This window comes from Humulus lupulus, chromosome 2 (genome assembly GCF_963169125.1).
Source record: "Humulus lupulus chromosome 2, drHumLupu1.1, whole genome shotgun sequence".
NCBI classification, from domain to species: Eukaryota; Viridiplantae; Streptophyta; class Magnoliopsida; order Rosales; family Cannabaceae; genus Humulus; species Humulus lupulus.
Genome location: NC_084794.1, coordinates 251,196,404 through 251,268,492, shown reverse-complemented (window position 1 = coordinate 251,268,492; position 72,089 = coordinate 251,196,404). Strand labels below are relative to the sequence as shown.

The window sequence follows — 72,089 nt, the reverse complement described above, 5'->3', positions numbered from 1 at the left end:
TCTTCCATGGTACTAAGAATGTAAAATCTCGTCATGTGATTTGATCTCATCCAATCAACATATTTTTCATGTTCCTCTTATCTTGCATCCCATGATGGTACAAGAGGATGTCGTTTTTCATTATAGATATGTTTAAGTTTCTTAGCCAGAAAAACAAACAAAGTTGAATTTTTCCATCCTCCTTCATCTTCTTCAGTTAGTTTCACTTTACTTATATGATCATCAATCATTTGATGTATCACCAGGCACATAATAGGAAAATAATTAGGTGGCAATATTTTATGATTGAAAATAAATAAAATATAATAATATTATTATTTGAAAAAATATCAATTATTCGGAAAGTAAATATGATGCATGAATGCAACAATTAAAAAACATAAATAAACATTTACTATTCCATGATAAAACTACCCAACAAATAAAGTGTCGCCTTAGGGTCGGTCAAGTTAAATTCTGTAGCGACTCTGAATTTTACTTAGCTAGATAGTAGTAGTAATAGTAATAGCTGTAGTATTTTAGTTTTCGTGGTTATTGGTGCAAGCCAGGATTTATTTGGAAACTCATAGAAATAGTTATGGATTTTATAAGTTTAACCTATAGTTTAGAAATATTAATTATAACATAAGGTTTGATTAATATAACTGGTCCTAGAAATATTATTTATTATAACCTAAGGTTTAGATAGAATTAATAAGAACGTGACACTTGTCACAAGCATGTTTATTTAAGGATTTAAGGATTTTAGATGAATAAATTAATAATGGATGAATCTAGAAGCTCTAGAACCTTCCAGCAGCTGTTAGGATCATGTTTTACCCAGTCAAAGTTGTTTTTAACAAACTTCAAATATGTTGAAAGTGTGCAAAAACGTGTTTAAAATATCAGAGTATGCTGATATATCACAGCTATAGGGGCTGATATGTCGCCTACAAGAGATACAGAAAACACGTCGACTTCGTACGAATGAAACTACGAAGGCTTAGGCCATAGGCATAGGCAATATATCGCCTAGGGTAAGGTGATATATCGGCCCTTGGGTCAGTTTTTGAAACTTTGTGGAATTCGAGCTAGAAACATCCCTCAACCACTTGGACTTGCTCTTGAACATTTTTGACCAAGCTCTGGGCATTTGTTGAAATGAAAATTCAAATCTTTTCAATTTATTCATTCATTTTAAAAGGGGTTAGTTTCACTCCTTGAACTCTATAAATAGGACCTAGTACTCAGCCATTTCATTCATCATTCAAGCATTCTTGAGAGCCTCCAAGCTGCTAAGATTACTCTAGAGAGAAAACACTTGGGTTTTGGGTTAAAAGCGTTTCCAATCTAAGTTTTCCTAAACACCTGGGAAGTAAGATAGAGTGATTTTTCAGTATCTAGGTGAAGATCGGAGTTCTAGATCATTCAAGGTATTCTTATCCTCAGATTTAGTCCATCATAGTTCTTTTATTTTCTTTCAAATCCTAGCTTGATTTTATGACTTCTTGGTTAGGTGTCTAAATTCCTTGAAACTTAAGGTTCTTCAGTAAGTTTCTATCTTGATGGTTTCGATCTCCTTTTCATCTCCATTTCTTTAGAAACTCATGGTTCTTATTGTTGATTTTAGGAGTTTTCCAATCCCGTTCTTGTTTTTGATATCCCAGTTTTTGGTAAGGAAAATATGTTAGATATATGTGTTATGATATGTTTATGTGATATGATATGTTATGTTTATATGTTATATGTATGAATATGTTTTGTAGTCACTTGGGGCTTATAGTTGCTTAGATAGCAAACCCCAAGATTTTTATCATTATCGTGGTTTAGAGTTATGATTTACCCTACCTCGATTAGTAGACAGAGGACCTAGATGGGTTATCATATACTATTTCGTGATCTAACCTACCTCGATTAGTAGACTGAGGAGCTAGTTGGTTTTATCACGTACCACAGTAATGAGTTAATGGCCATTAATATTGTAGTCCTATATGATATACGTTTTTACATTATATGTTTTATGATATATTCTTATGATGTATGACATATGTTTTTAGTAGATTTTTCTTGCTGGGCATTAGGCTCATTCCTTTTATTTTAGATGGTGCAGGAAAATAAACTTGGAAGGCAAGATGGATTCGTGGCAGCTTGGCATGTGTATTGGGGATGGATTGATTGAATGGACTGCTGGAAGATTGAGGATGACGTTGTTTCAAGTCTTTTAAATTTATGTTCTTATGTATTTTCGCACTTAGTTTTTAAACAATTAATTAAGTTTTTGTTTATGTTTTTATGTATTAAATAATGGGATCCCATACCATATTTTGTATTCCGCACCGTATTTTGGATTTTTAATAAAGTTCTATTATTTTATGTATATATGTTTTCCAAAATAGTAGCTATGTCTTAGTAGTTTTTAATGGTCTGAGGTTTAGAATTAGTCGAGGCATTACATTTGGTATTAGAGCCCACAGTTCATATGTATGAAGTTCTCCTTGATACACAAGCACAAGCATTAGATCTAGCTGCCAATGTAAGTGTTTATGTTATGAATAGTATATTTATGTTTATAGCTAACGTTTTAGTTCTTATGTTTTCAGTTAAGAATGAATGGAGCTTTGACCTATCAAGATATCTGAGCCATTAAGGCATTGAAAATGATTAGAGAGCCAAGGAATACAATAGGAGTGTTAGAAAGAATCACTCAAAGATTGATCCTATTTCACAAGGGGATAGTTCACCTTCAAACTACTAAGCAAATTATAATGAGAGCTATGGAACAATATATTTTAGTGATTAGGCTTTTTAAGGATTATCCTATTGTAGTTTCAACATTAGAAGAATTATGCAAAACTATAGATGATGAAGATGATTTACCGATAGTCATGAGATATTGTTTTCTCATACTTAGGTTCACCTCTAAGTTTGAATTTCAATTCACAAATGAACAAAAACATAATATCTTGATGAAAATTCCTCGAGGTAGTTTCGAGGCTCATAGTAATGATGATTATGAAGAAATAGATGATGATATATTAGATGAAGAGTTAGATGTAGAGGATCCTAATTTTTAGATTTACCCTAGTTATTTTAGTTTTATTTATTTATTTATTTTCTTTTAATTTATGATTGTACTTAGTGAAAATCTTTTTCCAAATGAATATAATTGTTATTTTTGAATGACATGTATGAGTTTGATTTTTTTTTACAATCATAATAAATTTAGAATAAATAAATAATGACTGAGTTCGGTGAGGGTGGATACAAATCAATGGACCAGGTTCTGTATTGAGAGTTTAGGGGGCCATAGTAGTGGGAACGATTTTACTGATCACAACCCTCCCTCAATATGGTTAACTTTGGAACAGCGACGACTTTTGAGCCTGAGAATTAAGTCATATAGGATTGTTAGAAACAGACTTAGAAAAATAATAAAGATGACTTATTTTTCTAAGTATGATTACACACCTTAATATATAAAGAAGGCTTACATAATTTTTCATTTGAAATCATAACTGATAGGTTCGAGTTATGTTTGCTTAGACTAAGTTTTTGCCTTAGAACCTATTAGGGCAAGTTCTAACATGTTTTTCTCAACTGTTAGAACTTTCCTGAAGATGTCTCTCAGAAGGTCTACACGCATAGCCGGCAATGCCTCCAGCGCCGCCAACGAGACTAATAAAGCCCCTCCAGTCCGAAGAAGGGGAGTGCGTGCTACCAATGTTGTTGCCAATAGAAATGCACCACCTCCGGTGGACAATACCGCTGGTATTGTTAGGCTACAGCAACAAGTGGAAGAACTGCTGCAGCAACAACAACAACAGACTTAGGCGTATCCTTAGACTCAGCCACAGCCTCAGCCGCAATCGCAGCCTGAGCCAGCGGCTCAAGGACCCCAGCAAGTAGGTCCATATGGGGGATGGCCGATGGCAAACTATGCACCCTATCCAGCTCAGTACATAGAGCCAATCTATGAGCGTTTTCGTAAGCAGCACGCTCCAAACTTTGAAGAGACAACCGACCCTTTTGAGGAAGAAGAATGGCTCACAAATGTAGAGTCGATCCTAGCAATTATGAACCTCGGCAACGCAGATCGCATATCCTGCGTTTCGTCTCTTCTGAAAAAAGGATGCTAGAATCCAGTGGGATTTAGTACAACAAACCCATGACGTCGCCACCGTGACTTGGACTAGATTTGTGGAGCTATTTCACAAAAAGTATTACAACTCGGCTGTCATTGCTACGAGAGTGGAAAAGTTTGCCAGTTTAAAGCAGGGCAATCTGATAGTAGTCGAGTACGCTCGACAATTCGATCGACTAGCCAAGTTCGCACCAGAGTTGGTCCCAACTGATTTCTTGAGGGTCCCCAAGTTCACCAGGGGACTCAAACCAAAGATTGAGGTAGGAGTCAAGCTAGCAAATCCTGAAACCACTTCTTATGCCGACGCTTTAGAAACGGCTATAGAAGTGGAAAGGCTTCAAGAAAATGTTAGTAAGGAGGAGATCAGCAAGTTTGAACCTAAACAACAAAATCAGACGCAGAATGGTCGAAACCACAACAACAACCACCAACACAACAATAATGGCCAGAAGAGAAAGCATCCTGATAGTAAGCAGGCCGATGGTGACAAAAGAGCATGGAATAGCAATGGTAATAATAGATCGGGTTATGTAGAATACCCCCAGTGCTCCAAATGCTAGAAAAGACATCTTGGGGAGTGTCATGCAAACACCAAAGGTTGTTACAACTGTGGCCAGGAAGGTCATCGGAAGAGGGAATGTCCACAACTCAAACAAGAAGAAAATAGGGACAACAAGATAGTTCTAGCCAGAGTCTTTGCCTTAACCCAGGGAGAAGCTGAAGCTAATAACAAAGTAGTCACAGGTCAGATTCCTATCCTCGATAATATATGTTTAGTAATGTTTGATTCGGGAGCAACACACTCGTATATCTCGTTAGGAATGATAGAGAAATTAGACAAGTCCTTGTGAAAGATTTAGAACTTGGTTTGTGACAGAGTTGCCTTCAGGTGAAGTAGTTGTATCATCATGAATAATACGAGGTGTACCGATCAAAATCGATGGCATAGAACTAGAAGGAGACCTAATAAAGCTAGAAATCAAAGACTTCGACGTAATACTGGGCATGGATTGGCTAGCAAGGCATGGCGCAACCATTGACTGTAGACGTAAGCAAGTGACGTTCGAAACTCCTGATGGCCAGAAACTATGTTTTATGGGAAAGGTTTCAGGACTACGGACACCACTTATCTCATCTCTCAAAGCTCAAATGATGATAGAGAAAGGATGTCACACATTCTTAGCAAGCGTCACGGATGTGGCAAAAGAAACCCCATTAAAGGTTGGAGACGTCCGCATTATAAAGGAATTTCCAAAGATATTTCCTAATGACTTACCAGGGTTGCCACCTACTCGAGAAATCGACTTCACAACCGAACTAGTACCGGGAACCGAGCCTATCTCAAAGGCACCATACCAGATGGCACCTACTAAAATCAAGGAGTTAAAAATGCATTTACAAGAACTCTTAGACTTGGGTTTTATCAGACCAAGCCATTCCCCATGGAGAGCACCGGTTCTTTTTGTGAAGAAGAAGAAGGATGGAAGCATGCGAATGTGTATAGATTACTGCGAGCTAAACAAGGTGACAATTAAGAATAAGTACCCGCTACCCCAGATCAATGACTTATTTGATCAACTACGAGGAGCGAGCGTGTTTCTAAGATTGATTTACGGTCCAGTTATCACCAGCTCAAGGTACGAGAAAAGGATATACCAAAGACAGCTTTTAGAACTTGGTATGGACATTATGAGTTTATAGTTATGTCTTTTGGTCTTACCAATGCTCCAGCCGCATTTATGGACTTAATGAATCGGGTCTTCGAGGATTACTTGGAAAAATTCATCGTAGTGTTCATTGACGATATTTTGGTGTACTCTAAGGACGAAGTTGAGCACAAGGAACATTTAGGATTGACTATGCTGCGACTGAAGGAGCGTCAACTTTACCCCAAGTTCAAGAAATGTGAATTCTGTATTTTGCAAGTAGCGTTCCTTGGACATATAGTATCCAAAGACAGAGTCACAGTAGACCCAACTAAGATAGAGCCTGTGAAGGATTGACCAAGACCTAAGAATGCATCAGAAGTTAGAAGTTTTCTCGGGCTAGCAGGCTATTATCTGAGAATCGTAGAAGGCTTTTCTAAGATAGCCACTCCGCTTACCAATCTGACCCAAAAACAACAAAAGTTCAATTGGACGGATAGATGTGAAGAGAGCTTCCAGTTGCTCAAGGATAAGCTATGCTCAGCACCAGTACTTTGTGTACCAACACCCAACGACAAGTTTGTAGTATACTGCGATGCATCGAAGCAAGGTTTGGGTTGTGTGTTGATGCAAAATGACAAAATGATAGCCTACGCCTCAAGGCAACTGAAGGAATATGAGCAACACTATCCAACGCACGATATGGAGTTGGCAGCGGTGATCTTCGCATTAAAAATATGGCGCCACTATCTTTATGGAGAATGGTGTGAGATTTATACAGACCACAAGAGCTTAAAGTATTTCTTCACACAAAAGGAGCTCAACATGAGGCAGCGGAAGTGGTTAAAACTAGTAAAGGATTATGATTGCGAAATCCTATACCACGCAGGAAAGGAAAATGTAGTTGCAGATGCGGTAAGTCGGAAGAGTTACAAAAATCTAGCAGCATTATCCGAAATAGAAAAGCCGCTACAGCAAGAGCTGATCAATGCCGGAATAGAAGTAGTCATTGGTCAACTGGCTAACTGTCCATCCAGTCAAATCTATTAGAAGATATACGGATCGGGCAAGGGCATGGTGACACATTAGTAACACATATGGATGCAGTCAAAGAAGGCAAGGCCATAGATTTCTCTATATCAAGACAGGGGATCTTGAGATATAAGGGTCGGGTATGCGTGTCAAATGACCATGGAAATAAGATGAAGATTTTAGAAGAGGCACACACTACCCCATACTTAGTTCACCCAGAGTCGACAAAGATGAGTCACGATCTTAAGGCACTATATTGGTGGCCGGGAATGAAGAAAGACGTAGCAGAATATGTGTCCAAATGCCTAGTATGCTAGCAAGTAAAAGCGAAACATTAGAGACCTGCAAGCTTATTGCAACCGCTTAGTATTCTGAAATGGAAGTGAGACGATATAGCCATGGACTTCGTGACAAGATTTCCACGAACAAATAAGCAACACGACTCGACTTGGGTTGTAGTAGATAGACTCACCAAGTCAGCTCACTTCCTGCCTGTCAAGACTACGTACACTGTAGATCAGTATGCAGACATTTATGTTTGAGAAATAGTATGACTGCATGGAATCCCTAAGACCATAGTATCAAATATAGGATCAGTGTTTACATCGAGATTTTGGGGAAGTTTGCAGCAAGCCATGGGTACCAAGTTAAGCCTTAGTACAACATTTCATCCTCAGACCGACAGTCAGTCCGAGAGTACCATACAAATTTTAGAGGATATGTTGCGCGCTTGTGTACTAGACTTCATAGGATCGTGGAGTAAGTATTTGCCACTTATACAGTTCTCCTACAACAATAGCTACTAGTCAACGATCAGTATGGCACCCTATGAGTTACTTTATGGAAGAAAGTGTCGATCGTCATTACATTGGGACGTAGTAGGAGAAAGAAAACCTCTTGGACCCGAAGCTGTTAAAGAGGCTCAGGATGCAGTGGCGCTGATAAGAAAGTGTATGCTCGTTGCTCAAAGCCGACAGAAAAGTTATGCGAATGCCAAGCGGCGAGATGTGGAATTCAAAGTCTGAGATCAAGTCTTCTTAAAGATATCTCCTATGAAAGGAGTGAAGCGGTTTGGGAAGAAAGGAAAAATTAGTCCCCGGTTTATAGGTCATTTTGAGATATTGGACAAGGTGGGAGCAGCTGCATATAGATTAGCCCTACCGCCAGCTCTAGCAGATAGTCACAATGTGTTTCACATCTCGATGTTGTGTAGATATGTGTCAGACCCATCTCACGCCCTCAAGTATGATACGATAGCACTCCAGAAAGACTTGAGTTACAAGGAACGACCGGTTAGCATCATAGAGAAAGGAATAAAAGAATTGCGGTCTAAGAGTATTCTGATAGTCAAGGTCCTATGGAGTAATAGTTCAGAACGCGAGGCAACATGGGAGTTGGAGGAAGACATCCTAGCACGATATTCAGAATCGTTTGGTAAGTAAATTTCGGGGACGAAATTCTTTTAAGTAAGGGAGAATTGTAGCATCTTGAAATTTTACTTAGCTAGATAGTAGTAGTAATAGTAGTAGTTGTAGTATTTTAGTTTTCGTGGTTATTGGTGCAAGCCGGGATTTATTTGGAAACTCATAGAAATAGTTATAGATTTTATAAGTTTAACCTATAGTTTAGAAATTAATTATGACATAAGGTTTGATTAATATAGCTGGTCCTAGAAATATTATTTATTATGACCTAAGGTTTAGATAGAATTAATAAGAACATGACACTTGTCACAAGCATGTTTATTTAAGGATTTAAGGATTTTAGATGAATAAGTTTATAATGGATGTTGACGCCATTTTTCGTCAACAGTGAAAGAAGAGCACGTAAACAATAATCAGTAATGGCCAATAAAAATATGATAATACAAACACGATTTTTTACGTGGTTCAACAGTTAAATCTGCCTAGTCCACGAGTCTTTGTTATTAAACTCAAGATGATCTCTGAAAATTCTTCAAGGATGAATTCTTCAGAGTTTTTCTCTCAAGACCACAAAAATTCCCCCATTTACAATAGTGCATGACCTCTCTATTTATAGAGAAGATTTCAGAATACTATCCCACATATTTCGGGTAGTTACTCTATATTTGCAAATAAATTAAATGGCATTAAATGCCTGCAATTCGATATAAAAGGGAACATCCCCTGAAGACCAGGGGGCGTATAACTGATAAAATAATATCCCTTGATTGTAGGGGATTTATAGTAATAAATGTAGACCACGTCTCTATAGATGACTCATTAGGATATTCAAAGTTATTATCCTATATCACCAAGGCCATATTCTCCCAGGTTTCTTACTGACTTTCGAGCTATAACATATCCCGAGGCCACATGACTTCGAGCTCGTACGCGCGTCAGGCTCAGAGCCCCTGATCCGAGGTCATTCTCAAGAACAGATGCACCTCGGGGTCTACCTTTCGAGCTTGTGAGGGTATAATAATGGATAAATCTAGAAGCTCTAGAACCTTCCACCAGCTGTTAGGATCACGTTTTACTCAGTCAAAGTTGTTTTAACAAACTTCAAATATGCTGAAAGTGTGCAAAAACGTGTTTAAAATATCAGCGTATGTTGATATATCGCATCTATAGGGGCCGATATGTCGCCTACAGGAGATACGGAAAACACGTCGACTTCACACGAACGAAACCACGAAGGCTTGGGCCATAGTCATAGGCGATATATCGGCCCTTGGGTCAGTTTTTGAAACTTTGTGGAATCCAAGCTAGAAACAGCCCTTAACCACTTTGACTTGCTCTTGAACGTTTTTGACCGAGTTCTGGGCATCTGTTGAAACAAAAATTCAAATCTTTTCAATTTATATTCATTTATTTATTCATTTTAAAAGGGGTTAGTTTCACTCCTTGAACTCTATAAATATAACCTATTAATCATCAATTTCATTCATCATTAAAGCATTCTTGAGAGCCTCCAAGCTGCTAAGATTACCCTAGAGAGAAAACACTTGGGTTTTGGGTTAAAATCTTTTCCAATCTAAGCTTTTCTAAACAATTGGGAAGTAAGATAGAGTGACTTTTTGGTATCGAGGTGTAGATCAAAGTTCTAGATCATTCAAGGTATTCGTATCCTCAGATTTAGTCCATCATAATTCTTTCATTTTCTTTCAGATACTAACTTGATTTTATGACTTATTGGTTAGGTGTCTAAATTCCTTGAAACTTAAGGTTCTTCGGTAAGTTTCTATCTTGATGGTTTAGATCTCCTTTTCATCTCCATTTCTTTAGAAACTCCTGGTTCTTATTATTGATTTTAGGAGTTTTCCAATCCCGTTCTTGTCTACGATATCCCGTTTTTTGGTAAGGAAAATATGTTAGATATATGTGTTATGATATGTTTATGTAATATGATATGTTATGTTTATATGTTATATGTATGAATATGTTTTGTAGTCACTTGGGGCTTATATTTGCTTAGATAGCAAACCCCAAGATTTTTATCATTATCGTGGGTTAGAGTTATGATTTACCATACCTCGATTAGTAGACAGAGGACCTAGATGGGTTATCATATACTATTTTGTGATCTAACCTACCTCGATTAGTAGATTGAGGACCTAGATGGTTTATCACGTACCACGGTAATGAGTTAATGGCCATTAATATTGTAGTCCTATATGATATACGTTTTTACGTCATATCTTTTATAGTATGTGTTTTATGATATAGTCTTATGATGTATGATATATATTTTTAGTAGATTTTTCTTGCTGGGCATTAGGCTCATTCCTTTTATTTTAGATGGTGCAGGAAAATAAACTTGGAAGGCAAGATGGATTCGTGACAACTTGGTATGTGTATTGGGGATGGATTGATTGAATGGACTGCTGGAAGATCGAGGATGACATTGTTTCAAGTCTTTTAAATTTATGTTCTTATGTATTTCCGCACTTAGTTTTTAAACAATTAATTAAAGTTTTTGTTTATGTTTTTATGCATTAAACAATGGGATCTCATACCATATTTTTTATTTCGTACCGTATTTTGGATTTTTAATAAAGTTCTATTATTTTATGTATATATGTATTCCAAAATAGTAACTATGTCTTAGTATTTTTTAATGGTCCGATGTCTAGAATTAGTCGGGGCATTACAAATTCAGATAGCTTATAAGGTAATCTTATCTTTATTATTAAAAACTCAAACTAACTCTTTATTTTCTCTTTTAAAAATACAGTACCCCTGGTTTGGTCAAGATGCAATTAGCCACTGCAAAAGCTTAATTGCATCTTTGTAAGTGTAACCCATTATTTCATAATTCATCACTTAACTTAGAGAGTGCTGTCTTAGGGTCGGTCAAACCTAAAATACATCACTCCTTCCTATCTTCGTAAGAAGCCAACCTTGATATTAATATGTCTAGAAACCTTCCTTAGGGGGACGAAAAAAAATCAACCTCGAGGCTCTATTCATATCTTACAGAGTTGTACTAATAGTGGAGACCATAGGTCCCATTGAAATGTTCACCTTCTCTCACTTACTATATTAGAAATAATGTGTTTTATTAAACTAATCAATTAATTCAAAAGTAATTACTAGTTTATTAATAACCTATGAATGTAATTAATTACAAAATACATTTAATTATAAAAGTGCTTATTTCTACAATTAATGTGATCTAGATAATTACCCATTACATTCATCTAACTTTACTAAAACACTTTTTAAAAAAGTTGGTTATCTTAAAGGCCTATAATAACAATTTCCTTTAATATAGTGTGAGTTACCAAGTTTTAAGTAATTTAATACTTAGTAGTTTACATGCAATTGATTTCTCCAAAACAATTCATTTAAATAATTAGGACAATCCTAAATAATCATGTTTCTAAAAGATGCCTGAATAATGAAAATTGTGTGGGGTTTCATGAATGCCATGTAATTGACCAATGCACGATCATGTTATCAATCAAACATTAATTAACATTTATTTAAATAAATACACTAAATAAATAAATAAATGATAAACCGAGTACTATTGGGTATTTCTAAATTTACAACCTTTGAAAAAATAGAAATAAAATTACAAAATAGCATTTTGGTGGTTTTCAAGACTCCAAGAATCCTTCCTCTCTTTTAGACTTTCTTGCTAATCTTTAGAAATTTGTTAGGCCCAACTAATTTATTAGAAACTAATTTTCCAATTAATTTATTTAATTAAAACTAACTTTTAATTAAATAACCATTTTTTCATCTTTTTAATTTAGTTGAATTTAAATAATTAAATAATCAAATTCAAATAATTATCTAAATTTAAGATAAAATGTTAACCAACTAAAATATATTTTATTTTTTCTAATAAAAATAAAATAAGATAATTAAACTTTTAAATTTAAACAATTTAAAAATTAATTAAATAAAAGATTAATTGCACAAAAATGGGATCTAACTTTGGGCACCAAGATTCATGCCCAAGACCATAGGGTCGGCATCACCATGGAGCCTCAAGGGCTCGGGTTGGTGGCTGCTGCAGGCAGTGAGCACGGCACTTGGGGTGCGCACGGGCAGCAGTGGCGCAGGTAGTAGGTACAGGGGTGCGGATAGCCAGCACAAGGGGGAGGGGACGGGCACGCAGGTGCAGAGGAGTAGGCACGCAAGCGCACGAGCGCTAGTACGCAGGCGTAGGGGCGCAGCAAGCCGCGACTCAGGCTGGTGCGTGCGGCTAGGGCTCGGGCCATAGGCTTGGGTCCTTCTTTCTTCTTTGTGTACATATTTTTAAAATATATATTTCAAAAATAAAATTCTACAAAAATCCTATGTCCTTTATGGCTTACACAAGATCTAGAAATTCAAATTTATAACCCAATAACACCATATAATTAACTATCCATCATTCAACCATACATTCAAAAAATACATCCATCCATTCATATACATATCAACATACATATAACAAATGCAAGAAACCCACACAACATTTAATACATATATATATAGACTGCTTTGGTACCACTTGTTGGTATTAAAAGAGCAAATCAAAGATACGCAATGGGGAATGGGGCATTTCGAATACTTATTAATACCAACCAAGATCATACACATATATATATATATATTAAATTATATACAATCAGATTAGAGATTACATCTTGTAGTCTATCAAGTGTCATCGAATCTTTTTATATAAAATCAACGATCTTCCTATCTAAGTTCTGAAAACTCACACCTTGATCTTCCAGACCAATCCTCAAACATACAAGGACGTGTGTGGGCACGTATGATTCAAAATGTTGATTTAAGACTCTCTAGATGTAATCAACACATGAGATCTAGAGATGTTTGATAGAGAGAAGATGAATTGAATAGTTTTCAAGTTTAGAAAAACTATCACTTCTGTCTCAGAGAGAGAGTCTAACAGTCTATGAAAAACAATTGCTTAAAAAGTATCGCTTCTTTTCAAGTTTATAAAGATAATTAACTAATTTAATTAATCTTTATTATTATAATAAAACTGGTTAGTTATAACCTTATTTAATTATTTAATTTAAATCATATTTAAAAAATAATAATTAAATAAACAAATTATTTGAAATTCAAAATTCAAATCCTAGGGACAGGAAATCCTTGTGTGTGGCGCCACACTTATTGTATAGTGAGTGTGTTGACCACACCATTAGGGTTATCCCTAATTTTTCTCATTTGTTTATTTAATTAATATTTAAGACAGTATATTTATCCCCAAATAAATAACAATTAATTCAAAATTAACTTTATCTAAAAATATCAGTTTTAAATAAATAAATAAATATCATATTCTAAATAAGATATTTATTATTCTCTCTCTATATATTAATCCAAACAAGATTAATATTTATTTTAACCTATAGTTTTACAAAATAAAAACTATATAGTTAAATAATTAATTAATTCATAAATAATCAATTATCCATAACCGTCACATAATTATTTCATTGCCCTGAAAAATTAATTATTTTGCAAGTAAGTCATTCTCTCTACAAATCTTTCTTTTGACATTCTTACCCTTGCCAGTGTAGGACAAATGTGATCTGGGGACCATGAACCTATAATACGAAGCTCCAATAAATCAGATTATTAATTAAACTCTTTATTCCAATAATCTTATTTATTAATTCTATGATTACTCCACTATAAACATGTAATTGCACTCTAAGTATTTATAGAATTATATTTACAGAGTTTTCTCTTGTAGTTCATTGATATAATCAATAAATGTAGTTTCGTCCTTTATTTATTGGTTCGTTAATTAGAGTTGGTCAAGATTACTGTTTTACACTTCTAATTACCTCTTGATCCTTAAGTTCCATTAATTCACTAGCAAATAATTAATCTATAATCAAATTATAGATTTGAGCTCAATAACTATTCAGTTCCAGAATTAACCCTTAAGGGAACCAATATCGATCTGATAGGAAAGTATGGATTCCATTATTGTAATTCATGTTCCCAGCCATTCATTATATTGAATCTCCAAAACAAAAGTCATTAGCCTCATTATACTAAGTGTAATGCCCCAAACTCCAGGGATCGTTACGGTGTGCCTTATAAACAGTGCTAAACTCGCTAATCGAGTCATTTGGCCAAAATTGTGTAACTAAGTATGATTAGCGATTTAGGGATTAAAAATTCTAGTTAAGATATAACGTTTCATTAGAGCGTTTATTATATACATTGGGATCTATAATTTAAAGGTTTATTACAACAAAATATTTACAACTAGCCGATCTAAGCGGCAAAATCGGGTTTAACCCTAGTTCCTCTTTCAACCCTCGGCCGTGGCGGTCGAGCAGCCGCATATGTACACATCGTCACCTAAGCTCTCCAACTCAAGAATGGTCCAACTTTCTTTTGCCTTTACCTGCACCACATAGCACCCGTGAGTCGAAGCCCAGCAAGAAAACTTAATATGTTCATGAACAGTAATAACATATCATCAAATCATAAGGCACACGCCTAGCAAATCTAGCCATATTCAAGCAGGCAAATGAGTTCACGTAATGTTGAGTATAACACAACAACCAATGATCATAATAATCATCCAAGGCTTTTAGCCCAAAATAGAAGAGTGACAGTTGAAAAGTCACTAAGGTGGGTTCCGTTCCCATTATCCATGTGACGATAGGGTCACCGGGGCTTTAGATAAGTGATCGTTTCACTAGCTTAAACAGGTTAGGTGCATGATGACTAGTCACCAACATAACCTACCTCATGACCATAGAGTCATAACCATGGGATTCCATTCCCTAGCCATGTGACAAGCTGTCACCTAGGCCTTAGGCCTTGGCTCTGAGTAAATAGTCCTAGACTAGTCAAGCGCGTATAAGTTTCATCAACCTTAGGGTCGGTCCAACATTAATGCCTTAGAGTCATTCAATGCTGATATCGATTAGATCTAATCTTTAGTCAGCCCTGCGTTCATGACGCTTATGCCATTCTCGGCTCTTAGGTCCGTAGTACGCGACCAGTGCCAACCCTTACTAGTCAGTGCCATACACAAGTAAGCAATGCCACCAAACATATATCATATGTCAAATATCTGAATACAGGGCATTCATCATGTTTACTCAATAATTGCTAGCACAATTAGGATCATGCATAAACACAGAGGCTCAAGCTCTGAACAACATCATATTCAGTATACATAGCATTTCCTAATCACATGTTTCTCGTGCATTACTTTTAAACATCCAACATGCATCAAGAATAACCATGCATGTCACATATACACAGGGTGCAGTTTTCTTACCTTTGCTTTGAGCGAGAATTAAAACAAGAACGACCCTTGAGAACGATCGATCCTTTAATCCCTTTAGCGGTCACCTAGTCATAACCAAATACAATCTCCAATTAATGAAAATCAACCAAGATAGGGTCTTGATCTAAACCCCACTCTCGGGACCCCGAAACATGCCCACACGGTGAGTAGATTCGATCCCGGGCCTTAAGGATTGAAACCTCGAGCCAAAAACCCTTAAAAACACTCAAAATGGGATTCTGGAGAAACAGAGTAGCACTACAACACTGCTCAATAGCGCCCCAGCGTTATATCCAGAACCCCAAACCGCCCAAACAAAACCTGTGTAGAGCTATAGCGCCCTCTGATGGGCGCTGTAGCGCTACCCCCAGCCAGATACTCCCCTGAAATCCCTTCCTTTGACTCCTTCAATTCTAACTCGATTCCAATGCTTATAAACCCCATTTTTTTATGCCAAATGAACCCAGAAACCATCCTCACATGCCCCAAGCATCACAACCACAAGAACCCTAGCCAAAACTCCAATCAATTCCCAACTTTCCAACTCAAAAACCAGCCGAAACTTAACTAAGAAAACAGAGCAAAAGCAAGAGTTCTAATGGCTAAAAACTCACCTCAATCTCAGCAACACACCCTCTTCAATGGTGGAGCATAACCCTAGCTTATCCCAGCTTGGTTCCTTGGCTTGATTCCTCAAAAAGAGCTTGAAAATTCAAAGAAAAATGAAGGAGAAAACCATCGGGAGAGAAGGAGGAAATGGGACTCTGTTTTTGGTAAGCTTCTACAACCTTAATGGCTGATATAAATCTTTAAGGGTGAAAAGACCTAAATGCCCTCAAGTCTAAAATAAAACCTTAACAGCCACCAAGGGCAAACTCGTCATTTCGCACCTATTTTGTTAATCATAATTAACACCCTCCAATTCCCGCTATTCTCAATATTCTCAAACACCAATAATCCATATCCCATTACCCTTTAATTCACGGTAATGATCTAACTATTAAAATCACCCAGAGACTCACCCCGAGCCCCGAACTTAAACCCGTTATGACCAGACCGAACACTTGCATTTCATGATCGTCTCATGCCGAAAAGCTCGAGAAAATCCACATATAATGTGGTACCATTCATAACTCACCCACATGCATGAAAATACACAATTACGCCCTCAACGGGCCAAATTACCAAAATGCCCTTATAATTATAATTGCACCCATATGCATGCATTTATCATCATATAATAATATAATCCACATAAACATGCATATGATCACTTAATAACATAATAAATCAATTATGGCCCTCCCGGCCTCCTAATCAAGGTCCTAAAGCTTATTAGGAAATTCGGGGCATTACACTAAGAAACCTTAACGAGTGAATCAAAAGATCCAATAAACACAAACAGGAGTTCATGAATACTCATGATTTAGACTAATCTACAAATGATCATCTATTATGATAAGAATCAAATCTTTACGTCGAACGAAAAGTTTATAAAAATAATTAATTCTTATCGGTCTTGTCATATATAATCTCTATTATATACAACACATTTACTAAGATGTATATCCACATCACTAATCTGAATCTAGATCACTTGCATCATGTATGCTTAGTAAACTGCACTAGTAATCATTCATTAAAGATTCTATACTTTAATATGTTACTGACTATTTTATTCATTATATATGATCTTAATTCTCTCGTACTAATACAAGATCATATTCTCATGAATGAATAAGGAATTTTCTTGATATTATCATATAATTAATTCAAATAATAATTATAACATACAAATATAATCAAATTGTTCTTTTTATTTAATTCAATAAAATGTCTTTACATGCTTTTAGAGAATTAATCCTAACAGATACATCCTCTCACTAGATGCGGGTGTCATCATGTAGTACATATGTGACAAAGGCCACTCTGTCGTTACCCACCACCCTAAAATCTAGGATAGAGGTAATCATACTCATCCAAGTCTCAACCTTCAGTGGATCTGGACCTTCCTCAAAGGTTGGAGGGTGTTGTTTCTTGAACCTCTCATAAAGTGATTCCCATCTATTCTCAATCTCTGGCTGTCCCAGAACTGGTGCCATAGCAGGTGGCAGAGCCGGTGCAGCGTTCCCTGGTGGAACCTATTGCCTTAGTAATCAAATTTCATCTTCCTATCTTTGTAGTCTTGCTTGCATATTAGCAAACACTTGCTGCCAATCTTGAGGGGCAGGTGGAGGGTTCTAAACCTGGTCATCATCTCTAGCCTCATAACCTACGCCGGCTAGTCGTTCTGATTGCCTTGGCATAATTACCCGAGTATAACTGCAATCAACAACTCTGCTTATCAGGCAATGATGACAAATTCTAGAAATGCCCCACAGTCCACAACCAAAAAAATAAGCAAACTCTCACAATCATAATGCTAATAATCATTTCACATACAACATCAACGCTAATAAGCATGCATTTTCATAATCACATAACAGGTAAGGGCCAGGCCTATCAGTATATCTCATGCTTCCTATCCTGGCATGTAGATAAGGCATATATATTCCAATTAACAACTAAAAACATATTTAACACGTAAGTTACCGAACCGTGAGTTGAGCTTATCTTTAGCAATGAGCGTACACACCCAGCCTATCTTCAGAAACCATTAACCTTGGCAGTTCTGATACCAAGTTGTAACATCCTACTAATCATGGATTGTTACACCGTGTGTTAAAAATAAAGTTTAGCTCATTAAGTGAGTCATTTGGACTTAAAAGTGTAATTAAGGTTAAACAACAGTTTCGATATTAAAAATTTTGGTAAATGAAGTTAAACTTTTTATTAAAAAGGATTGAATAAATACAAGGGATCCCAAAGGTTTCTAAATAAAAATACAGGTTTATCAAAATTACAGAATTAGCCGACCTAAGCGGAAAAATCAAACAACTAACCTTTGTTCCTCAAAAGTTTCTCGACCGTGGCGGACGAGCAGGCTGAGTATGTACACACACTACTACAAAAATGGTTATTTGTGACAGTTCACAACTGCCACAATTGATTTTTTGCATCAGTTTTAAAAGTGACATTGAGTTCCATGACGCAAACTAGCCTGACATTTACGTCAGTGCCCCACTATCACAAACCTGACATTTGTGACACTTGTCCACTAACCAAAACGCCTAGCATTTGTGTAATAACCAAGGTTATTATTTTCTTCTAAACTCCTTAAATATAATCATATGTTAGATTTAGTTATGACTTGAGTTTTAGAGTAAAGATTGCTTTAAGTTTAAATTATTTAAGTTATAATTTTATGACTTAAAAATAATTATAGTTTGGGTAATTATAATTATTTTAGCATATGATTAAATTAGTGTATAGTTTTATTAAGTATTAAATGCATATGTTAATTGATGAATTAAGAAGTGAACATGTGGCATTAAACTAAGTCCAAGTATTAGAATTAAAATAGCTTAGTCTTAGGTTTGGCACAAAAATAGGAAGGATTTGACTCTTCATAAATTTTAAAGATATGGAAGATTAGATCTATTTGAATTAAGTGACTATGTGTCAAGAAGAGTTAGATAAATGGAGATTTAAAAGATTTAATTTAAGTAGTCAAATAACTAAGTAGAGATAGTAGTGTGATGGTTGAACTAAGAGTTAGATAAGTAAATGATGTTTTCGTAACTTTAGGGTGCTGTAACTTCGCACCTAGTTTTGACCTATTTATATTATGATCTGGGAAAAATATTATTTCTACAAAGTTGTAGATAATATAATTATCTATCCAATGGTATAAAAATGGCTTAAATCAGACTCGTACAGTTCTAGTTAAATTAATTTTACTACAGGAGGGTCCAGAGTTACGAGATATAGGATAGTAGTTTGGACTTTGACTAAAGTTTGAACCAAATGGAGACTATGTGGCATACTTGGAGATGATGTAACAACAAGAAGGGAGTAAGAATAGGCTGGCCAAAACCATATAGTGGAGGGAAGGTTTGATTTTGAAATTTTAAGTTGAATAGTGTGGAGAAAATCAAGGAAGGGAGTTGAGGTTTGAAGCCTATAAATAGAGACTTACCCTTCACCATTTTTCTCACACTCAAAAGCTCTCAAAAACCTCTCATAATTTTGAAATCCATAGTCTCAAAAGCTCTCTCCATTTTTTTCATAAACATTGTACATAGCCATAGCCGAAATACTAGTCCTTATAGTGCTCGGGATCTTTTTCTTCTATTTTTTTTTTAATTTTTTCCTTAAACACCATTGCCTTTCTTAACCCTATTATAGCCGAAATATTAAACCTCATCAAGCCAATATATAGCCAAAATCTACCCAAGTATCCAAAATCTTGGTGTTGTTGTTGGAGATAGACATTAGAGAGAAGACTCGGGATTTCATCATTTTGGTTCTAGGTTGAAGGTATGACTTTATGATGTTTAGAAAATTCTATAAAGTATAGTTTCATTATAAGACTCTAATATAAATATCTTATGTTGTATTTAAGGTTGATTGGATGTTTTCAGTAGCAAGCAATCTCTTCTCTTCCTTTTTCTCTCCACACTCAAGGTAAGGAAAATAAGTTAGATTTTATGTGTTATGTGTTTGTTTGTATATTTTTTTTATGTCTTTTAGTTGCTTGGGAAATATGGTTGCTTAGATAGAAAATCCCGAGATTTTTTTTATCATTATCGTAGACTATAGTTATGTCTAAACCTACCTATAAAATAGTAGATAAGAGGACTATAGCGGTTTCTATCACATAGTACGGTAATGAGTTAATGACCATTAATATTGTTTTATGTTTTAGTAGTTTTTCCTTACCGGGGCATTAGGCTCATTCCTTTTTATTTATTGTGCAGGTAAATGAACATGGAAGGCGGGACGGATATGTGGTAGCTTTGGCTTGTGTATTGGGCAAGGAAATTAAGGAATGAACCGATGGGATCGATCTAGGATGACGTTGATATTTTGAGTCTTTTAATTATGTCTTTATGATTTTCGCATTTAGTCTTGAATATTTAAATAAAGGTTTTGTTTTTTTATGATTAATCAATGGGATCCCGTATTTTTGGATTTTGTATGTATTAGTAAATAAAGTTCTATTATTTTACGTATATATCCAAAAAATAGTAGTTATATCTTAGTAGTTTTAAAGGTATGAGATCTTTAAGTTAGTCGGGTCGTTATAGTTGGTATCAGAGCCACGGTTCATATGCATAAAGTTATTTTTGATACACATGCAAAAGCTCCGGATCTAACTACCAATGTAAGTGTTTGTGTTATAAATATTATGCTTATGTTGAAACTAACATTTTAGTTAATATGTTTTCAGTCAAAATGAATGGAGCCATGACTTATCAGGATGTTTGTGCCATTACGGCATTGAAAAGGATTAGAGAGCCAAAGGATACAATAGGTGTGCTAGAACGAATCACTCAAAGATTGGTCAGATTTCACAAGGAGATAGCTCACCTTCAAAACATTAGGCAAATTATGATGAGAGGCATGGATCAATATGTCATAGTAATTAGGCTTTTTGGAGATATGCCTTTTGTCATTTCAAATTTGAAAGAATTATGGGAAGCTCTAGATAATGAGGATAATCTACTGGTAGCCATTAGATACTGTTTTCTCATACTTAAGTTTACCTATAGGTTTGAGATTCAATTCACCAATGCACAAAAGAATAATATCCTAATAAATATTCCCCGTAGAAGATTCGAGGCTTATGATATTGATGATATTCTAGATGAAGGGTCAGATGTAGAAGATCCTGATTTTTAGAAATTTTACCCTAGTTATTATTAATATTGTTTCTTTATTTATTTTGAATTATTATTGTAATAAGTGAAAATTTTCCAAATGAATAAAGTTATTATTATTTTTTAATGGTATGTTTGGAATTTGAATTTTTTTTTTAAACCATAATTAATTTAGAATAAATTCAATAAATCATGGCTAAGTTCGGTGAGGGTGGATACAAATCAACGGAGCAAGTTCTATATTGAGAGTTTAGGGGGCCATAGTAGTGGGAACGATTTTACTTATCCTAGCCCTCCCTCAATATAGTTAACTTTGGAATATCGATAAGTTTCAAGCCTGAGAATTAAGTTACATAGGGTGGTTAGAAATAGACTTAGAAAATAATAAAGATGACCTCATAGTCTAAGTATAGAAACACACCCTAATTTATAAAGATGACTTACATAATTTTTCATAAGAAATCATAACTCATAGATCTGAGTTATGTTTGCTTAGACTAAGCTTTTGCCTTAGAAACTATTAGGGTAAGTTCTAACATGTTTCTCGATTGTTAGAACTTTTTCGAAGATGTCTCTCCAAAGGTTTGCACGCACTAACAGCAATGCCCCCAGCACTGCCAATGAGACACACGAGGCCTCTCCAGTCCGAAGAAGGGGAAGACCTGTTGCCACTGCCGCTACTAATAGAAACCCACCAACTCCAATTGACAACAATGCTAAAGTTATCCAGCTATGATGACAAGTAGAAGTACTACTACAGCAACAACGACAAGCTCAGACGCAGCCTCAGCCAGCGGCTCAAGCACCCCAGCCAGAGCAAAATGGAGGATATCCAAATGGCGGCTATCCGAATGAAGGATATCTAAACGGGGGATGGCTGATGGAAAATTATGCACCCTATCTAGTTCAGTACATGGAGACAGTCTACGAGCGTTTCCAAAAATAGCATGCTTCAAATTTTGAAGGGACAGCTGACCCCTTTGAGGCTGAGGAATGGCTTAGAAATGTAGAACCGATTCTGACACACATGAACCTCATAAACGCGGATCGCATATCTTGCATTTCTTCTCTACTGAAAAAGGATGCCAGAATCTGGTGGGATTTGGTGCAGCAGTATCACGATACCACCACCATGACTTGGGCCAGGTTTGTGGAGCTGTTTCACAAGAAATACTACAACTTGACAGTCATTGCTACAAGGGTGGAGGAATTTTTCAGCCTGAAATAGGGCAATTTTTCGGTATTCGTGTGCACTCGATAGTTTGATCGACTAGCAAAGTTCGCACCAGAGTTGGTCCTGAACAACTACTTGTGGGTAACCAAGTTTTCCAGGGGACTCAGACCAAAGATCAAATTAGGGGTCAAGCTTGCAAACCTCAGAACCACTTCTTATGGGAATGCCCTTGAAATGGCTATAGAGGTGGAAAGGCTCCAGGAAAATGTTACCAAGGAGGAGGCGACCAAGTCAGAATCTAAGTAGCAGAATCAGACTCAGAATGGTCGAAACCACAATAACCAGCATAACAATAATGGATAGAAAAGGAAGTATCCCGATAATGAGTAGACTAGCGTAGACAAAAGAGCACGGAACAACAATGGTAATAACAAGTCGGGTTATGTGGAATACCCTCAATGCTCCAAGTGCCAGAAAATACATACTGGGGAGTGTCGTGCAAACACCAAGGGTTGCTAGATGTGTGGCCAAGAAGGTCATCGAAAAAGAGAATGTCTGCAAATCAAAGCAGAGGAGAAGAAAGATAACAAGATGGTTCCAGCCAGATTTTTCGCTTTGACCCAAGGAGAAGCCAAAACCAGTAACAAGGTGGTCACAGGTCAACTTCCTATCCTCGATAATTTATGTTCAGTGTTTTTTAATTCGAGAGCAACACACTCTTATATCTCATTAGGAATGATAGAAAAACTAGACAAACCTTGTGAAAGATTTAGAAATAGATTTGTTACGGAATTGCCTTCAGGCAAAGTCATTCTATCATCACGAATAGTACAAAGAGTACCGATCAAAGTCGAGGGCACAAAGCTAGAAAGAGACATGATAGAGCTATAGATCAAGGATTTTGATGTAATACTGGGCATGGATTGGCTAGCAAGACATGGCGCAACCATCGACTGTCGACGTAAGCAACCATCGAAGGTCAGAAACTATGTTTTATGGGCAAGGTTTTAGGACTAAAGACACCACTTATTTCATCTCTCAAGGCCCAGAGGATGATAGAGAAAGGATGTAGCGCATTCTTAGCAAGCGTCACAGATGTTACACGGGAAACACCATTAAAGGTTGGAGACGTCCGCATTATAAAGGAATTTCAAGAGATATTTCTTGATGACTTACCAAGGTTATCCCCTAACTGGGAAATTGACTTCACAATCGAACTAGTACCGGGAACCAAGCCTGTCTCAAAGGCAGCATACCAGATGGCACCTACCAAACTCAAGGAGTTGAAAACGTAGTTACAAGAACTCTTAGACTTGGGTTCATCAGACCAAGCCATTCCCAATGGGGGGCACCGGTCCTATTTGTGAAGAAGAAGGATGGAAACATGCGAATGTGTATCAATTACCGTGAGCTGAACAAGGTGACAATTAAGAACAAATACCCTTACCCCAGATCGATGACTTATTTGATCAACTCCGAGGAGCGACAATATTTTCAAAAATTGATCTATGGTTCGGTTATCACCAGCTCAAGGTAAAGGAAGAAGATATACCAAAGACGGCTTTTAGGACTCGATACGGACATTATGAGTTCCTAGTTATGTCTTTTGGTCTTACCAACGCTCCAGCCACATTTATGGACTTAATGAACTGGGTCTTCAAGGATTACTTGGACAGATTCATCGTGGTGTTCATTAATGATATATTGGTGTACTCCATAGACAACGTCGAGCATGAGGAGCACTTAAGACTGACCATGTTGCGACTAAAGGAGCACCAACTTTATGCTAAGTTCAAGAAATGCGAATTTTGGCTATCACAAGTGGTGTTCCTCGGCCACATAGTATCCAAGGATGGAGTCACAGTAGACCCAACTAAGGTAGAAGTTGTGAAGGATTGGCCATGACCTAAGAATGCATCAGAGGTTAGAAGTTTTCATGGGCTGGCAGGCTATTACCGGAGGTTTGTGAAGGATTTTCTAAGATAGCCACACCACTTGCCAACCTGACCTGAAAACAGCAGAAGTTCAATTGGACAGATAAATGTCAAGAAAGCTTCCAGTTGATCAAAGATAAATTGTGTTCAACACCAGTGCTTTGCATACCGATACCCAACGACAAGTTTGTAGTATTTTGTGATGCATCCAAGCAAGGGTTGGGTTGCATGCTGATAAAAAATGATAAGGTGATAGCCTACGCCTCAAGACGGCTGCAAGAATATGAGCAACACCATCCAACACACGATATGGAATTGGCAATGGTGGTTTTTGCACTAAAAATATGGCGTCACTATCTATATGGAGAATGGTGTGAGATTTATACAGACCACAAAAGCTTAAAATATTACTCTACACAAAAGGATCTCAACATGAGGCAGCGCATGCGGTTGGAGCTAGTAAAGGACTATGACTGTGAAATCATATACCACCCAGGAAAGGCAAATGTTGTTGCAGACGCATTAAGCCAGAAGAATTATGGAAGTCTGACAGCATTATCCGGAATTGAGAAGCCGCTACAGCAAGAGCTGATCAATGCCGGGATAGAAATAGTCATGGGTCAACTGGCTAACTTGTCCATCCAGTCAAGTTTATTAGAGGATATACGGATCGGGCAAGGGCATGATGACGCACTATTACCGCATATGGCTATAGTCAAAGAAGGAAAGACTACGGAGTTCTCTATATCAGGACGAAATTCTTTTAAGTAGGGGAGAATTGTAGCGCCTCAAAATTTTACTTAGTTAGATAGTAGTAACTTACGCTGTAGTATTTTAGTTTTTGTGGATATTGGTTCAAGCCGGAAATTAGTTGGAAACTCGTAGAGCTAGTTATGAATTTTATAAGTTTAGTCTATAGTTTAGAAATATTAATTTTATCATAAGGTTTAGAAATAATCCATCCCATGTGCTCGATTATAAGCCTCTAGAGTTGGAGCAAGATTTCAATTATGAAGAATGGCCAGTACGCATTCTAGAACAAGGAACTAGGGAGTTAAAGTCCAAAAGTATCCCTATAGTTAAAATCTTGTGGAGTAATAGCTATGAAAGAGAAGCCACGTGGGAATTGAAAGAAGATATAAGGGAGCGGTATCCCGAGGTATTTGGTAAGTAAAATTTCGACGACCAAATTTCTTTAAGGGGGAAAGATTGTAATAACCAAGGTTATTATTTTCTTATAAGCTCGTTAAATATGATCTTAGGTTAGATTTAGTTATGACTTGAGTTTTAGAATAAAGATTAGTTTAAGTTTAAATTATTTAAGTTATGATTGTATGACTTAGAAATCATTATAGTTTGGGTAATTATATTTATTTTAGCATATGATTAAATTAGTGTATATTTTTATTAAGTATTAAATGCACATGTTATTTGATGTATTAAGAAGTCCAAGTATCAGAATAAAAATGAAAACCAAAATAGCTTAGTCTTAGGTTTGGCACAAAAATAGGAAGGATTTGACTCTTTTTAAATTTTAAAGATAGGCAAGATTAGATCTATTTGAATTAAGTGACTATGTGTCAAGAAGAGTTAGATAAATGGAGATTTAAAAGATTTAATTTAAGTAGTCAAATAACTAAGCAGGGATAGTATTGTGATGGTTGAACTAAGAGTTAGATAAGCAAATGAAGTTTTCGCAACTTTAGGGTGATGTAACTTCGGACCTAGTTTGGACCCAGTTATATTATAATTTTGGAAATATAGTATTTCGAAAAAGTTGTAGATAATTTAATTAGCTTTCCAAAGGTATAAAAATGGTCTAAATCAGACTCCTACATCTCTAGTTAAGTTAATTTTACTACAAGAGGGTCTAGAGTTACGAGATATAGGATAGTAGTTTGGACTTTGACTAAAGTTTGAACCAAATAGAGACTATGTGGCATATTTGGAGATGATGTAGCAACAAGAAGGGAGTAATACTAGGCTGGCCAAAACCATATAGTGGAGGGAAGGTTTGATTTTGAAATTTTAAGTTGAATAGTGTGGAGAAAATCAAGGAAAAGAGTTGGGGTTTGAAGCCTATAAATAGAGACTTATCCTTCACCATTTTTCTCACACTCAAAAGCTCTCAAAAACCTCTCATAATTTCAAAATCCATAGTCCCAAAAGTTCTCTCCATTTTTGTCATAAACCCTCTACATAGCCATAGCCGAAACACTAGTCCTTATAGTGCTCGGGATCTTTTTCTTCTATTTTCTTTATTTTGCCTTAAACACTATTGCCTTTCTAAACCCTATTATAGCCAAAATATTGAACCTCATCAAGCCAATATAAAGCCAAAATATACCCAAGTATCCAAACTCTTAGTGTTGTTGTTGGAGATAGACATTAGAGAGAAGACTCGGGATTTCATCATTTTGGTTTTAGGTTGAAGGTATGACTTTATGAGGTTTAGAAAATTCTTGAAAGTATAGTTTTATTATAAGGCTTTAATATAAATATCTTGTGTTTTATTTAAGGTTGATTGGACATTTTCTATAGCAAGCAATCTCTTCTCTCTTTTTTCTATCCACGCTCAAGGTAAGGAAAATAAGTTAGATTTTATGTGCTATGTGTTTGTTTGTATATTTTTTTATGTCTTTTAGTCGCTAGGGAAATATGGTTGCTTAGATAGCAAATCCCAAGATTTTTTTTACCATTATCGTAGACTATAGTTGTGTCTAATCCTACCTCTAAAATAGTAGATAAGAGGACTATAGCGGTTTCTATCACATACTACGGTAATGAGTTAATGATTATTAATATTGTAATCTATTTTTATGTTTTATGTCTTAAGTTTTATGTTTTATGTTTTATGTTTTATGTTTTATGTTTTATGTTTTATGTTTTAGTAGTTTTTCCTTACTAGGCATTAGGCTCATTCATTTTTATTTAGATTGTGCAGGTAAATGAACATGGAAGGCGGGACGGATCTGTGGTAGCTTTGGCTTGTGTATTGGGCGAGGAACTTAAGGAATGAACCGATGGGATCGATCGAGGATGACGTTGATATTTTGATTCTTTTAATTATGTCTTTATGATTTCCGCATTTTTTACTTAAATAGTTAAATAAATGTTTTGTTTTCTTTATGATTTTATGTATAAACAATGGGATCTAGTATTTTTTGGATTTTCTATGTATTAGTAAATAAAGGTCTATTATTTTATGTATATATAAAAAAAATAGTAGTTATGTCATAGTAGTTTTAAAGGTTCGAGGTCTTTAAGTTAGTCGGGTCGTTACAATTTGCGCTAGTGCCCAACCGCCACAAATGTGAGGTTTGTGACAATGGGGCACTGCGTCAGTGGAGAACTGCCAGAAATGCCAGGTTTGTGACAGTGGGGCACTTATTCAAATGCCAGATGTTTGTGTTAGTGGAAAACTTCCATGAATGCTAAAAACGTGATTTTTTGCGTCAGTTAGGAACTGTCACATAATGTTTTAACCAAGAAACTGTAAATTTTTATGTCAATTCCTCTGGCCTATTTGATAAAAATAACAGCAGCAGAAACAAAAAACAGCAACAAAAATAGAAAAACAGTCGTATGAACATAAAAACAGCACCATAAATCAATAAACATTTGTATAGTTAACATTTGTCATTAAATCTACAAAAGTAATTCAAAGGTAATCTATGTATATAGTTATAACTATTGTATTCTAAATTTCTAAGCATTAAACACTTAAACTAAAATTTCCTCACCAAACTTGCTCATTTTTTAACTGAGATATGCCAAAATTAATTATTCCACTCATCTTGTATCCCATTGATTTCTTCAGCCGTATATGGTGCCGTATTCTTAATCTATTTAAGAAATATTTAAAATAATAAGTTAGAAAACAGTCCAAATAAAATCATAAGCGATAAATTAAATTAAGTTTAAAGGGTACAGCAATACCTCATTTTTTTAAGTAGGTCTTCGGCCTAGGCTGTGAAATCAATTCTCTAGCAAACTTCATAATGTAATAGCCACACTCGGTAGGCCCAGTTTGATTTCGACACTATTACAACATAGTTATCCAAATGTTAGTATCATATTTAGCAAATTATTATAACAAACATATGTCGAAAACTTTAATAAGAAAAGTAATAATTTACTTACTTTAGGAATACAAACTTTTTTTTTAATAGACTCTTTTTGTCTTCGGTGTGTATCATATTGATCTAATGCCCTACACAAAATATTAATATTTATCCATATGTGAGTCTGAATGAATCGTAAATTAATTAAGTAATATGTATAACTTACATGATAATTATCTCCTTGACTCCGGACAAAAATGTGAATTTACAGGATCAAAAAATGTCATTGAATGACTGTGTGGCTGAATCAATACTAATATCTAGTGAAAGCTACAACCAAAAAAACTTTTGTTTAAGATATTTTTCAATAAACAAAATATATGTATATAAAATTAAGTTGACTTACTTGTTGTGCCATGGACAAATTAGAAACTGTGTGTCTAGCTCAATCTGCAGAAATCATTCGAAGAGATTTTTAGCTCGTGCTTCATTGGTTACTTCATCAGTGGACACTAAAGAAGGATGCATGAAAGTGTACATGTGGTTCAACCCCTTCGTTTGCACTAAATCATCGAGCACCCTACATATAAAAAAAATCAATAAACTAATAAATTTCAATTTACACTAATTAAACTATAAATTTATAAAAACCATTGTACCTCATATATAATGTCAGCTCAGTTTGTCCAATCATCTCAGAGTTTCAAAAGTGGAGGATATCCTCTTTCAATAACCGAGCATCATTTGAGAATCCAAATGCCCTTTCTACAATCAAAATTTATACCATGTAGCCACTTTTCCACCGATCAATAAACTTCACCAAACACTTCAACATTCTTGTCATAGACACTTCTATAGGCTCCTGTGTCAATGCCTCTATTCTTTGCCTTGATTGTCTTGGTTGTTGAGTAAAGGGCGCAAGTGACTCTTTCATTTGTTGATTAGTAAGAACCCAATGTTGTGGCCATCCAACATCGTACCCGACTGTTTGACCAACCAAGGTATAGCCTTCCATTGTAAGAGGATGCGTTAAACTAGCGTTCTCTTGAATGGCTACCTCAACTATGTATTTCTGTGCAACAAGTACTTAAAACTTTCCCCTCTGCAACTATATTTTGTGTCAAACCGCATCATAATTTTTTTTCTTTTGCCACCTAGACTCGCCACATGTCGAACATGCAATTTTATCAACAAATCTCTTTTGATATAAGATGCAATTGTTAGGACAATCATGTATTTTTTTCCATATCGCATGCCTAACGAACGCAATGTCTTCTCTGCCTCATAAAATGAAGATGACATTTCATTACCTTCTAGTAATAAATCTCTTAAAAATGATAACAAATATGTCATTACCTTATCACTCTACCCATGTTTGGCTTTTAAGTTATACAACCTAAGCAGTGCTGATAATTTAGTGAACCTTATACAATTAGGGAAAATGAGTTTCTCAACATCTTCTAAGATGGACTAAAATTTATCTGGATCCACGTGTGATTAATATTGTGCATCATCAATCAATTCTGCAATATCATCAACTTCATAATCCACATCAAAATACTTATTATTCTTAGATGGTCTATCATTAGTGACTTTCATTCTTTCTCCGTGCAAAAACCACACTTTATAACTTTTGTCTATTCCGTTCCTAAATAAATGATCTTTTATTTTAACAATTGTCATCCTGACAACGTTACCACACTTAACACAAGGACAATGAATATTATTAGGAGATTGAGTATTCCTTGCACAAAATTGCAAGAAAAACTCAACTCTATTCCTATATTTTACTGAAAACCTATCCGCTGACATCCAATCTCTATCCATTGTTAAACTTCACAAAAAAAAAAAAACAAACAAAGCAACAAACATTAACAATTAGGTTCATGAATTACCTAATTGACAAGTAAATAAAAGAAACAATATGTCCAAAAAAAATTGGGCAGCATTTCTCATATATCTATCACATTTCCCAAATTTAAAACGTACATGTATACAACACATAATATACACAAAAATATTCAACAAATCAATCAAACATGCATAATTCTCATATTACTAAATCTAAAAAAATATTGGGTAACATTTCCCCTATTTCTATCACATTTCCCAAATTTAAATGAACATATATTCATCACATAAATACAACAAACCAATTAATCAATCAAACATACATAATTTCATCCTTATATCACCGCAGCACATAGTCCCAGAACCTATTTCCACTCATTTATAATTCCTACATTCCACTAAGTCCAATATCTTAATTATATATTAATGTAAAAAATATTACCTCCAATATAAAATCCTCCAAAGCTTGATCTCACCAACAAATTCGTCAACAAAAAACCTATTCAAATATACCAATAAACAAAAAAAAGAAAAATTTAACAAAATATAAAGAAAAATATACTAAAAACTATGCTAATTAAATAAACAATAGAGTGAAACTTAAAGAAAATACATAATTTAATTATATATATACCCATTTAAATACTTGAACCTGAAATTAAATAATTTTTTAAAAAAAAAAGTTAACAAAACATAAAGAAAAATATACTAAAAATATTCTAACTAAATATATAATAAAATTGAACTTAAAGAAAACAAATAATTTAATATATATATATATATACATATTTAAACAATCAAACCCAAAATTAAAAAAAAATTAAAAAGTTAACAAAATATAAATAAAAATTTACTAAAAAAATTCAAACTAAATAATTAATAAAGTGGAACTTATAGAAAATATATAAATTAATATATATACCCATTTACATAATTAAACCTGAAATTAAATTTAATAAACAAATTAAAAAAGTTAACAAAAAATAAATAATTTATAATAAAATAATTCTAAAAAAATAAAATACTAAAATGCAAAGTTTAAACCTAAAACAATTACATAATCATCAATATAAAACTAACCAAAAATAAAAAAATATAGCTATTTCATAAAAAAAATCACAAAAACTAAATTGAATTCATAAAAAATAATAAAATTGCACTTATTTGAGGTAATTGAGTCGTGTGGGTTCTTGAAGTAGCAAACCACAAAAAACTAAGAAAGTTTTTGGATTTTCAAACAATAATTTTCAAAAAAAAAAATCTACACAAAAATTGAAAAGAAAAATTGTGTAAAAGGTTCATCAACATATATAATTCATAAACATTACCTTAAAATTGAAAAAAAAAATTAAGAAAAACTCACTAAAATGGGTCAAGAAACTCGAAGCCGCCGCTAGTTTGGAGCAGAAACGCACATAAATTTTTCTTGAAGATTTAGGGAAAATAGGCTATCAAGGACGAAGGTTGGACGTTATTCTGGGCAGGGTGTTAGTGTCAGGGCCTAACTGACGCTAACAACAGGTTTGTGTCAGTGGGGCACTGATACTAACGATGTCGTTAACAATGTCAGTGCCTAATTGACGCAAACGATCCCCACTAACACCGTCAGTGTTACAACTGACGCAAATACTCTTTCATTTGTGGCAGTGCCCAACTTCCACAAATGTTAATTCTTGGTCAACGGCGTCAGTCAACTACGTTGAATGACACAAAAGGGGTATTTTGGTGTAGTGACGGCGCTCTTACAGCTCTCCAACTCATGACTGGTCCATCTTTCCTTTGCCCTTACTTGCATCACGAAGACCTGTGAGCCAAGCCTCAAAAAGAAAACCTAAACAAGTGAATCAGATATCTAGATAGACATTAACAGGTACTGCATACTTTATAATCACAACAGGTTCACATTAATTTTCCAATCAATATACGACTCATGCCGAGTAGATGCATATCACACCCCTGCCCCGCCACTACGATGCATATCGCACCCCTATAATGGCCCCACCACTACGGCCTACATTACGCATGTAATGGCGATAACAACCTCATGATTGATACATCACAATCACAACCAATCAATACAAGCAGTTATAACAACAAAGACTTATATTGTAATGACACAACTATTTCTAAGACCTTGGACCATTAAAACTACTAGACATAGCTACTATTTCGATACAAACATAAGAAATAACATGCTTTTATTGAAAACCCAAAATATAAGAAATAGCATGTCTTTATTAAAAATGTAAAATAAAATGTGATATAGTATGGGATCTCATTGTGTACAAAACATAAAACATAGCTTTAAAAACAAGTTTAAAAAAAGTGAATGCGGAATTACAAAAGAGACATATTTCAAAAGACTAAAATAAACGTCATCCTCGATCGACACGCAGCCCATCCATTCCATTCATCCTCAACACACATGCCATGCTACCAAGAATCCTTCCACCTCCATAATCATTTTCCTGCATCACACTAAAATAAAGGAATGAGTCTAATGCCCAGCAAGGAAAATCTACTAAAAACAAAACATACATCGTAAACATAAGCATAAGACTACACCAAATACTATAAAAGAACATAAGACTATCTAAAACATATATCATATATCATATATCATAAGCATACACTATAAAGCATATGGCTACAAAAACATCTATTACAATGGCCATCATACATCTTGGGGCTTGCTAGCTAGGCAATCATATGCCCATAATTCTATAGGGCTAGTTATCAAAACAAGTCATATAAATTTATGAGGCTTGTTATCTAAACAAATCATATGCTCAAGGAATATACTATTGAGACTTGTTATCTAAACAAGTTATTTGTTATCTAAACAAATTAAATGTTTGTTATCTAAACAAAACATATACCCAAGAACTAAAACATATCATACATATACATATCATAACATAATCATAACATAACATAAACATAACATAACATATAAGCACATAAAATCTATCCTATTTTCCTTACCAACACCGGGACATGAGAACAAGGGCGGGATTTGGAACACTCCTAAAACCAACAATACAAATGGTGAGTATTTCTAAAGAATAAAGAATGAACGTGGAAACTAAACCATCAAGAAGAAACTTACCAAGAAAGAACTTAAGTTTCAAGAACCTAATCAAGAACCAATAACGAAAGTTAGGATTTGAATAAAAGGAACTAAAGAAAAATAAAGAGTTTTAAAGAATTGGACTTAAAGAATAGGAGTACCCTAGTTGACCTTATGGATTGGTCTAACTCCAATACTGAAATACACTAAACCTCACTTCCCAAGTATTTTATAAAGCTTAAGAATGGCAAAGCTTTTTCCCAACCCAAGTGTTTATCACTCTATGGTAGTACTAGCACCTTGGAGTCTGATCACAGCTGAAGAGTGAGGAGAATGACTGGGTTCTAAGTCCTATTTATAAAGTTCTATGAATAAAAATCTTCTTTTTGGCTTTGAATAAAAATAATGAATTTAATTGAAAATATTTGAATATTCGTCAGTCAAAGGCTTAGGACTCGGTCAAATCGTTCAAAGGTAGGTCTAAGGAGTCAAATCTTGTTTTAAAAATTAAAAAAAAATATAGAATCCTAACTTCTAACTTCCTAAATCTCGTAACTCTAAACTCACCTTTAGTAAAATCAAAATAACTAGAGATGTAGGACTCCGATTTAGACCATATTTATACCGTTAGAAAGCTAATTCAATTATCTACAACTTTCTAGAAATGATATTTTTCGAAATTCATAATATAACTAGGTCAAAAATAGGTTGGAAGTTATAGTATCCTAAAGTTACAGGAAAATCTATTTAATTATCTAAATAATAACCTAATCCACAAATTTCTTAACTAACCATAAAATAAAAAACTCTGATTCCCTAATAATCATGCTTATAACAAGTATCATATTCTTATTGGCTCTATCTAAACCTTAGGTTATAATAAATAATACACCTAGGACCAACAATATTAATCAAACCTTATGTTATAATTAATATTCTTAAACTATATGTTAAACTTATAAAATTCATAACTATTGCTATGAGTTTCCAAATAAGTCCTGGTTTGAACCAAAATCCATGGAATCTAAAGTACTACAAACTAATACTATCTACTACTACTACTACCTTGCTAGTTAAGTAAATATTCTGGGACTCTACATATATATGGTAGACATGTAACTTTAAATAGATTCATAGCACAACCATGCATATGTCCTCTAATCAGAGCCCATGCTCTACACTAAGTGCAAGTGCCAGTTTTCTTACCTCGAGTCTCGTGCAATAAGTTGTACGAACCCGAGTGCTATCCTTCTCCTGAGCCTTGCGAAAACCCTAGTCACAACATCAACAATATACTTATCAGGAACTAATTCTAATAATGGGCCTCAAGACTAAGCCCTAGCTCTCAAAACCTCGGATTCCACTAAACGGGATAACGGGATCGTCCCCCGAGCCTCCCAAGATAACTCCCCAAAACCCTAAATAAAATGCACCATAAACTGCATTAGCACTGCAACTCTAAAACAAACCGAGAAGCCCACTTTCAAACTTATACATTTTGAGCGCGACGCCCCTTCTAAAGGGTCGCGGTGCTCAAACAAACAGAGAGCTTTCCCTATCCAAAAATCCTACATTATCATTGCAGCGCAATGGTTAGAGGAAAACCCTACTCTTAGGGAAACTCAAGCGGGTCGCGGCTCTTTTCCCAAGCATCGTGGCGTTACCGCGAAAAAACCTAGACATGCCTTGTCCCCTGCGATAACCCAACACCAAAACCAACCCAAAACTCAATTCTACTCCGACTAGCACAAAAATTCGACCTCAGATCACTATTACCAACCACAAACAACATAGAAGTAACCTCAAAACATACCAAATCCTATTAGAACCTTAAATTCAAAATTTACCAAGAATACCAAAGAAAATAGCAAAATAACTTAAATTCTAAAGCTTACCTCTTAGAAATTGAATTCCCAGCTGGTAAGGTGGCCTAGACAACTCCTGTTGTCAAGAAGACTTCAAATCTTTACCAGGATTCCTCAAAATCCCACAAGCTTAGGCCTAGCTTAAGTGTCTTGGTCTTGGAACAAAGGAGAAAGCAAGAGAGAATGAGAGAGAGGGGGGAAAGAGAGAGATAGCTGAACGTGGTGAACCAAGTGCTCAGCACTTGGTCTAGTCTCACTTAACCATTTTACCCCTTCCTCCAATGAACCTCTTATTTAACCCACAAGGTCATTTTGGTCATTTTAGCCTAATTCCCCACTAAGCCTCAAATTACACCTTAAATTCCCAATTAATCAACTAATCTTACAAATACAAATATTTTCCTCAATTAATCCCATTTACCAATGAATCCCAAACATATGCCAAATTACCAAAATACACTTGGCTCCTCCTTGAGCCGGGTAATAATCCATGTTGTATCTTTTCTGCTAAACTGCTCCAAAGGATCGAATTGTGTCGAATATCATGAATATATCCACATATTAATGTGGTCTCTAGGACATAGCATATAAAATTATAATTATACCCTCAACGTGTCAAAATTACAGAAATGACTCATTTTAAACAAAAGCGGGCCTATGAGCACATTTAATACACATAAACATGCATAAGCAGACATATCATAATATAACTTACATAATCCACATAATCACAAATATATTTAATCAAAATCACATTATTTCCAATTATGCTCTCCAGGCACACTAATCAACATACGAATTCTTATTAGGAGTTTTGGGCCGCTACAACATCTACATGGGCTCCGGTGAGTATTGGTGTTGGGTTTTATGCCCTTATAAAACCATGTCGGACATGTAACACGATTTCATATTGTCAATAAAAGTAGTAGAAATAATTTAGTTTGAGAACCGTGTTGCGTGCTTGTTTTATGACATGATTATTGAAATAATACAAACATTTATAAAATCTTGAACATATGGATAGTTACAATTATAGTGACGAGGTCACAGTGGATTTTAATTGTAATTATATGTTCAAAAGAACAAGTCCTAAGATTAGATTAGTGCATTGGATTTTCATTGATTAGGCAATCTACAATTTAATCTACTTACACATTCGGGGTGTGATGTCTTGTCAAAGGCATTGACCAAGTAGATAAGATCGGATATATTTAGTTACATCGGACTAGGACCGATATTGATTATTGATTGATAAATAAGTATCGTTGTTATTTAATCTAATCAATGTCACAACGTTGACCATATGTTAAGTCGATCTTAATTTTGAGTGATAATATTTTGCTAATTATATTATTTAAATATTTTGACTTGTTCGTTACTAGCTTACCCTACGGTCTAGCTCATACTTACATCTTGGAGATTTAGTGTAATTGAGTGGGAGTATTATTCATAGATATGAAATCTATAACTTCTGTATGAGAAGTGAAAAGATGACTTCCTTAATTGCTTTGTTCAAAATGTTAAATGATTGAGATCTCATTTTTGTGATTAAGTTCACGGAAATATCATATAAGGAACTTAGTGGGAGTTAGGATAAAATACTGATGAGGAGTAAAACCCAGCTCGTTAGTAAGTCGTCGATAGAGGATTGATTGACTGTAATGGTTATAACAATGGATAACGTATTTATGGTTTGAAAAATATGTTCTATGAATTCAAGAGTTTAATTTTGAATCTATAGTGGAATCACGAGGAATTAATAAGGTAGCAAAATTATTCGTAAATAAATTCACGATAACTTATTGGAGCATGATTTCATGGATCCATGGTCCCTGCATCACCTTTGGGTAAATCATCTAGAACGTCTCAATTAATTGATTTAATTATCAATTAGGATTTTTAAAGTTGACTAGGTCAATTTTGGAAAATATACAGAGATATGAGATTTAAAGAATAAAAGAGAATCTTTGGGTAAATTTATTAATATTGATAAATTGGTGTCAATATAAATAAATAATATTAAATAAAGTTTCAAATTATAATTAGTTAATTTGAATAATTATTTAATTAATTAATTATAAATAAATAAATAAAATGTTTTGAATTTAGGCCCAATTGAGATTTAAATTCAAAACAAAGAGATTGTGTCCAAGTCCATTTGTGGGAGCCCAAGGCTTTTATCTTTTTGTTTATAATTTTAATTAATTTAAATGTAAATAAAGCCCATTAAGTTACCCATATAAGGAATACGATATCTAGGATTTTCAAAAGTTAGTCTCAGTCGATTCATTGGGTAAGTGAAAACCTAGACAATCTAATCCCTTATTAGCCACTATCTATTCTTCTCTTCTAGATCTCTATCTCATATGTTGAAAACCAGCCCACACTAGTTCTAGGTTGATCAAAGGCTTGGTGAGGAAGACTGTATTTCTGATCTAGTTCAATCTCTTGATAATACTCTGCTACAGAAAGGAATCAATGGTTAGAGAGATTGATGGAAGGAGTTGTTTCTGTATCGCTGTGTAATGTAAGTTTTTACTTTACTCTGTATTTGTATCAATTTCATAGGAGCATGTTCTAGGAATTTGCATGTTTGTTTGATAATATGTAAATCACATGAAAATAAATAAAGATCCTACAATATGTATTTCCAGCAATTGGTTTGGTCGTGAGGTTAGGGTTGACGATTTTCTTGGGGTGTGGCTCATGATGGAGTGGCCTGGCGAGTGAGATCTGGTTCTTTGGCAAGTAGCCTTGTGGTTGGGCTCGAGGTGGTGTAGTTTCGTCCCCGTGCCACTTCTTCAATGCGAGTACTATCCTTTTGCATCTTTTTATATTGTTGTCACTTTATTTGGTTGTTGCTTGTTTTGTTATGTTTTTGTCATTTAGTTTTGAATAATGTCCTTGTGTGGGTGTTTGTATAGGGTAAATAACTATTTGGTACCCTGTGTTTTATCAAAATAAAAACTTAGTGCCCTATGTTTTTAATAAGGGTTTATACCTTTTTGGACCCTATGTTTTGACAAATTACTTTTTGGACCCTATGTTTTGTAAAATTGTTCAAAGAGAACCCTAAACCCGATTTTGGTCAAAGTTTTCTCATTTGAAATCACAAATAATTCACCAAACTAACAATTCAGAACAAAAATAAAATCATTTTGCTTAAAAATTGTGTTGTTATATTCAATTTTTTCTTCATCAAAATTGAGTTTAAGGGTCTATTTGAACCATTTTACAAAATATAGGGTCCAAAAATGAGTTTTCTAAAACACAGGACCCAAACAGATAATCATAAAAAATACAGGGTCCAAAAAAGTATAAACCCTTTCAATAATGCACATATGATATTCTGTAATTTGAAATTTTACATATTTGGTACCCTAGACTCAAATTTGATCAATAAAATTTTATTAATATTATCGAATTGACCTCAATTATATGAGTTTCAAATTTAAATTTAATTACTTAATTACATATAACTGAGAGCAGTTTGGTCATATTTATCAAATTTGAGTCTATGGTACTAAATATGTATGTTTTTAAATTACAGGGTACCAAACGAACATTATTGAAAATATAGTATACCAAGTTTGTATTTTGATAAAACACAGGGTACCAAATGAGTATTTACCCATTTATATATCACCTTGTTCGGTGAGTGGCAACCGTCTATCTTAGATAATATGGTGTTTCGTTCACTCTGTCACATATGACCCTTGTCAATGTGTTTCTCATGAAAGGACTCCAGTGGCACAATATTGTGACAAAGTTAGGCTTCGAGATGTTATATGCTTCAAGATGAGGTTGCATCTATATTTGTGCTGTTTGAGAATAGTAAATGTATGATGTATGACTCTTTGGGTAACTGATGTTTGCCTCTTAATCAAAGAATTTCCTTCCTTTTTAAAACCAAAAGAAAAATACTATACATGTATTATTAGATATAGTATTATTAGATATCATGCTAATCTAATAATGAATATCGTTACCAATCTTATGTAACTATAATAGTAACAAGATTACTTCTTTATTCTTTATTTTTTCCTGATCTAAAGACAAGAGCGGGGAAATATAATATTAGAATATTAAAAAATTATACTTAAAAAAATATATTTATAATAATAAAATTATATATCATCATTATATATAACAAGATAGAAACTAAATACAATTTACAAAATTTAATATTCTATAGTTTACAAAAATAAATATACCATGCTTAACAATAGCATGATTCTTCCATCTTTTTTCATTTAAACAAACATGAAACTATTTTAAATTAATTACTGGCTCAACACCCTAAACTATTATCCAAAATGATTCTTCTCCATTGAACAGGCGAGATGATGCCAATTTTAGGCACATGAGTGTCGTAATATATTGCTAAATTTTAGTTATCACTTTTAGTTGGTGCAAGATGGCCATTTTTGAGGTGTGGACACTCAAAATTATTGCCAAAATTTAGTTATTGTTTTTTTTTTTTTATCGTTTTCTTATTTGAATATGTGCAAAAACACATATTTTGGGTGTAAGGTATTTGAACTAACATTGATATACTATAATATAAAAAACTAATACACCATGCTATTAAACTTATATGATATTTTTTTTTTAACAAAATTAATTCAAACAATAACAAAAATTGATATATTATAGCATATATATTGTGTTAATAAAAATAATAAAAAATCATGTAATTTTTAAACAATGGTGTTGTTTGGTAACACTTAAAAAAACTAGTTTTTTATTTAATTAATTAAAAATTTGACAATTAAACATAAAATGTGTTTGGTAACTTTATTTTTATTTATTATTTTTTTAAAATTTTAATTAAAATTCATTAAATTTTGAAAATATAATTTTTTTCACTTTCAAATTTTTTTTAAACTGTTTTTCGACTTTTTCTTTCGTTTTTTTCTTCTCTTCTTCAAATCAACACCTCATATTATTGTTAAACAAAAAATAAAAATAAAAGTTATCAAACGCATTTATTATTTTTTTCTTTAAAAAAACAAAAATAGTTACCAAACATATTTTTATTTTTGAAAAATAAAGAAACAAAAATAAAAGTATATTTCCAATTTTGTGTTTAAAAAATTCAAAAACAAAGGGTCCGTTTGGTAAAATTTTTGTTTTTAAATTTTTTAAACACAAAAATGAAAATAAAATTTTATTTTTATTTCTTTATTTTTAAAAAATAAAAATATGTTTGGTAACTATTTTTGTTTTTTGTTTTTAAAAACAAAAAATAATAAACGCGTTTGATAACTTTTATTTTTATTTTTTGTTTAACCATATAAGGTGTTGATTTGAAGAAGAGAAGAAAAAATTGAAAACTGTTTAAAAAAAATTTGAAAGTGAAAAAATTCTATTTTCAAAATTTAATAAATTTTAATTAAAATTTTAAAAAATAATAAATAAAAATAGAGTTACCAAACACATTTTTTGTTTAATAGTCAAATTTTTAATTAATTAAATAAAAAACTATTCTTTTAAGTGTTACCAAACAACACCAAAAATTTTACCAAACACAACCAATATTAATCATAAAATTTGATGTACCATATCTCAAAAAATATATATATTGAGTTGAAAAATAATATACCAATAATATTAAAATACCGAAAAAAAAAAGTCAATAAACTTTTGGATAATAGTTCTAGGACTTTCAGTAGGCTCTTAGACCATTCATAAGCTAAAATCTTCCCTTGCTAGCGCTTTTGGCCGATTCCTCGCCTTAGCTACAAGTGCCTTGAATTTAACTTGCACAAACCGCCCTCAGAGTGTATTCTATATTAGTGAGAGTAGTAAGCCCTTTCCCTTTCATGTGCAGCCTAGTCTTTGTATTCTATTCCAAAGAGGGCATTCTATTCCGAATTCTCGGCATCAAGACAGGACCGACCCTTTGAAAAGGTTAGTATAAACCGTACTAACAAGGCATTAGGAGAGTGAGGAGTGAACGGACTCAAATACAGTTGTCAGCAGTGGAAAGGAAGAGTTCTACCGAGGACTTAGTCAAGCAGTTACAGTAGCAGTCCTCTTTGGTTTCTTACATGACAGCTTTCGAAGCAAGCTAGCCAAGCAAGGATAGTGGGGAATGAGAAAGATTCATCTAGAAGGACTGTATTAGGATGGGCCCTAACGGTTAGGCATGCAGGTGGAAACAACGTTAAATACTACCTTCGATCCGTTGACGCGGTCAACCTCGCCCCTCATCGCTTGTCTACCCGTGGTCGTGGTAGGGGTCGCGGGGACTCCTTCTGTGGTGGTCGTGCTATTCGTGGTGACTTTGGACGAGGAGGCCGTGGATCTTTCTTCTCGAATTCAAGACTTCTAGGCCAACCCATAAAGGGGAGGAGTTAGTTGGTAGGGCAATCTCTCGTGCAATCAGAATAATCCTTGAACCTTCTGATAGGAGAGCTTGAGAAAGACAGTCTCGACGCGGTCCAAGTTGTGAAAACACAGTGCACCCAGATAAATAAGGAACGAGATGAATACAAAGGTTAAACGAGCATCCCACACCCAAAAGGTGCCCCACATAGGTCTTCCCTGAAACCCCCCAGTAACTAAGGTAAACAACGTAAAAAAAGCACCCATTTCTATACCGGTTCTGGAAGAGCGAAGAAAAAGGGGATGTTTTGTTAATAGGGAAAATAAGGTGTTTATAGTCGTAGCGATATAAACAAGAATACTCATCCAAGCTGCAGGAACATGTACATACGGAATACGAGAATTTCCACCTTGTTGAAGATCTAGTGGTGCTACCCGAAGACTTAAATGAATAGCCATCACTGTTAAGAACAACCGAGATCCAATGATAATTTGCGCGTAGAGAAAGAAGCGAAATCGAACTCCTCCTTGGCTAAATTCAGAGGGGTCCGATATAATAGAAACCGACACACAATCGTCCGTAAAATTAATATAGATATACTATGATATTAAAATCATATGTTTTTTTTTTAAAAAAAAAAAAAAAGAGAGAGAAAAAGGTATTGGACATTCAAATATATATGTTTAAAATAGAAGAACTAAAAAAATGGCTATGTTCTCTAAATTAAAAATACAGGGGCATTTTTAAAAGCCAACCTAAAAAGGAGGCTATTTGTTATAATTTCTCTTATTATTTTTAACAAATATATCATTTAAATTTAACTTTTAATAAATAAATTTTGATTTCGAATTCAAACAAAATAAATTTGTGGGCAAAAAGAAATGATGAAACTTTAACAAGTTATTGTAATATTCTGTGGTGTCTCTAGCATCATCAATTCTCAATATCTATACATCTATATATAAATATATATATATATATATAAATTTATTTTATTTTCCATTTAGTGGAAGCCACAAGGCCCATACCAGCCATTTAAATGTCCTTCAATATTATGATTTCTTACTAAAGAGAAATAATAAAAGATACTAAAGCACAATCGACATCCAAAACAGCTCTTTTAATCAGGTACTGCTGCAGCCAAACCTGCATCAATCACAATTTGTTTTTTTTTAGCTAAAATGAACAATTGCATTTCTACAGCTAAAACTAATGTATTATTTGCAAGTTTTATGAAAGAATATCAGTGATATGACGAGCCATGAATTGTGCATGTATTGATGAATAAAAGTTTAGACAGAATTCTGTACCTAATTAAGAGAATAGAATTTTATTCAAAGGATGTATCTTAAAGCATCACAGAGCTGATGAAGAGAGGCGCTCAGCAACTCCTGGTAGCCAGTCTAGGTAGTAGGCATGGCAATCCATCTCAGCCCGAGAGGTGGCGGTAAGGGGGGTGACGGTAATCTGAAAAAAGAATTCATAAGAACCAGTTAATCACAGGAATAAAATCCACTATAGTTTGAAGTAAACCATATATACGCACATATCCCTCTCGCAAAAATAGTTGATCTGTATCATTCTCCTCATCTAATTCAGAACCCGTAACCTACAAAAGCAAAAACTTAGTTATTCTTTAATATTTGATGGAAATGATGCAGTGAAATTAGTAATACCAACTAGAACACAAGGAAAAGCCAAGTTTTCCCAAAAAAAAATACTCAATCATAACCGCACAAACTGCGGTCACTTTAAAAACTCTAGAACAGAATCAGCAGCAGTCATTAGCTTCAATGTAAGCTAGATTATAATATATATATATATATATATATATATTCTTCTTTAGTTTTCAATCTCAGAAGAATTCTGCAAACCCTGCTCTAAATATTATTTCTAATTTGTGCCACCCATGGTAGCCAAGCATAGAAACTATCAAACTTCAAGTAAACATGAAGAAAAGAAAAAGATACAACAGAACAATGGCAAGAAACAAAAGCAAATAAAATGAAAATATAAAAGTTGCAGACAGTAAAACAATAAAAGGACTTACTTGTCTTCGGAAGAGTCGATGGTCTGTTGACACAGTTGGAGTTTCAACTTCTGCAGACCCTGCTAAATCTGTATCCATTGTCATGGTTGACAACATTTTGGCTCCTTGCAAATCCGAAGAAACTTCTGTCCATCCAATTCTGAATATGCTCTTACCCTGCTTAGTTAGCTTATATCCCTTGACAGGCACAGGAGACAGAAATTAGCATTGAAAGCACATAGGTCAATAGGAACCAAAGAATTGATTGAGGGGATATAGGAAGAAAAGCAGGAAGTTCTTCAGCAATGTTTTGAGGGGATTAAACAGGTACCTAGTTGTTTTGCTTTAATGAGGCCAGGCATAAGCCTTTAGCTCCAAGGTGTTTTGAGTTGTAAGCCTCAAAATAGACTAAAATTCCATAAACTTTGATAAAATAGAATATTTCATGATTATAAACAATAGATAAGGTGTCAAACTCAAAAGAAAAGTAAATTTAATGAGAAATGAATGAAGTATACAGTCATTAAGAAGTATAAAAAGTTCAAAAAGTAAATACCTAAAGTAAAGAAAAAAAAAAAAAAGCTCAGAGACTGATCATACATTCTAATGATATTTGTTGACATGTCTACAAATTTTTTTAGGTTGAACCCATATATTATTTTGCGTATAAACTGAAAAAGTTAAATAGACCCAGAAGTTTTAAGCCAGCTAGCACTCATTTTAATTAAGTGTACATTTACATAAGAAGCTGATGTCTCATAAGTCCTGAGGTGAAAATGCCATGAAATGGGTGAGACTTGAGCCTCTCTCTCTCTCTCTCTCTCTCTCTCTCTCTACCTCCCTCCCTCTCTCCCTCTCTAATGGTTTCTGAGTGCCTAAAACATGTCTTTACAAACAGAGTTCTAAGGGAAAAGCCTTTTCACATGTAAAGATTAGATACAACTTCTTCCAGTTACTGGCTCTTGAATGATACTTCATACTTACTTTATGATTGGCAACATTTGTTGGCAGATCTATATTCAAAAAGGATCTTTTCGGATATGTAAGGCTCTTAACCTCCACCAAAATCGCATCAATGATAGGTAAACAAGCCTTAGCAGAGAGTGTGAAGTCGTCAGTATGGCTTTTACCTGCAACCCTACAAGTCCAGTATCCAAATACAAGTTTTATTGTTTCCTCTATTTTTATTAGTACTACAAATCAAGACTAACAATGAAGTTTTCTCAAAAACATGTGAGTCCAGCTATAAAACATTGAAATTTCATATACAAACTGGATACGAGAACAAAGTTTAAGTGAGGACAGCTATATTAAACATCACATATTCACACCTACCAATCATAAGATACAGATATAGAAGGTACACCATTAAAAAAAGCTTCCCGAGCTCCACCGACTGTGCCGGAGTAAACACTAAAATTAACAAAAGAAACCCAGTTATTAGTTTAAACCCACAAACAAGCCAACAAATTCAATAAGAACATATTGATAGAATAGTTATGTAAACAGCTAGAACAAATGCAAAATGAACATATCATCAAGTGTGTTCAGTTATCTCAAGCAAGATCAATTTTGAGGATAAATGCTTCCCTAACTAAGCATTGGTTCAAAATTAATGATAGTTAATCAGTTAAAATTTCACCGTAGTATCATCAGGCTGATCTGTAGTCTCTTAAAAGCACTTCTCTAGACTAGGGAAATCAAAAGAAAAGAGTGATAATTTTCAAGAGTGAAAAATTCATTCATTAGGAAGTAAATAGGTTTCCAGCACAAGTTATACAAGCATAAACAAAAATTCTTAGGAAAGCAAACACTAGGATTACTTCCATCATTTCAGTAACATTATTCCATACTAAAATAAAAAAGCGGTAGCTTGTGGGGCTTTGATATGAAACCTCAGTTTAGAATTATACTATAACTCTATAATGAACAGTGGTTAGACGAAATATTACGCACGTGTGATAACCGCAGTTGCTACCCATGTTAATGCCGCTGATTACCTGTGTAGATATAACATTAGTGACTAAAAATTAACTACACACACCAGTCACCTGAAGATTAAAGAATAAGAGTTCTTTAACACTACTATAAGGCTCAAACTTTTGCCAGGTTATTGGAAGTATTCATACTTTCTTGTCACAGCAGCTAAAAAAGATCATCTTTTCGTTTAAGAAGGTAAGAAGTTGAATCCTACATTATATTCCCCCAATCAATCAATATTAAACAAAGTTTTTAAGATTAAACAGATAAGAAGAAAACAAGGAACTAGTATTAGTAAAATACCAGATCAGGAAGTGAAGGAAATAATGCTTTTGAGAGCCCAATAGAAGAACAATCTGCAGGAGTTCCTGAAAACATAAAAGATGCCAGTAACATGAAAATTTGCCTTAAAAATAAAAACAAAACAAATCCTTTTGATCCCATAATACTAAACAAAATTTAACAATTGGTTTCAAAAATATTAAGCATAGCACATGAAAAAAAAAAACCATTAATTATATCAGTAATGTAACGAATTAAAGAGAGATCTTTTGAGGCAAACCAGAGACTGCAAAGGCAGTGGCTCCTTCGATTTCTACTTGCTTTACAGCAAGTGGGTGGCGCCAAGTGATGCTGTGACTAACAGCTGACTTTTCCCTGTGAATACATTCAATCCATTTCTAATCAAACAATACAATGGTACACAGAACCAATACAAACAATCAAGAATATTAGCTGGGATAAAGATGAATGATAGTGAAATTACGTACGAGTCGGGAGCGCAGACTTGAACAATGTAGCGAGAAGTGGAGACGAGAACCTGAACCAGAGCTCGCAGGCCCGGCGCGTCGATTCCGTCGTCGTTGGTGATCATGATCGTCGGTCTGTAATCCATCTCCGACGTCTTTGAAGAAGAATTATGGCTTAGCAAAAAAAAAACACAAAAACAGAGAGAGCCAACAAAGAGGAGACGGTTCAAGTTTTTAAAGCCTTATACAGCAAAATTCCCAAATTAACCTTACGCCTTTATTTTTGCAATTATGTCTCTAACCTTAAAATTTTAACAATTAAATCTGTAATTTCTCTAAAAGCTTCAATTGTTAGTCCTTTTTTACTTATCTAGTTGTTAAAATAATAGGATTCTGTCACCAAAAAATTTCAACCAACATATCTTTTTGCACTTAAATTCTCAACTTTAAATTTTAGTTTTAATTTTTTTATAAAATGTAAACAATCAAAATAATAATATAATTTTGTGATTTATTTATTGTGAATTAAAAAAATACTAATAATTTTTTATGATTTATAATATAATTATTGAAATTATCATAAATTAAAATAACAATTAGTTAGTGAAGTTATGCTATAAAATATTTATTTTAATATTGTTTAGATATTAATTAGATAAGAGATTATACTATTTTAGTATCTATTGTTTGCTTCAATACTAGCTTGCACCTTTATAGTTTAATCAATACAAAAATACTACCCTATATTTTACAAATTAGTATAAAAACATACATTGAACACAATTTGAATTAAATTTATTTGTGACAAAAATATTAAATCTTTCATAAGTGTTGTTACTCGTACTTTTTGAGTAATTTAGCACGTGCCTGTTCTAGCAGGCACGTTCATCTCCCAACTGTACTTGCTAGTCGATAGCCTTGCAAGAAGCGATCACCTGAAACCAAATCATTAAGATAGCCCTGCTCGAAGGGTAGCTCAAAGGTCAACCCCCAAGCAGCACACCTGCCTTCCATCAAGAATCTACCAAATTGTATTTTCCATTGGAAATTTCCTCCATGCGTCATCAAAAGAATGTCTGGGGACCATCGACACATGTCCCATCTGCCATCAATGATGACTTTGAAAAACGTGTTGTCTTGTCCATACACCCAATAACACTGATTTTTAATCAAAGTGGAATCGTCCTTGAGAAATGTGCACCAATCATTTGACACCTTTTTGCATGTTCCCCGTGTAGCGGTAGCTCATCGAGCACCAACCCTTGGGCCATGCACATAAAGCTTGCCTACTAAACACCTTGTAAAATCCCTTGTAAATTGCAGGGTTATTCACATATTAGTTATACTATAATAAAACTCGTAATCCCAAGTGGCCTATAAATAGGGTTGGGGACTCATTTGTAACAGATCCGAATTTTGTTGCATGCTAAGCACTCGCAAATTCTCAAGAAAGGTGAACCTTTGCAAGCTCTTCTTCCTCAATATAATTGACTCGTGAACTATGATTAATTAATAAACTGAACCACATAAAAACCAATGTTCTTCCATTATCTTAAGCTCACTCATTCTCTCTAATTCTTAGTTGATGAAAAATTGAGTCAATAATTGCACTTAAGTACAAAATCAATTTTTTTACGGAAATTATACCAAATCTTTGCTAATAGTTACACTGAAGTATAGGGCTGAGTATTGGGCAGGTTGGTCGGGTTACAAGGCATTTTTACCCGTCCAATATCATAATCGGGTTAGCAAAAGTGACCCGTAACTTACCCAATTAAGAAAAAAAAAAATTTAACCCGTCCAATAATTTGGGCGGGTTGGTCGGGTTAACCCGCCCAAACCGAAATTGTATTTGTTTTTGGGCGGGTTGGTCGAGCAACTTGCCCAAACAAAAGTGGTATTTTTTTTTTTACATTTTTGTAATTTTTTTCTTTTAAATACTAGTACTAATAATGTGAAATTTATCTTTTTAAGCTTAAAACGATATTTTAAATTTATAGTAAAAAAATTAAAACAAAACTTAATTAATTTATATATTTATTTGAATATATTAAAAATAATAAATTCTTAATTGGGCAGGTTGGGTTATATTGGGCAGGTTGATAATTATTTTCAACCCGCCCAATGTAACAATTGGGCGGTTTAAATTTTGGTCGGTTTATTCGAGTTGTGTTTTTTGGCGATTTTTTCGGGTTGGTTTGGGCGGGTTGTAAAAATTTCTGCACAACCCTACTGAAGTACCATATTAATTTTTTTATGACATCAATACCAAATCTTTGTTAATAGTTGCACTTAAGTTAAGTACCAAATTATTTTTTAAATGTAGTAATAATATCAAATCTTTGTTAATATTACACTCATTAAGGTATTATTACTATGACAAAAAATTAAATCTATATTTATATGTAACTTTTGATAAAGATTTGGTATTATTGCTACAAAAAAAGATTTGGTACTTAAGTGCAACTAATAACAAAGATTTGTTATTATTGCCGTCAAAAAAATAGATTTGGTACTTAAGTGCAACATTTGTGAAAGATTTGATATTTTTACCACAAATCTACCTTTTAATAATGATTATTGGATACCCTGTAATTTGAAAATCAGTATAAAATAGCAATCTATGTACTTGATAATGGTCATCGGATACCCTGGACTTTGAAATTCATTATAAAATGGTGTCATGTTATTAATGAGAATATATTCATTTTGTACCCTATAATTTATGATCAAATTTAGGGCCAAGGTACCATTTTATATCAATTTTTAATTTACAAGGTACATGATGATCATTATTGAAAACAAAGGCTCCAAACTTACATTTCGTCAAAACACAAGGTACCAAATGAGTATATTTTCTATTAGTATCAATATGCCTCCCTCACGTATTTTTTTTTTATTAATACATCCTCACTAATTATTTTATACACATATTTTATACAATTATATCATTTACGCCATCAACGGTCTATAATTCTAGGTCTACCTCTGTATATATGGTATGGTGCCTATTGTTTGATAGATATCATAAGAGAAAGAGAAATTTGACATTTTATGCAAATACCCATAATTAAATCAATATAGCAGCATTAAATATTATAGGCAAAATATGCCTTTGCAAAAAAAAAATAAAAGAATGGACAAATCTGTCCATTCCATTCAAAGCTCTCTCTCACTGTCTCTCTCTCTCCATTCTTCTTTCTCCTTTCTCCTCCCCGGCATTAAATATTATAGGCAAAATATGTCTTTACAAAAAAAAAAAAAAAGAATGGACTTCAAAGTTCTTTCTCTCACTCTCTCATTTCTTTTTCTTTCTACCCACGACCATGGTGTCAATGGCCATGTATTTTCCTTGTTTTTTTAATGGTCATGGGTAAAAAGAAGGAGAAATGAGAGATGGTGACGGAGAAAGAAGAAAGAGAGAGAGGGAAGGTGAAAAAGGAGAGAGAGAAGGAATGATAAAGAAGAAAGAGAGAGAGACACCGAGAGAGTTTTAAATGGAAAGGACAATTTTATCCATATTTTTGCATTGGCATATTTTACCTATAATATTAAATGGTTGCATATTTAAATAATTGTGGGTATCTGGATGTATAGAATGTCAAATTTCCCTATCATAATATGATGATTAATTTAACTAATTATATTCGAGACACATGGATACACCCACACTGATCACTAACTAGCCAATTGGTTAAAATCTACCCTACCATTTCCATGGACTCATATTTTGGATGTGTTATAGATGATTGTAAAGTCCTGTGAAGGACCTGAACTCTGTTTCAATTGTTTTTGTAAAACGTTCTGCTAATGGGGCAGCCCATACTTTGGCAAAGGCTTCTTCTTATGTGGCTGAACGGGTATTGGTTAAGGAGAATATCTCCTCTAATGTGTTGGATGTAATGTTACAAGATTGTTGCTAATAAAGTCCACACTTTTTTTTAAAAAAAAAAATACTATTTTGGTGTTTATTATTAAAAGAGCATCGTGTGTATAAAATACCTGGATATTTATATATTATGGCAGTGGTTCTACAAGACTTTTTTTTTTCAGCTTTTGAGAGTCAAAAATACTTTTAGCATGGTATGTTGTAAAATCATAAATTGGCAAATTTATTGAAATATCTTTTTTATTTAAAAGATTATTTAAATTCCTTTTTATTGTGATTTTTGGGTTTAAATATCTTTGACTATTTGGTGGGATTTTCAAATATTCTTTATTTATATTTATATTCACAATATGTGTATAAAATGAATTTTTACCTTAGTTTTATGAGGAAAATGTTTTGTCTTATTCTGAATTCAATTATGGATATTCCTGGTTGATTTTCGTATTCTCTAAGGATGGTTGACTGCAGAAAATAAAAATTTTCGAAAGGTTATTACTTATTTTCTATTTTTAGAAAATTTTGAACTAACTCAGATATAAGTTGTCCCCACGATTCGCGTGGCTGTCGAAACAGAATCAATTGATTGACAAATCTTCATCAATCAAGAATATCATCAAATATTCTTGATTTTATTGTGGATTCTTTATCAGTCCTTCTGAGCACGAAATGGTCTCTATAAATAAGCTAATAGGGCTTTGATAAAATGCAAACTCCTTGGTGTATTTTTTTGTTGAGTGAATTGTAATATTTGTGAGAGTTCATAGTTTGTATTCAAGATCACACTGTTACTGACTGTTTAGTTTTTATGGTGTGTCTGTATCACATTTATGAGCAGATACAATTTCTAATTTGAACACAATTCTTAAGGTCTTCAGGAGGAGATTTTTACAAGCCTTTCTTCGAGAGGATGCAAGCACTCGCTGACCATTGAAGGGAGTTCAAGTGGTTAGGCATTTTAATCAAAATCATATTAGTAAAGAGAAGTACAACAAAGTCACGGCAAATCTCAAGAGGGAGTCTTGTTTTGTTTAAGTCAATATTTTGTACTTGTGATTCTTTATTAATTGGTTTTATTCTCTAGGTGTGGTCCCAAGGAGTAGGTTATCCGAAAGGGTTTCTGAACCTTGTATTTTTATTGTGTTCAGTTTATGTCACGACCAATCCTCATTCTGTCACGACAGATCTAAAATCTGTTTCAACATTCAATTACCATTCCGTAGCTTAATTAAACTTCTTGTTTTAATTAATTTGGTAATTTCTACAAACAAAATTTCAATTGGTATCAGAGCAGGACACTTATTTCTAAGTGTGATCTTGGTATATTCCGTTTGTTGTGTATTTTCTTTTGTGTTCTTGCAGTGTCTTTTTCACATAAGAAGGTTCCATAACTCGCCCCCCTTTGCTTAATGACTCTAACTATCCATATTGGAAAGTTAGAATGAGAGCCTTCATCAAATCTCAAGATGAAGGCTTGGAGAGCAGTCTTGAGTGGTTGGACTCCTCCCGTAGAAAGCGATGACATTACTAAGGTAAAATCTGAACTGGATTGGACAGATGCTGATGATAAATTATCTAGTTGTAATAATAAAGCACTGCATGCAATTTTTAATGGTGTTGGCAAGGGCTACATTAAATTAATCTCTTCATGTGTTTCGCCCAAAGAGGCTTGGAAAATTCTTCAAACCCAGTTTGAAGGAACCGCTGATGTCAAGCATTCTAGGCTTGTTATGCTCACAACAAAATTTGAAAATGAATGAAAATGAAACCCTCGCCGATTTTTATGAAACATTGTCAGATATTGCTGACAAATATTTTTCTCTTGGTGAGAAACTTGAAGAAAGTGTTTTGGTCTGAAAAATTGTTAGAGTTCTTACTAACAGGTTTCAGACTAAGCTCACTGCAATTGAGGAAGCAAAAGATCTGGAAAAAATAAAAGTTGAAGAATTGATGTGTTCACTTTGAACTTTTGAGTTGAATCAACAAATCAGACAAAAAGGTAATTTTGAAGAAAAGAAGGAGAAATCTATTGCCTTGAAATCTTCCAGAGAGAAGAAGGAAAGTTAGGATGATGAGATGGCCTTGTTAACAAAAAAATTTCAAAAGTACATGAAAAATTGGGAAACAGAAAGGCCATACTCAACAACCAAAAATGTAATTTTTCTAAACCTTTTGAAATTAACAAGAAGGGTATTTAGTGCAGGGAATGTAAAGGATTTAGACACATATAATCTGAGCATGCCAACACCTTAAATAAAAAGAAAGCCATGGCAGCTACTTGGAGTGATCAAGACTCTGAGCAGAGTGATGGGGAAGACAATAGTGTTGCCTTAACCTCTGTTCACAAAGGTATGGTTTTTTCTTCAGTTGATACCAAGGATTTGGTATGCCTTAATAATTATGTTCAGAATGATGAAGAATCTAACATTGACTCTGATGAATCTCACTTAGATGAAGAGTCATTGAAAGATTCTTACAAGAAAATGTATGATCAATGGCTAAAAGTTTGCTCGGAGAATCAATTAATGGCTAAAAATAACAAGAAATCAGTTGAAAAAGAATTATATTAAACACTTTTGTAGCATGAATCAATTTTTTACCAAAAGTAATTCAAAATCAAAAGCAATATGGGTCAGGAAAATCTTTTAGCTTTTTTGGCGGCTTTTACTTGTCATAAAACACATGCATCTTGTTCATGATACTTTGATAGTAGTTGCTCTAGACATATGACAGGTAATGCCAACATACTCACCAACTTCAAATCTTTGAAATGTAGTGTAGTAACTTTCGGAGATGGGATGACAAGTAACATTTTAGGAAAAGGTATTCTAAATTTAGAGGGGTTACCAAAGCTAAAAAATGTTATTCTTATTGATGGGTTGAAAGCTAACTTAATTAGCATAAGCCAAATTTGAGACCAATGGTTTTTTGTTAATTTTTCGCTTGATGAGTGTAATGTTGTAAATCAAAGTGGTGGCATTATTCTTAAAGATTCTCGTTCTTTGGATAATTATTATACACTCACAAAAAAATTCACATTGTCATGCATCATCATCAAGTGTTAATAACACTGACTTGTGGCATGAAAAACTCGGTCACACAAATTTCAAAAATTTGAAAAAAAATTGCCAATACAGATCTCATATGTGGGATACCCAAAATGGGTAAATAATCAGCTGGTAAATATGAATCATGTCAATTGGGAAAACAATTGAAATTTATCATAAATTTCGATTTGATATTAATACTTCAAATGTGTTGGAACTATTGCATATGGTGTTGGTATTAAATGATCAAATCAAAGGTACACAGCAGAATATATGGACCCATTTTAATAATTATTGATACCAGCCAGAATCATAGACATATATAAATATTAAATCACATACAAATAGATCAAGGATTATCTCTTGTAGCCTATCAAGTGTCCTTGAGTCTTTTTGTATAAATCAACGATATTCCTATCTAGTGTTCTGAGATCTCACATCATGATCTTCCAGACGAATCCTCAAACACACAAGGACGTGTGTGAGCACGTAGGATTCAAAAGGTTAATTTATGTGACTCCCTAAATGTACTCAACACATGAGATCTAGAGAGTTTTGACAGAGAGGAGGTTTAGAATAGTTTTCAGGTTTAAAGAAAACTATCGCTTTTAAGAGAGAGAGTCTGATCATTAAGCATTCTTTTGAATATCACGTATATCAGATTTATAAAGATATTTAATCTAATTAAATAATCTTTATTTAATTAAAATATAATTCAAATTAAAACTGATTAGATATTTACATTTAATTATTTATTTAAATCATATTTTAAAAAGAATAACTAAATAACTAATTAAACAAAATTATTTAAAATTTAAAATTCAAATCTCAGGAATAAAAATCTCTGATGCTAGGCGCCACACACTGTATTGTACAGTGTGTGTCGCCCTGCCCCATTAGGGTTTCCTTAATTTTCTCATTTATTTATTTAATCAATTTTTAAGACAAGATATTTATCTCAACGTAAATATCAGTTAATTCAAGATTAACTTTATCTTAAAATATTAGTTTTAAATTAAATAAATAAATATCATATCACAAATAAGATATTTATTATTTTCTCTTTATATTAATCCAAACAAGATTAATATTAATTTTAACCTACACTTTTTCAAAATAAAAACTATATTGTTAAATAATTAATTAATTCATAATTAATCAATTACCCATAGTTATCACATAATTATTTCCTTGCTCTGGAAAATTAATTCCTTTGCAATTTAGTAATTTCTCTTTACACATCTTTCTTTTGACATCCTTACCCTTGACAGTGTAGGACATAGGTGATCTGGGGACCATGGACCTATAATACGAATCTCCAATAAATTAGATTATTAATTAAACTCTTTAATCTAATAATCTTATTTATTAATTCCATGATTACTCTACTATAAATATGGAAGGAAGACTTCTCAATGGTTACTACCCATAGATGAGTACTAACAATTATGATGACGTGGCAACATAGTGACTTGGTATAGTAAGTCAACAATAAGTAAATATTTTTTTTCTCGTTAATTTCGAATTTAAATATTATTTTTTTGCCATAATTAATGTTGTTTTCAACCAATGAGAGACACAGGCTATATTTAAAAATTGACATGCATTTTAAAAATTAAAAAGTTTACAATATTATATTTTCATAATAAATACACGTTTTTCATTAGGTAACCCTTCAAAAATTTGAAAAAAATCAAAATTTATTTTTAGAAATATTAAAGATCAACTATAAATATGAACCATTGATCTTAATTCAATGGTTAATATTAAAGTAACCATCCATGGGTAGTAACCATTAAGAGTGCACCCAAATATGGAATTGCACTCTAAGAGGGTGTTTGACTCCTTAACTTAAAAATTGTTTTTTGTTTTTAAAAACTAAAAATTGTTTTTTGAAAACAAGTTAGGCTGTTTGGCTTGTTTTCATAAAACAATTTTTAAAAACAAAGTACATAAAACAGAAAATTTTGAGAACAACAAAAAGTTGTTTTCTGTTGTTCTCAATTTTTTTTTTTCACATCACTTTTTTAATTATTATTATCTAACATCATTTATTGTCACATCATTTTCTCTCTCATTAGTTTCTTTCTCTTCACTTTCTCTCACATCACTTTCTCTCTCTTAACTTTCTCTCACATCACTTTCTATCTCCTTATTTTCTCTCTCATCACTTTCTCTCTCCTTACATTTTCTCTCTTCACTTTCTCTCTCTCTCGCTATTTTTTCTCTTCTCACTTTCTATCTTTTCATTTTCCCTTGCATCACTTATTATGTTATCATTTTCTCTTTCATCACTTACTATATCTTCACTTTCTCTCTCATCACTTAATATATCATCATTTCCTCTCTCATCATTTTTTATCTACTCACTTCTCTCTCTTCACTTTCTTTCTCAATACCTTCTCTCTCATTTTTTCTTAGATCAATTTCTCTCTTCTCAATTTCTATTTCTTCAAATTTTCTCTCCTTACTTTCTCACTCCTTATTTTTCATCATTTTTTCTTTCAAATGATTTTATCTCATGATTTATTACAAACTTTTAAAAGATTTTTCTCTTTGTAAATATATTTGTTAATTTTTTATTTAATATTTTAAAAAAATAAAACTAAAAAATTGTTTTTAGAAAACATTAACCAAACACCTCTTGTTTTTTTAAAACTACAAAAACTGTTTTCTATTCTCATTTCTGAGAACATAGTTTTGAAGAAAAAAAACAATGCCAAATAGGCCCTAAGTATTGATAGAATTATATTTACAGAGTTTTCTCTTGTAGTCCATTGATATAATTAATATATGCAGTTCTGTCCTCCATTATTGGTTCGTTAATTAGAGCTAGTCAAATAAGACTTACATTGATCTAGTCAAATAGTCCATTGGTATCCCTCCAAATCATAACTAACTTAACAGACTCTAAGTTTTCAGTTAGAAGAATAATTGTACAAGTGAGCTGGCTATAAAATGGGATGGTTCGGCTGAAAGAAAGACAGAATGTGAGAGAGAGAGAAATAATCTAGGAAGAAGAGAGTGGTAGTTTGAATCAAGAGGCAAAAGAGAAAGAAAGAGAGTTTGAGAACAAAGGGTTTTGTAATTGAGCTAACACTGATGTACGAAAGTGTTAGGCTCAAGGGAGGGGCCGAGTGTTTTGAGATTAATCTCCATTGAAGACTCTTTAGTTGAAGATCCACTTCTCAACTGTGTTGTACTTTTTGCTACAGATTCATTCAATAAAAGGATAGTGTTCAAACTGGATGTAGAGTCAAAGATCACATTGATCTTTGGTCTTGAACCAGTATAATTGTTCTGTGTTGTTTTTCTTTTACTTACAAATTTGTTTAGATTATGGTCAGTTGATTCTCTCCTAACTTTACCACTCAGTTTGTGCATAACAAAGTTTGTCTAATAGTGCCATTGGTTCAGTGATAAGTTCTTAATATTACAACAAACCAGACTATTTGATCTTGAGTTTATATAGATTTTACAACAAAATTAGAGCCAGGTTCGCGATCAAGAAGAACAACTCAAGATTCAGACACATCCGCTGCAAGATTGATCAAGAAATTGTCTAAGAACTCATATCAACAATGGCCAAATTCGATTTGGAAAAGTTTGATGGAGCAAGCGATTTTGCTCTATGGAGGGAAAGCCTCAAAGGAATTCTTGTGCATCAAAAAGTGGCAAAAGTTCTTGGTGACACCAAACTTTTGACTGAGAAGAAACCTGAAGAGATTGCTGAGATGGAAGAGATGGCATACTACACAATAATCATGCACTTGTCCAACAATGTTTGAAGAAAGTTGATTGATCAAAAGACAACCAAAGGAATATGGGATAAGCTGGAAGAACTCTATATGAAACCTTCAATTTCTAGCAAGATAAACTTGCTTGAAAGACTCTATGGCTTCAGAATGATATCTAATTTATCTTTAGATGAAAATATTGACAAATTTAATGAAATCATTGTAGGTCTTGCCAATATTGAACACAAAGTAGATGAAGAGAGCCAAGCCATCATTCTTCTGAGATCCCTACCAATCGCCTATCAAGAAGTAAAAACTGCCATTAAATATGGCAGAGATGTGATAACATTAAAGGAAGTTCTTGGTGCTTTGAAGTCCAAGGACTTTGAGTTGCAGCTAGAAAATGAAGCTAAGAAAGAAGAAGTATACTTGGCAAGAGGAAGGAACCCAAAAAGAGGATATTCTAAGAACCAACATCATTCTCATTCCAGGTCAAAATCTCAGGCAAAATGAGAGATAGAAAGTGATATTTCTGTGGAAGACCAGGACACATTCAAAGATTTTGTATCAAGTATAAAGAACAGCAAGCAAGCTTCAAGTCACTGCATAACCCAAAGAATAATCAAAAGCATAAACATGATCAAAAGACAAAGAGTGATACAACTGCAGTAGCCGAAGAAGACACTGATGATTGGTCAACAGATGGAGATGCTCTCACAATCTCAGAAACCACACAAACCAGGGAGTGGACTCAATTCTGGCTGCACATATCATATGTGCCCAACTCGAGAATCATTTTTTGATTATAAACAAATTGATGATGGTAAAGTTATAATGGGAAATGATTTTTCTTGCAGGGTCATTGGAATTGGAAGAATAGCTATTAAACAGTTCAATGGAGAAGTGAAAATTCTGTCAGATGTGAGGCATATTCCAGACTTAAGAAGGAACTTAATTCCCTTGGAACTCTGGAAGATGAAGGATATTCATACAAGTCTATGAATTGAAATCTGAGGATTACTAAAGGATCTTTACTAGTAATGAAAGGCAAGAAAATACATGGTTTATATATTTTGGATGGGGAAATAGTCCCTACTGCTGAAGTTGGAGTTGTAAAAGGTCAAGAAAATGAGATGATGCTATGTCAAAGACTCGGGCACATAAGTGAGCAAGGCCTTAGAGAATTGCACAGTAAAGGAATAATTACCAAGCTAAAGACATGTGCTTCTTCCCTTTTGTGAAGCATGTATACTTGGTAAGCAACATAAGATCAAGTTCACTCAAGCTCGACATACTACAAAGAGAATATTAGAATATGTCCATGCTGATCTGTGGGGGCCTTACAAGATTCCAGCCAATACAGGTAAATAATACTTTCTTTCCATAGTTGATGATTATAGTAGATGTTTGTGGACTTGTTTATTACGAACTAAAGATGAATGTATAGATCACTTTAGGACTTGGAAAACACAAATAGAAAACCAAACTGAATCGAAAATCAAAACTCTTAGAACTGACAATGGCCTATAATTTGTTAATCATGAGTTTGATATTTTGTGTAAAGAAAGTGGCATAACTAGACATAGAACAATTGTTAATACCCCTGAACAAAATGGGGTAGCTGAATGTATGAATAGAACCTTGTTAAACAAAGTTCGATGCTTGTTACTTAGCTCAAAATTGGGAAAAAATTACTGGGGAGAAGCCTTGGCAACCGCATGCTACCTAATAAATAGAAGCCCAAATAGGTCAATAAATTTGAAAACTCCTTTTGAAATGTGGCATGATAGGCAACCTAACCTTAAACACTTGAAAGTATTCGGATGTACATCATATGTACACCAATCTGTTGATAAACTAGAACCTAGATCAATCAAAGGAATTTTTCTTGGATATCAAATAGGTACAAAAGGTTATAGGATCTGCATAAACCAAAGGGGTAGACTTAAAAATTATAATAGCAATAAATGTTATTTTTAATGAGTATGATTTCCCTTACTTAACAGCCGAGAAGGGTAGTTTGTCCTCTGATATTGCAGGCAATACAGGAACTCAAAATGTTACCAAAACTGAGATTGAGCAGGACAAGCAAGAGGAAGCATTAGAAGAAGATCAAGACTCATCTATAGAAGTTGGAATTGAAATCACAGAAACACAAGATGAGATGGTAGACTATCAGTTAGCAAGAGATAGGACTAGAAGAGAAATCCATCCTCCAATGAGCTATGCAGAAGCAGACCTGATTGCTTATGCCCTCTTTGTAGTACAGTAAACATAAATTAATGAACCAAACAGTTTTGAAGAAGCTACCTCAGGAAGGGATAAAAATAGATGGCTGCAGGCCATCAAAGAAGAAATGGAATCACTCACCAAGAATAGAACTTGGGACCTAGTAACCAAACCAGTGAACCAGAAAGTAATAGACTGCAAATGGATATTCAAGGTCAAAGAAGGGATAAAAGGTGATGACTCGGTAAGATACAAGACTAGGTTGGTAGTTAAGGGCTTCACTCAGGTGGAAGGAATAGACTGCACAGAAATATTTTCACCTGTAGTGAAGTATAAAACAATAAGATTGATGTTATCTCTAGCTGCACAACAAGATTTAGAAGTGGAGCAACTAGATGTGAAGATTGCGTTTCTGAATGGATTCATAGAGGAAGACATCTACATGAAACAACCGCCAGGATTTAAGGTGGAACAAGACAATTCAGATCTGGTTTGTAAATTGAAAAGGTCACTATATGGTCTCAAACAATCTCCAAGACAATGGAACAAACGCTTCAACACTTATATGCAAATCATCGGGTTCACAAGATCTCTATTTGATCATTGCCTATACTACAAAGGTTTAGATTCTTCTTCTGCAATCTATTTACTATTGTATGTAGATGATATGCTTATCTTAAGCAGGGACAAGACAGTGATCAAAAGCATAAAGGACAAACTTAAAGAAGAGTTCGAAATGAAAGAATTGGGACCAATACAAAAGATTCTTGGCATAGAAGTTGTGAGGAACATAAATGAAGGAAAGATGTACAGAAGGTAGTTAAAAAGTTCTATATACAAGATGCTAAAAGCACTTTAGTGCCTTTAGGTGGCCAGTTCGAATTGACAAAGGAACAATGTCCTTCGAATGAAGAAGAAATAAAAGAGATGAGTAAGGTGCCTTACTCTGTTGCTCTGGGATGTGTAATGTATATCATGGTCAGTACAAGACCTGAAATTGCACATGCCTTAAGTGTTCTAAGCAGGTCTATGTCGAATCTAGGCAAAGAACATTGGAAAGCTCTCAAATGGCTCATTAGGTACTTGAAAGGCACCTAGGATCATGGTTTAATTTACTAAAGGATTGAAGAAAAACTGGAACTGAAAGGATATGTGGATGCAGATTATGCAGCCAATAAGGACACAAGAAAGTCTACAACATCATATATGTTTCTCACTAATCATAATTGCATATGTTGGAAAGTTCACCAACAATCAGTAGTGTCACTGTCTACTACTGAATCCGAATTCATGGCAACAACAGAGGCCTTTAAGGAAGCAATCTGGTTAAAAGGAATCCTACAAGAGTTAAAAATCTTGAGAGGTGAGGTAACAATCTACTTGGACAGCCAGTCTTCAATTCATCTTTGCAAGAACCCAATTTATCATGAGAAGAGAAAACATATAGACATCATATTATTTTGGATAAGAGAGAAGATAGAGGAAGGGTTATAGAACTGAACAAGGTAAAATCTGAAGATAACCCTATAGATATTGGCACCAAAGTATTGACAATAAGTAAGTTTAGACACTGTCTAAACTTACTCAACCTTGGAAACTAAATTGATTTTTTAAGAACACTATCTCTATTTCAGTAAAACATCAATTCCTAGCAGCTATGATTTGAAGGAAGAAGGTGGAATTTGTGGTATTTTATTCCTCCAAATCATAACTAACTTAATAGACTCTAAGTTTTCAGTTAGAAGAATAACTGTACAAGTGAGCCGACTATAAAAGGGGATGGTTCGGCTGAAAGAAAGACAGAATGTGTGAGAGAGAGAAAGAATCTAGGAAGAAGAGAGCAGTAGTTTGAATCAAGAGGCAAAAGAGAAAGAAAGAGAGTGTGAGAACAAAGGGTTTTGTAATTGAGCTAACACTGATGTACGAAAGTGTTAGGCTCAAGGGAGGGGCCGAGTGTTTTGAGATTATTCTCCATTGAAGACTCTTTAGTTGAAGATCCACTTCTCAACTGTGTTGTACTTTTTGCTACAGATTCATTCAATAAAAGGATAGTGTTCAAACTGGATGTAGAGTCAAAGATCACATTGATCTTTGGTCTTGAACCAGTATAATTGTTCTGTGTTGTTTTTCTTTTACTTACAAATTTGTTTAGGTTATGTTCAGTTGATTCTTTCCTAACTTTACCACTCTATTTGTGCATAACAAAGTTTGTCTAATAGTGCCATTGGTTCAGTGATAAGTTTTTAATATTACAACAAACCAGACTATTTGATCTTGAGTGTATACAGATTTTACAACAACTTTTTTTCTTAATTTTTTTTAACTTAACTTAACATGCTTATGTTAAAAAATTGCTATTAATTAGCTTGATAATTTTTTCTTACTTTTTTTAATCTTTCAATTAAATCGTATAAAAAAAGACTCTTACAAGACTGTATTGTATATTTGTTTAAGTTTCGTACACTTATCTTATTGAGCCAAAATTAAGTCATCTTATTTATTAAAATATCGTTTCCATATGAATCACTAAAAAAACCATATCTTTGTATACAAAATTATTTTATATGTACAAAATTGATTAGTTTATATCCCATTCCCAAGTGCTGAATTTAAAATTAGACGAAGCACGACTCCAAATAATAGATAGTCATATTTAAATATTATGGATCCAATTTAAATAAAACTATGTTTCCATAAAGAGATATATAATTTTAAAATAGATTTATATTTTTTTGGACACTGTTTTTTTTTTCATTACCTGTTTAGACTTTGTGTTTTGATAAATTATTTTTTGGATCTTATATTTTGTAAAATGGTTAAAATAGAATCCTAAACCCAATTTTGGTCAATGTTTTCTCAACTAAAATCACAAATAATTTACCAAACTAACAATTCAGAACAAAAATAAAATCATTATGCTTAAAAACTGTGTTGTTATATTCAATTTTTTCTTCATTAAAATTGAGTTTAATGTTCTATTTTAATTATTTTACAAATTATAGGGTCCAAAAAATAATTTGTTAAAACACAAAATGCATACAAATAATGAGAAAAAATACATGATGCAAAAACGTATAAATTCTTTTAAAATCATACCAAAATAGATATTCTATTTTAATCGCCAATGCGTGCAATTTGCGTAAGCCGACCAAACTATTTATTTGGATTATATATATATATATATATATATATTTTTTGTTGAGAAAAGCTATTTTATTGGCCTGAAACCCAGGTCCATTTTAAAAAAAAAAAACAGAGGAATATGTGCTTCGTTTCGTACTTCGAATCCAATGTAAATACGTTATGTCATTTCCATATAAACCCTTTTGGATTTTCCTGTTATTTTAACGGGCATTTTAGTAGCAAAACCTCCAAAAGTCAACAAAATTGACAAATGACCCCTAAGATATATTAATTCTAATATAACCCCTTAAAGCTAAACTAATGTTATATTGTTAATAAAATAGTAAATAGTGCATTTTTTTAATAAAAGAATAGATTTAGGATTTTAAATAATATTTTTTTTTGTAATTTTATTCTAAATCACCTAATGTCATATTTATTTTTAATCAAATAATTATAAAATAAGTCATAAATAATATAAATTTTATATTATTAGAATTTTATTATATGCTTTATTTTATAATAAATACTAAATAAAATGTTATTTGATTTTTAAAATATGATAATATCCTTTTGTTACACCCCAAATTTCGAGATATAAAAAGTAGTATCGAAATATTGGTTCACAAGTGTGGAAATCAAATATGTAAACAATCTTCGGTGTGTTTATTTGTGCAGGTATTTAATTACTTTAAGATGTCACATCATTAACTTTCGAACATGCAGTGTGAGCTCGAAGGTAAGAGGTTCCACAACTTTGAAAGTTGGATAGATGAGGAGGCGTCATTATTGTTACGACTGAGCTCGAAACATCTTGTAGGCTCGAAGAAGCGTTGGAGCAACAACATGTTTACGGTTATAAATCCCTATAACCGTGGGCTTAGTTGAAACTATGTGTAAAAACCCTATTTTTAAGGGATTTTAGTTTAATTAATATATTTGATTGTATTTATTATATTCATTTGTATTTCAAATTCAAATGAGATATCTTGTAACTTCCCTAAAATTAAGGGAAGAATATTCTATAAACTGGGTCTACAAATAGCCTGGACATATATAATCATTTACTGGACACACAATTTTGTACTCAAAGCTCTGTGAAGTTGCTTTCAAGGCTTCAAACACAGAATATTTATTCAATAAAATTGACTCGTGGACGTAGGTAGATTTAAATACTGATCCACGTAAAAAAAATTTGTTCTTTCTTTTCTTCCTTTATCATAACTACTTAATCGCTCTTATTCTTAGTTGACAAAAAATGTCATCAACAATTTGATGTTTTCATTGAGAGCATTAAGCATTCTTTCAAACGTCCCGTTTTATAAAAATGGCTGTTGTAAACATCCCCGGATCAGGAAGTGGACGACCACTCCCATGAATTCCTGAGGAAAACACTCCTTGCACTGAAGAGCATCCTCGAAGGCCTGGCAAGCAGCCGATCAATGATCCAACCCCCGATGAAGGGAGCGCGTCAACAACACCGCAGGATTAAGGTCAACTATGAGACCCTGGTCATAGTTCCAAGCCACAAAATCAAGATTATTACATTCCTGACAGATATGTTCCAATGGTGGAGTTGGAAAACCAAATGTTGGGGGAGAGATTAGCCGAGGCTACTCGATTAAATGGGAGATGGTGAGACGGGTGGCTGAAGCCCAGACACCTTCACAAAGGACTAGGGGCGACCTTGAGGAAGTACGATGGCTAGAATAGCCGAACAGAGAGCTCGACAGGATCAAGCAAGGGCTAAGGCAAGTGTTGGAATTAACCAGTCAATGGTTTCATCTCGAAACCCGACACATGCCAACCAAACCAGAGGGATTCCTTCTGACACTGGGAATAACCGAGCTCCCCCATAAGCAGCTCGAAATAATAATCCAGAGCCTGCGAGACCAACTGCGAACAATGAAAGGCCACCACCATCTCCAATAAGCCATCCACCGTCTCCAATAAGGTATCCATCACCAGTGTAAGAAGTGCCACAGGCCTTAAGTGGACCTCGAGCTAGAGCAGGGGCACCTCAGAGGCCTGCCCGAAGTGCAAGGAGTGCAAGTTGAGTCAGGAACCCTCAGGCTCGGCCTGAGCAAAGGAGTAACCACAAGGCCCCAATAGGGGCAGACTAAGGGCATAGACGGGCGAGACAACCCCAACTGTCTAGGAGTTATATGTAGAGGTCACAGGCAACTAGACTAGAGTGCACGTGGACAATCCACCTCGAAACTATGCCCAACAAATGACTGCTAGTTTTCTCAACGACATTCAAGACTATAGTAGGTTGGTGAGTGTTTATAACACTGAACCGAGATACTATGAGAATTGTCCTAATGATGGTCTCGATCTTCGAGACCACCTGAACCAGATCTCGGGGCAATACAACTAGCAAAATATGGACTTAAGGGCACATCTAAATGCCCAAAGGGAGTCCTTACAGCATGTATACGGGAATAATTATAACCTGATACTACAATAAGGAGCTAGAGCTCCTTGGAACAATAACCAGCCCACTGTTTAGTGCTGGCTCTACCCCTAGTAGATCTGGTCCAGGAAAGGATAAATAAGCTCAATGAGCAGTGTAGGCTCCTTCGAGAGGGAAAGGAAAAGGAAAAGGCCTATGATTCAGATGTGGAGATCGAGCCTTTTGCTCCTCATATCTCGAGCACACCTTTCCCATACAGGTTTAAGATACCCCACATGACACCATATGATGGGAAAATCAATCCTGGTAGCCACTTGAGAACATTCAACAATGTGATGAGAGCCAGTAATGTTGGCCTCGAGCTCAGATGCATGCTCTTCCCAACGACACTGATAAGAGCTGTAAAAAGTTAGTTTGACAAGTTCTGAAGACATTCAATCTCGTCATGGGAACAATTTTCAAATGAGTTCAAAAAGCAGTTTCAGGCTGCAAAAAGCATCAAGCCTGAAGCTTCGTCTTTGGAAAATATCTGACAACAGCCAGGAGAGTCACTCAAGAAGTATCTAGCCAGATTCAACATCGATGCGGTTCAAGCTTGTGATGCTGATGATAGTAGCTCCTAATGGCAAATCGACCTGAAATCTTGCTAGGAAGCCCCCTCTGGGATGACATACAACAAAAGTTGGTGCAAACAATCACAAAGTTCAACCTTCTAGCCCAAAGGTTCATCAATTTAGAAGAGGCTAGGTCTGCATTGTAGTTAGTGCCTCTAGCCCCAATAACTACAACGACGAACATTAACTCAACCCCGAGCTTGGCTGTACCATCCACGACCCAACCTTCTGGTGACAATTCTTCCAAGCAGAAGAAAATTAAGGAAATAACCCCGAGGCGGACGAGAATAAAAAGAAAAAGAGAGATAAATATATCTCCATTTACACTATATATACTGAGCTCACAGAAACTTTGGAAAATATATACGTGGCTAATGAGAATCAAGTTCCATTCCGCGCGACTTGAGGCAATGCACAACCAACGTGCCAAACGGGATCAAAATAAATATTGTCGATTCCACAGGGACATCGGTCACACGACTGAAGAATGCAAACAATTAAAAGATGAAATCAAGGGATAGATCTCGAGAGGCTACCTTAAACAATATGTCCGAAATAGAAACAACAACCAAGCACAAGCTCTGCCTAACCAGAGGGCAGCATCATCCCAGCCTGCGCAACAACCTCAAGTTGTCGCACCCTCTGCAAGGGAGGATAATCGACCTCCCCCAATCGATGGAGAAGATGTGATAACCATCATTTAGGGAACCCATATAGCTAGAACAAGCAGAAATGCTTAGAAAAGATATGTTTAGGAGGTGAAAACTGGAGACGGATCTCCTTATGTCCCAGAACCTCGAGCTCCCAAACAGGAAAAGGTCGAAACCCAACCTATTAACTTCACAGAAGTGGACACCTCTCATGTCCAATTCCCCACAATGGCCCATTGGTCATTACCCTTCAACTCGCCAACAAGAGAGTTCACCGAATCCTTATAGATAATGGGATCTCGATGAACATCCTTTATAAGGCGACTTTGGAGAAAATAGGTTTGCCTGTTCGAGACTTAAAAGCTTGTGCAACCACCTTTTATGTGTTCTTTGGAGAAGGGATTGCCAACACAGGGGAAATTGAGCTCCCAATAACGTCAGGAGAGTATCCAGTCTCGATCACTAAATTTTTAGAATTCTTAGTGGTGGTCATCCCATCGGCCTATAATGTCTTGCTCGAGAGACAAGCCCTTATTGGGCTGGGGGTAGCGACATCAATAAGGAACTTGGCACTAAAATTCCCGACACCCAGTGGAATTAGGACGTTGAAGGGAGATCAATTAGTAGCCTGAGAGTGCTACAACATCTCAATGAGGGGAAAAGGTCAGTCTAGTGCTCAAACACTAGTTGTGATTGAATAAATAAGAAAGATAATTTTTGAGGTCGAAGATGAGATCAACCCAAGAATGGGAGAAGATAGAGCTGATCTCGGCCTAATAGAGGAGCTTGAAGACATTTAGCTCGGGGACAAAGACACCACTAAGGTGGTGAAAATATGGAAGAACCTTACCAAGGAAGCGAGATATCAATTAATCCGCTTCCCAATGGAGAATCAAGATGTTTTTGCATGGTCTCATTTGGATATGATTGGAATTAATCCCAATATAATAATCCATGCACTAAACATAGACAAAAATTTCCCCCAAAGCAACAAAAAAGAAGGCTCCTTGATGACAAAAGGAAGCAAGCCCTGAAAGAGGAAGTTGATAGATTAAAGGAAAATTGGTTCATAAGAGGCGCCTTTTACCTAGATTGGATAGACAATCCGGTTTTAGTCTCAAAATTGAATGGTAAGTGGCGAACCTGCATTGATTATTTAGACCTAAATAAGGCATGCCCAAAGGATTGCTTTCTGCTGCCTCGAATTGATCAGCTTGTAGATGCAATGTCAAGACATGACATCATGTCATTCATGGATGATTACTCTGGCCCTTGACCAAGAGCACACAAACTTTATGATGAATAAGGGGCTATATTGTTATAATTTGATGTCATTTGGACTAAAAAATATAGGAGCAACGTATTAAAGGTTTGTGAATCGTATGTTTGCTAGACATATTGGAAATAACATGGAAGTGTATGTGGATGATATGCTCATAAATCCAAACACAATAATAACCATGTAGAAAACCTCGCGGAGTGTTTCACTATACTTTGGAAATTTAACATGAGACTTAACCCACAAAAATGCTCATTTGGGGTGTTGTCGGGAAAGTTTCTAGAATTCATAGTGAACACTTGAAGCATCAAAGTGAACCAAGATAAGATCAAGGCCTTAATAGATATGCCTTCACCTCAAAAGCATAAAGATGTCCAGAGTTCAACTGGACGAATGACAGCCTTAAACAGGTTCATCTTGAAATCCACCAACAAATGCATGCCCTTCTTCAATCTTTTGAGAGGGGACAAGAAGTTTGAATGGACTGAGGAGTATGGGCTAGCCTTTTAAGCCCTTAAGAAGCACCTTGCAGAGCCTTCAATCTTATCTAAACCAATATTGAGAGAAGTAATGTACTTATACCTCACCATAATCGAGCATGCAATCAGTGCCGCATTAGTTCGAGAGAACAAAAAAGTGCAAAGACTGGTCTACTATATCAGTAAACGACTCTTAGGGGCTGAGTCGCGGTACCCACTAATGGAAAAGCTCGCATTATGCCTAGTGCATGTGTATAGAAAGTTGCAACCTTATTTCCAGGCACACCCAATACATGTGCTGACTGATCAGCCATTGAGACATATATTGTCAAAACCTGATTCATCTGATCGACTATTGAAATGGGTAGTTGAACTTGGGAAATTTGAGATCACATATCACCCAAGAACAATGATAAATGGCCAGGCCCTAGCTGATTTCATAGTAGAGTGCACGAGGATATCCATCAAAAAATTCATAACCCTAGCTCGAAAGCTGTGGAGACTTTATGTTGATAGATTGTGACAGTCAGAATCCCGTGATCCGCAGGGGGAAAGACCGGATAAAAGGCTGTACAACCCCACATCACTTGGAGAAGGTCAAGTGCGATGATTCTAAGACTGTGTAGGTATGGGACTACACAGTTGAAGATGACTTAAATGAATTGATGGGTACTACCTATGCCAACAAGATGCATTTTATTTTCGATAGCCCATCACTTGAGAACTCTGATGTTAAGCGTGCTTGACCTGGAGTAGTCTCATGATGGGTGACCTCCTAGGAAGTTTTCCCAGGAAGCGTGCGAGAGAGGACAAAGCACGCTGAAAAGACTCGTGTTAATTTGTAGGACCAATCGTCATTCCAAGAAGTAGCCACAGTGTCATGGGGTGTTACATAGATCTTCCAATGAGAACGAATTGGGGGAAAATATTATACTAATTGCCCCATCAGGACATAGGTTTCATTCAACGTTGAGATTCAGATTCGAGGCATCCAATAACGAGGCTGAATATGAAGAACTACTAGTAGGATTACGAGTAGCCTCCGAGCTGAAAGCCAAAGCCATACACTGCTTCATCGATTCGCAACTTGTGGTCAATCAAGTACTAGGAGAGTATCAAGCTTAGGGAACCAAAATGGCGACATACTTGGAAAAAGTTAAGTCAGCATTGGAATAGTTTGAATTCTACAAAATCAAACAAGTCCCAATAGAATCAAATTCGAATGCAGATGCCTTGGCTCTAGTTGAAACAACCAGGGAAGCCAAAACACTCAATGCGGTTCTAGTGGAGTTCTTACCAAAACCTAGTATAACCGAGAACGACACAATTGAAGTCGATATGATTGATTCACAATCTACATGGATGACTCCTATAATCGACTACCTCGAAACCAAAATCCTCCCTAAAGACTAGAACGAGGCTCGAAAGTTGATGTGCAAAATTCCAAGATATACTATCCTGGAAGGGAAATTGTATTGAATGGGGTATTCCATGCCCTTGTTGCGATGTGTAACTCTGCCTGAGGCTAAAAAAATCCTTGAAGAAATTCATGAGGGGTTTTGTGGAGATCACACTGGGAGGCATAGCCTCTCCAAGAAGGTCATTAGGCAAGGATATTTCTGGCCTACACTAAAAGTAGAAGCCTTCAAGTACGTAAAACATTGTGAGAAATGTCAGTTGTTCGCGTCAATACCATGAGTTCTACCAACCGAGCTCACCATGATGAGCTCCCCATGGCCATTCACAGTATGGGTCATAGACATCATTGGATCATTACCCATGGGACAAGGAGGAGTTAAGTATGCAGTAGTGGCAGTGGATTATTTCACTAAATGGACTAAGGTTGAACCTCTAGCCGCTATCACTTCAAAAAAAGTCATAGACTTCGCGGTTAAAAATATAATATGACGATATGGGATACCAAGGAAGATAGTGTCAGATAATGGAACCCAATTCGATACCGAGCTATTCACTCAGTTTTGCGAACGAAATTGGATACTAAAAAGCTTCTCGTTGGTAGCTCATCCACAACAAAATGGTAAGGTCGAAGTCGTAAACAAGACCGTGAAGAGTTTGATGAGGAAACAACTTGAAGAGGCCAAAGGAAAATGGCCTTAAGAATTACCACAACTGTTATGGATTATCGAACGACAACTCAAACCTCGATTAGACACACACCATTCTCGTTAGCCTATGGCTGCGAGGCCTTGTTGCCAATCGAGATCAAGGTTTCGACACAAAGACGTGAGGCATATACACAAGACTCGAACCAATCACAACTTGAAGAATACCTAGACCTAATAGAAGAAAAATGAGGTGAGGCTTAGCTTAAGAATGTCGTGTGTCAACAACGTGCCACAAGGTACTTCAACAAGAGGGTTCGAGACAGACACTTTGGATTGGGAGACATGCTACTCAGAAGAGTCTTTTTGGCCACACGAGACACATCAACAGAAGTGCTTGGGCTTAGTTGGGAAGGAACTTACCAAATTGAATCCATCATTTGACCTACAAACTAGTTCGAATAAATGGAGAATTGGTTCCACGAGCTTGGAACGATGAACATCTACGACCATATTATCAATAAATTTTGAAAAGATGTTTATTTAGTTGTAACCAAGCTTGTTTTTTTTCTTTCAAGTATTATCGATAAAATAATATTTGTTTTCATTATTTTTATTTTTATAATTTTTTTCTTGCTCTCAATATTCAATAACCAAAGATTTCACAATCATAGAATTTTAAGGGGGCATAAGTGGTATAAAATGCTACCATAAGCTCGAAAAAATACAACAAAAGTAAAAACAATTATCAAGTGCATGGATCATAAACCAAACATGAAATGATTATATACGAGCCTAGAATGACCAACATTCATTTCAAAATCTTTAAGTTGGGAAATTTTTGCACACATATGATTTCAACCTCAAAACCATCATCATGGATGAAGATGAGAAATGTTTACTAGGCAAGAAATAACTAGGAAAATAACACTACACACCATTAAGTATTTTTCAAAGAGAAGATACATGGTGTAAGTATAATATGACCTTGACTAAAAATGAGATCAAACCAAGACTAAACAAATAAACCATGTATGATGGAAATTTGAGATAAGCTAGAAATGTACTTGTGTGAATAAACAAGTATGATAAAAGCCATATATTGAAAGCTCGAAATATTTCGATAAAGAAATATGATGCATAGTAAAAATGCCAAAGTTATAAGTAGACAACATGCATAAAATTTTCAAGGCAGAAAGTTAAAAGCATAAAACTACTATGAGAAGAATGATTACACAATCAAAAGAAAATGAAATAGCTCAACCATGCGAGCTATAAATTGTCTTGGCCACAAGGACCTTAAATATTTACAAGAAAAAACTATACGGGTCCCAGCCCAAGAAAAATACTTTATGGCTTTGGTATCCACTTCGTCTGTCTCTTCTGTGGCCTTGGCATCCTCCGTGGCAGCAATAGCGACCTCTTCCTCCTCCAATCGAGCTTGAAATTTCTCCAAATATTCCTCCTCTTTGCTGGCGAGAAAGATAGTATTGTTGGAAAACCAATCAGAGCACGCAGCAAAAACTTATGCGTGGTGGGCCCATTGTTGTTGTATTCTTATTATGAAACAATAGAACAACAATATGCAAAATTTTCAATAATCATATAAACAATTTATATGACCAAGAAAACAATTCAGAAACATTATCATACAATACTATTAATCATGCAACAAATATATATATATATATAAATATACAATATATAAACAAAAAAAAAATCAAGAACATAAAATTTTACCTCTTGAAGCCTATAAAGTGTCATTGAGTCTTTTTGTATTTTTATCGATCTTCCTATCCAAAGCTTTGAGCACTCAAACCACGATCTTCCAGAGTGTTCTCTACACCTCAAGATGTGTGTGGGCACATAGAGAACATGAGTTTGTATTTTAGGAATCACAAGTATTTCTCAACACATGAAAACTTGGATTATGGTCTGAGAATGGCTAGAATAAAGAAGAAGAGAGAGAGAGAGAGAGAGAGAGAGAGAGAGAGAGTTTTGTCTAACAAATGAGAGCTATTCTGAATTGTGTATTGTGTTATTTTGTTATTGTTATGTGTTTCTCTTCTTCTTCTAAATCATATATATAGAGATTTATGTTACCTTATTATTCCTAATAATAATAGTAATATAAAAAAATATATAATAATGATGATAGGATTTGGTTTTAGTTAAATATCTAACTTACCATATTTGAAAAACTATTTT

The 72,089-nt window shown here is 34.3% G+C and overlaps 1 protein-coding gene across 1 annotated transcript; it reads right to left on the bottom strand.

Annotated features, from left to right (window-relative positions):
* Window positions 1-42,578: 42,578 nt before the first annotated feature.
* Window positions 42,579-46,567, bottom strand: LOC133819190 (uncharacterized). Its single transcript, XM_062252374.1, has 10 exons — window positions 46,380-46,567; window positions 46,172-46,266; window positions 45,913-45,977; window positions 45,586-45,629; window positions 44,965-45,042; window positions 44,614-44,767; window positions 43,651-43,827; window positions 43,147-43,209; window positions 42,911-43,067; window positions 42,579-42,746 (listed from the first exon to the last, which is right to left on the bottom strand). The coding sequence occupies exons 1-9, from the start codon at window positions 46,502-46,504 to the stop codon at window positions 42,957-42,959; spliced, it is 912 nt and encodes a 303-aa protein (XP_062108358.1). The 5' UTR covers window positions 46,505-46,567; the 3' UTR covers window positions 42,579-42,746; window positions 42,911-42,956.
* Window positions 46,568-72,089: the final 25,522 nt, after the last annotated feature.

Bases quoted from the DNA above. Each gene is read 5' to 3' on its own strand.
- LOC133819190 (XM_062252374.1), bottom strand. From the start codon at position 46,504: ATGGATTACAGACCGACGATCATGATCACCAACGACGACGGAATCGAC. The intron at 45,630-45,912 runs GTATTTTACTAA...ATATCTACACAG, and splicing joins TTCCTTCACTTCCTGATCTG to GTAATCAGCGGCATTAACAT. The intron at 45,043-45,585 runs GTGCGTAATATT...TGTTAATTTTAG, and splicing joins AGCAACTGCGGTTATCACAC to TGTTTACTCCGGCACAGTCG.